The following is a 72,089-nucleotide window of genomic DNA, read 5'->3' on the forward strand; positions in this document are numbered from 1 at the left end:
GTGTGTCTGCGTTTTCCTGTGTGTGTGCTCTCTGTGTGCGAGCGTGCATTTTCCTGTGTGTGTGCTCTCTGTGTGTATGTGTGAGTCTCCCTCTGCTCTGATTTAATGCTCATATCGATCCGGGAGCCAATCAGACTGGATCCCTGTAATGATCCGGGAGCCAATCAGACTGGATCCCTGTAATGATCCGGGAGCCAATCAGACTGGATCCCTGTAATGATCTGGGAGCCAATCAGACTGGAACCCTGTAATGATCCGGGAGCCAATCAGACTGGATCCCTGTAATGATCTGGGAGCCAATCAGACTGGATCGCTGTAAACCCCTGCCTTTAAAGAGGTCAAATACTTCACTTCCAACAATACTATCTGTCAGGTAAAATACTTCACTTCCAACAATACTATCTGTCAGGTAAACTACTTCACTCCAACAATACTATCTGTCAGGTACAATACTTCACTCCAACAATACTATCTGTCAGGCACAATACTTCACTTCCAACAATACTATCTGTCAGGTACAATACTTCACTCCAACAATACTATCTGTCAGGTACAATACTTCACTTCCAACAATACTATCTGTCAGGTAAACTACTTCACTCCAACAATACTATCTGTCAGGTACAATACCTCACTCCAACAATACTATCTGTCAGGTACAATACTATCTGTCAGGTACAATACTTCACTCCAACAATACTATCTGTCAGGTAAACTACCTCACTCCAACAATACTATCTGTCAGGTACAACTACCTCACTCCAACAATACTATCTGTCAGGTACAATACTTCACTTCCAACAATACTATCTGTCAGGTAAACTACCTCACTCCAACAATATTATCTGTCAGGTACAATACCTCACTCCAACAATACTATCTGTCAGGTAAAATACTTCACTCCAACAATACTATCTGTCAGGTACAACTACCTCACTCCAACAATACTATCTGTCAGGTACAATACCTCACTCCAACAATACTATCTGTCAGGTAAACTACTTCACTCCAACAATACTATCTGTCAGGTACAATACCTCACTCCAACAATACTATCTGTCAGGTAAAATACTTCACTCCAACAATATTATCTGTCAGATGTTTTCGTAACTCTTGAGTCCATAAATTCCTCATCTGTTGGGTAGAGAAATCGATGAATGAAAAAAACAGGGCCAGACTGGCATTGCACGATGGCGGCCCTGGGGTCAGGGGAGGGGAAGGGGTAGGGGATGGGGCAGGGTGTAGGGGCAGGGGTAGGGGATAGGGTGTAGGGGATATGGGTGTAGGGGATATGGGTGTAGGGGATAGGGTGTAGGGGATAGGGTGTAGGGTGTAGGGGATAGGGTTAAGGGATAGGGTGTAGGGGATAGGGAATAGGGTGTAGGGAATAGAGGACATGGGTGTAGGGAATAGGGTGTAGGGGGTATGGGTGTAGGGGATATGGGTGTAGGGAATAGGGTGTAGGGGATAGGGTTAAGGGATAGGGGATAGGGAATAGGGTGTAGGGGATATGGGTGTAGGGAATATGGGGTAGGGTGTAGAGGATATGGGTGTAGGGAATAGGGTGTAGAGGATATGGGTGTAGGGGATATGGGTGTAGGGAATAGGGTGTAGGGAATAGGGTGTAGGGGATATGGGTGTAGGGGATATGGGTGTAGGGGATATGGGTGTAGAGGATATGGGTGTAGAGGATATGGGTGTAGAGGATATGGGTGTAGGGAACAGGGTGTAGGGAATAGGGGGCCATCTTCTCCAGCCGGTCTTCTCTCTGACCCTGATATATGCTGTAATAAAAACTGTGTCAGATTTGATCCTTCAGAATGGATACTGTAGGAGGACATAAACTAACAAGGTCAACACGGTTTCAGCCCAGGAAGAGAGACAGAAGGAGGGGAAGTCATTTTCCTTATGAGTCAGAGGCTAGGGTTTAGGAGGGGCTCTAAAACATCGTCATATTCTTAATAATGACTTAATGATGATTATCATAATGTTTATTATAGTATTCTACACTGTACAGCTATGTGTTCAGAGATAGAGAGTAGAGATAGTGATCTAGGGAGGGAGGGAGGGAGAGAGAGAGATGGGGGAGACAGAGGGAGGGAGGGAGATAGAAAGAGACAGAGATGCTCCTTGTCCAGAAACAATCACGAGCCTCTTCCCTCTAGACATCTGTTACGATCTGAAATTATTTTTGATAGGTTGAAGCAATATGATAATAACTTTACCTGGCCCTCTGATAGTCTAGCTGGAACTTTCCACCATATTGCTCACACCTGTCAATTCCCACGGGAGACCAGTACGGGAAAAAAAAATGTATGAAATGTATGCATTCACTACTTTATACAAGTCACTCTGGATAAGAGCGTCTGCTAAATGACCAAAATGTTAAATGTAAATGTAATTCCTCTCTATTCATAAAGCATCTCAGGGTGGGAGTGCTGATCTATGATCAGGTTCTCCCGTGTCCATTTAACTTTATGCATTATAATCTGAAAGGCACAACCCTAGACGCTGACCCAAGATCAGCGTCTCGGGGCAGATTCACCCTACACCTCTTCAGTCTCCCCACTCTGGGTGGTAGGTGGTTGTGGTCCATCGTGGGCTGTGCTGCTGGGCTTCTGGGATTGGCTGGGCTGGGTTCCTGGTGCGGGGCTGTGCTGCTGGGATTGGCTGGGCTGGGTTCCTGGTGCTGGGCTGTGCTGCTGGGATTGGCTAGGCTGGGTTCCTGGTGCGGGGCTGTGCTGTAGTCTGAGGTTTCTGATTTGTGGAGGAGATGGTGTCAGGGGTCTTAGCTCGGAGCTGGAGAGCTCATCATCATCGTAGTGGTGATCGTCATGTTGCAGATACAAGGACACGCACACTTCAGGAGAAGTATGAAGAATCAGGATGCAGCCCTAGGTATGACGGTTCTGGTTGGCTGTGTAGCCTCACCTGTCCTGAGGAATAGGATTAGAGGTTATTGCCATATAGGTGAGTGGCCAGTGGGGGCTGGTTTCAGACGTTGCTGCGCAGCAGCCCCCCCTGTGGGTGTTCTGGCGTACTGCACTCTGAAGAGGTCTTGGCTTTGTCCTTGTTGTTGTTGGGCTCGTTGTCTTTTATGATGTCATACTGACGACAGAACAGGAGGATCACACCTGAGGGAGGGAGGGAGGGAGGGAGGGAGGGGAAGAAAAAGATGAGTGAGTTATGAAACAAAGGCTCCTTTATTTCACTGTCTGTGAAATGACTGACAGGGAGAGAGACAAAGAGAGAGAGACAAAGAGAGACAGAGAGGGAGAGAGAGAGAGAGAGAGAGAGAGAAAGACAGCGAGACAAAGAGAGACAGACAGAGAGGGAGAGAGAGAGAGCGAGGGGGGAGAGAAAGAGAGAGAGAGACAAAGACAGAGAGAGAGTAAGATGGAGAGAGAGACAGAGAGACAAAGAGAGACAGAGAGATCTAAGAGACTAGGCAAGAAGGGCCTTCTACGCCATCAAAAAGAATGTAAAACTAAACATCCCAATTAGGATCTGGCAAAAAATACTTAAAACAGTTATAGAACACATTGCCCTCTATGGTTGTGAGGTCTGGTTTCCACTCACCTACCTAGAATTCACAAAATGGAACAAACACTCAATTGAGACTGCTTGCAGAATTCTGATAAACTCCCAGATCCGGTGAAATACCACAGTGTGCAGTCACAGCAGCAAGATTTGTGTTCCGTTGCTATGAGAAAAGGACAACCAGTGTGTCACAAAAAAAACCATCTTCATCTGTTTCTTTTTTTTCTTCCTTTCATACACCCCCCCCCCCCCCCCCCCCCCCCCCCCCCCCCCCCCCCCCCCCCCCCCCCCCCCCCCCCCCCCCCCCCCCCCCCCCCCCCCCCCCCCCTCTCTCTCTCTCTCTCTCTCTCTCTCCTCTCTCTCCTCGTCCTCTCTCCTCTCTCCTCTCCCTCTCTCTCTCTCTCTCTCGCCCTTTATGGTTGTGAGGTCTGGCGTTCGCTCAGAAAAGAGCCGTTAAATTCTACAACCACCTAAAAGGAAGCGATTCCCAAACCTTCCTTAACAAAGCCATCACCTACAGAGAGATGAACCTGGAGAAGTGTCCCCTAAGCAAGCTGGTCCTGGGGCTCTGTTCACAAACACAAACAGACCCCACAGAGCCCCAGGACAGCAACACAATTAGACCCAACCAAATCATGAGAAAACAAAAAGATAATTACTTGACACATTGGGAAGAATCAACAAAAAAACAGAGCAAACTAGAATTCTATTTGTCCCTAAACAGAGAGTACACAGTGGCAGAATACCTAACCACTGTGACTGACCCAAACTTAAGGAAAGCTTTGACTATGTACAGACTCAGTGAGCATAGCCTTGCTATTGAGAAAGGCCGCCGTAGGCAGACCTGGCTCTCAAGAGAAGACAGGCTATGTGCACACTGCCCACAAAATGAGGTGGAAACTGAGCTGCACTTCCTAACCTCTTGTCAAATGTATGACCATATTAGAGACACATATTTCCCTCAGATTACACAGATCCACAAAGAATTAGAAAACAAATCCAATTCTGATTCAACTCCCATATGTACTGGGTAAAACACCACAGTGTTGCATCACAGCAGCAAGATTTGTGACCTGCCACAAGAAAAGGGCAACCAGTGAAGAACAAACACCATTGTAAATACAACCTATAATTATATTTATTTGTACTATAACTGTTTGCACATCGTTACTACACTGTATGTAGACATAATATGACATTTGTAATGTCTTTATTCTTTTGGAACTTTTGTGAGTGTAATGTTTACTGTTTATTATCTACTTCACTTGCTCTGGCAATGTTAACATATGCTTCCATGCCAATAAAAACCCCTTAAATTGAAATTTGAATTGAGAGAGCGAGAGGGAACGAAAGAGGGATGAATCCCCTCTCCTCTCCACTATTCTCAGTCCTACTGTAGCTACAGAGCGCTGCTATCTGTCTGTCTGTCTGTCTGTCTGTCTGTCTGTCTGTCTGTCTGTCTGTCTGTCTGTCTGTCTGTCTGTCTGTCTGTCTGTCTGTCTGTCTGTCTGTCTGTCTGCTCTGTCTGTCTGTCTGTCTGTCTACTGTCTGTCTGTCTGCCTGTCTGTCAGTCATGTCTGTCTGTCTGTCTGTCTGTCTGCCTGTCTGTCTGTCTGCCTGTCTGTAATCATGTCTGTCTGTCTCTGTTTGTCTGCCTGTATGTCTGTCTGCCTGTATGTTCTGTCTGCCTGCATGTCTGTCTGTCTGCCTGTATGTTTGTCTGCCTGTATGTCTGTCTGTCTGTAATCTGTTTTTGCCACCATCTACCAGTGCTCATCTCAAACAAAAATCAAAGCATGATGGGGAATCTGTCTGGGATTACTATCGCCCCACAGATCCAATTAAAAAACCAAGGCAACTCTCGCTCTGTGTATGTTTTCCCCCTCCCCCTTCTTTCTAATTCTTCTCTTCTCCTCATATCCCATGTCTTGTTTTCCCTCCCCTCTTCTCCTCATATTCCATGTCTTGTTTTCCCTCCCCTCTTCTCCTCATATCCCATGTCTTGTTTTCCCTCCCCTCTTCTCCTCATATTCCATGTCTTGTTTTCCCTCCCCTCTTCTCCTCATATTCCATGTCTTGTTTTCCCTCTCTCCCTTTCTCTCATTCTTGCTCTCACTTTTTCTTACCACCACTCTTTTTTTCTCTGTCTTCCATCTCTTTCTTTACCTCTCTCTCTCTCCACTCTTCATTTCACTCTCTCGTTCTTGCGCTCTCTGTCTTTTCCACCAATCTTTTTCCTTCGTATTTTTTCATTTTTATCTAGCTGGGTAGTTGTGGACTCCATGTGTGAGTAATAGAGATTCATCCAGTAGCGGTAGAGAGTAGGCTGTATGCATTCATAGCAGAGTGTGTAGATAAAACTGAGTGGTACACTACAAAGCAGGATCAAGGAGATAGTTATATCAGAATATTTAGACTAGTTAGCTGACTGTTTATTTTCTAGAAAGAAAAGCTGGAAAAGGGAATGGTCGAATCGATTCAACACATGAAAACACAAACGATATTTAACTTTAGCTTTTTTAATGAACCAGAAAATCGATAGTTATTTCTGGTTGCTTATCAAAGTCAGCCGGACAACTCATTGATCCTGCTTTTTAGTTTATATCTCTAGTGATTTTTAGTTTATATCTCTAGTGATTTTTAGTTCATATCTGGTGATTTTTAGTTCATATCTGGTGATTTTTAGTTCATATCTGGTGATTTTTACTTCATATCTGGTGATTTTTAGTTCATATCTGGTGATTTTTAGTTCATATCTGGTGATTTTTAGTTCATATCTGGTGATTTTTAGTTCATATCTGGTGATTTTTTTTTTATATATCTCTGGTGATTTTTAGTTCATATCTGGTGATTTTTAGTTCATATCTCTGTGGATTTTTAGTTCATATCTCTGGTGATTTTTAGTTCATATCTGGTGATTTTTAGTTCATATCTCTGTGGATTTTTAGTTCATATCTCTGGTGATTTTTAGTTCATATCTGGTGATTTTTAGTTCATATCTCTGGTGATTTTTAGTTCATATCTGGTGATTTTTAGTTCATATCTCTGTGGATTTTTAGTTCATATCTCTGGTGATTTTTAGTTCATATCTGGTGATTTTTAGTTCATATCTCTGGTGATTTTTAGTTCATATCTCAGGTGATTTTTAGTTCATATCTGGTGATTTTTAGTTCATATCTGGTGATTTTTAGTATATATCTCTGGTGATTTTTAGTTCATATCTCTGATGATTTTTAGTTCATATCTGGTGATTTTTAGTATATATCTCAGGTGATTTTTAGTATATATCTCAGGTGATTTTTAGTATATATCTCTAGTGCTTGTTAGTCTAGGATAAAATTAAATCAACAACAAAGTGCCATATGTGTGTTAACATTGTGTTTTGGTTGTATTATGGTTCTGTTAGCGTTGTGTTACGGTTGTGTTAACAGTGTTGTTACGGTTGTGTTAACGGTTGTGTTAACGTTGTGATATGGTTCTGTTACCGTTGTGTTAATGTTGTGATATGGTTGTGTTAACGTTGTGATATGGTTGTGTTAACGTTTCTGTTAAACTTATGTTTGAAGTTGTAGTCATGGTTGTATAAGGTTCTCTTCCAGTCCACATGATGCATGAATGTGGTTGTGTTGCATTGTGTTGTGGTTGTTTAATGGTTGTGTAGGTCCTACCGGTTGAATTATGGTTGAGTTACCTGCCCACATGACGAGCACCACTACGATGATGATGAGCTCTCCAACTCTGAGCTGAACTGCCTGTTCCATCTCCTCTCTGTTCACCTCGTCTGGAGAGAGGAAACACACTTATATTGTAGGTACTGTACAAACCACACAAACACCTACTTTATCACACATCTCATCTGGAGAAGAAAGGGAAGACATGACAACATCCACGACATATTGGAAATGAGATGTTGTAATCCGTGCAACCAGGCCAAATCAAACTTGTTTTTTAGGAAGAGCTGCGAGACATCCTCACACCACCAGCAGTCTTTTGAAGTCTCCTACTCTGTTTCCCCACAGCCATGTCCTGACCTAGGCTAATTAACATGTCGTTAGGATGAGGCTGATGATGATACCTCTGAGGACAGAGAGAGCGGATTGGTTCCAAACTGAAATCTCTCTGCTCTATTTCCTGCTCTTTTGCCATGACCATAATGTTGACATCTATCCAGTCCTTTCAGATCTGTAAACACCAAAGGGGAAACATCTACGGCTGAAATGGGATGGGAGCAAAACCTGGGTCTCAAACAGGAGTCATGATTGATCTGTGAAAGTTCAGAGCCTTGTCAGTCAGAGGAGCCTCTCTATGTCAGAGCCTCCTGAGTTAAGTTCCCTTCAAAGGGTGAGAGCCCATCAAGGACCTGGTATTAAGAACCCTTAGATATCACCCTGAATGGCACTTTAAAGAGTGAGTGAGAGTTGGATTTCAGCAGACAGATGGCAGACTGAATGACGCTAGATACCCAGTGTCCCTGTGGTCATCAGTAGACAGACACACAGTCTACTGCAGGAGTTGAGAGTGATGGGAGAGGGAGAGAGAGAGAGAGAGAGAGAGAGAGAGAGAAAATACAGTGGCTTGTGAAAGTATTCAGCCCCCTTGCCATTTTTCCTATTTTGTTGCCTTACAACCTGGAATTAAAATATATTTTTTTTTTGGGGGGGGGGTTTGTATCATTTGATTTACACAACATGCCTACCACTTTGAAGATGCAAAATATTTTTTTATTGTGAAACAAACAAGAAATAAGACAAAAAACTACAAACTTGAGCGTGCATAACTATTCACCCCCCCAAAACTGCTCCAGCTCCTTCAAGTTGGATGGGTTCCGCTGGTGTACAGCTATACCACAGATTCTCTATTGGATTGAGGTCTGGGCTTTGACTAGGCCAGTCCAATACATTTACATGTTTCAGCTTAAACCACTTGAGTGTTGCTTTAGCAGTATGCTTAGGGCCATTGTCCTGCTGGAAGTTGAACCTCCGTCCCAGTCTCAAATCTCTTGAAGACTGAAACAGGTTTCCCTCAAGAATTTACTTGTATTTAGCGCCATCCATCATTCCTTCAATTCTGACCAGTTTCACAGTCCCTGCCGATGGAAAAACATCCCCACAGCATGATGCTGCTACCACCATGCTTCACTGTGGGGATGGTGTTCTCGGGGTGATGGGAGGTGTTGAATTTGCGCCAGACATAGCGTTTTCCTTGATGGCCAAAAAGCTACATTTTAGTCTCATCTGACCAGAGTACCTTCTTTCATATATGTTTGGGGAGTCTCCCACATGGCTTTGGCGAACACCAAACGTGTTTGCTTATTTTTTTTCTTTAAGCAATGGCTTTTATCTGGCCACTCTTCCGTAAAGCCCAACTCTGTGGAGTGTACGGCTTAAAGTGGTCCTATGGACAGATACTCCAATCTCCGCTGTGGAGCTTTGCAGCTCCTTCAGGGTAATCTTTGGTCTCTTTGTTGCCTCTCTGATTAATGCCCTCCTTGCCTGGTCTGTGAGTTTTGGTGGGCGGCCCTCTCTTGGCAGGTTTGTTGTGGTGCCATATTCTTTCCATTTTTTAATAATGGATTTAATGGTGCTCCGTGGGATGTTCAAAGTTTCTGATATTTTTTTATAACCCAACCCTCATCTGTACTTCTCTGGTGATTTTGTCCCTGATCTGTTTGGAGAGCTCCTTGGTCTTCATGGTGCCGCTTGCTTGGTGGAGCCCCTTGCTTAGAGGAGTTGCAGACTCTGGGGCCTTTCAGAACAGGTGTACATATACACTGAGATCATGTGACAGATCATGTGACACTTAGATTGCACACAGGTGGACTTTATTTAGCTAATTATGTGACTTCTGGAGGTAATTGGTTGCACAAGATCTTATTTAGTGGCTTCATACCAAAGCGGATGAATATATATTCACGCACAACTTTTCCGTTTAAAATTTTGTGAAACAAGTTATTTTTTTCATTTCACTTCACCAATTTGGACTATGTCTATTACATGGAATCCAAATAAAAATATATTTAAATTACAGTTTGTAATGCAACAAAATAGGAAAAATGCCAAGGGGGTGAATCATTTTGCAAGGCACTGTAGACAGTATTAGGGTTGTGTTGTACTGGTGGTTATATAAACCAGATGGTAATAGGGTTGTGTTGTACTGGTGGTTATATAAACCAGATGGTAATAGGGTTGTGTTGTACTGGTGGTTATATAAACCAGATGGTAATAGGGTTGTGTTGTACTGGTGGTTATATAAACCAGATGGTAATAGGGTTGTGTTGTACTGGTGGTTATATAAACCAGATGGTAATAGGGTTGTGTTGTACTGGTGGTTATATAAACCAGATGGTAATAGGGTTGTGTTGTACTGGTGGTTATATAAACCAGATGGTAATAGGGTTGTGTTGTACTGGTGGTTATATAAACCAGATGGTAATAGGGTTGTGTTGTACTGGTGGGCATATCAAATCAAAGTTGATTTGTCACGTGCGCCGAATACAACAGGTGTAGTAGACCTTACAGTGAAATGCTGAATACAACAGGTGTAGTAGACCTCACAGTGAAATGCTGAATACAACAGGTGTAGTAGACCTTACAGTGAAATGCTGAATACAACAGGTGTAGTAGACCTTACAGTGAAATGCTGAATACAACAGGTGTAGTAGACCTTACAATGAGATGCTGAATACAACAGGTGTAGTAGACCTTACAGTGAAATGCTGAATACAACAGGTGTAGTAGACCTTACAGTGAAATGCTGAATACAACAGGTGTAGTAGACCTTACAGTGAAATGCTGAATACACCAGGTGTAGTAGACCTTACAGTGAAATGCTGAATACAACAGGTGTAGTAGACCTTACAGTGAAATGCCGAATACAACAGGTGTAGTAGACCTCACAGTGAAATGCTGAATACAACAGGTGTAGTAGACCTCACAGTGAAATACTGAATACAACAGGTGTAGTAGACCTTACAGTGAAATGCTGAATACAACAGGTGTAGTAGACCTCACAGTGAAATGCTGAATACAACAGGTGTAGTAGACCTTACAGTGAAATGCTGAATACAACAGGTGTAGTAGACCTTACAGTGAAATGCCGAATACAACAGGTGTAGTAGACCTTACAGTGAAATGCTGAATACAACAGGTGTAGTAGACCTCACAGTGAAATGCTGAATACAACAGGTGTAGACCTTACAGTGAAATGCTGAATACAACAGGTGTAGTAGACCTTACAGTGAAATGCTTACTTACTGGCTCTAACCAACAGTGCAAAAAAGGTATTAGGTGAACAATAGGTAGGTATAGAAATACAAACAACAGTAAAAAGACAGTGAAAAATAACAGTAGCGAGGTTATATACAGTAGCGAGGCTATATACAGTAGAGAGGCTATAACAGTAGAGAGGCTATATACTGTAGAGAGGTTATATACAGTAGAGAGGTTATATACAGTAGAGAGGCTATATACAGTAGAGAGGTTATATACAGTAGAGAGGCTATATACAGTAGAGAGGTTATATACAGCAGAGAGGCTATAAACAGTAGAGAGGCTATAACAGTAGAGAGGTTATAACAGTAGAGGTTATATACAGTAGAGAGGTTATAACAGTAGAGAGGTTATATACAGTAGAGAGGCTATAACAGCAGAGAGGCTATATACAGTAGAGAGGCTATATACAGTAGAGAGGCTATATACAGTAGCGAGGTTATATACAGTAGAGAGGCTATATACAGTAGAGAGGTTATATACAGTAGAGAGGCTATATACAGTAGAGAGGCTATATACAGTAGAGAGGCTATATACAGTAGAGAGGCTATATACACTAGAGAGGCTATATACAGTAGAGAGGCTATAACAGCAGAGAGGCTATATACAGTAGAGGTTATATACAGTAGAGAGGTTATATACAGTAGAGAGGCTATATACAGTAGAGAGGCTATAACAGCAGAGAGGTTATATACAGTAGAGAGGCTATAACAGCAGAGAGGTTATATACAGTAGAGAGGCTATATACAGTAGAGAGGTTATATACAGTAGAGAGGTTATATACAGTAGAGAGGCTATATACAGTAGAGAGGCTATATACAGTAGAGAGGTTATATACAGTAGAGAGGTTATATACAGTAGAGAGGTTATATACAGTAGAGAGGCTATAACAGCAGAGAGGCTATATACAGTTGAGGGGCTATATACAGTAGAGAGGTTATATACAGTAGAGAGGCTATAACAGTAGCGAGGCTATATACAGTAGAGAGGTTATATACAGTAGAGAGGCTATATACAGTAGAGGTTATATACAGTAGAGAGGCTATAACAGTAGAGAGGCTATATACAGTAGAGAGGCTATATACAGTAGAGAGGCTATAACAGTAGCGAGGCTATATACAGTAGAGAGGTTATAACAGTAGCGAGGCTACATACAGACACCGGTTAGTCAGGCTGATTGAGGTAGTATGTACATGTAGATATGGTTAAAGTGACTGTGCATATATGATGAACAGAGAGTAGCAGTAGCGTAAAAGAGAGGTTGGCGGGTGGTGGGTGGGACACAATGCAGTTAGCCCGGTTAGCCAATGTGCGGGAGCACTGTTTGGTCGGCACAATTGAAGTAGTATGTACATGAATGTATAGATAAAGTGATGGTGATAGGGTTGTGTTGTACTGTTCGTCATAAGACCCAGATGGTGATAGGGTTGTGTTGTACTGTTCGTTATAAGACCCAGATGGTGATAGGGTTGTGTTGTACTGTTCGTTATAAGACCCAGATGGTGATAGGGTTGTGTTGTACTGTTCGTCATAAGACCCAGATGGTGATAGGGTTGTGTTGTACTGTTCGTTATGAGACCCAGATGGTGATAGGGTTGTGTTGTACTGTTCGTTATAAGACCCAGATGGTGATAGGGTTGTGTTGTACTGTTCGTCATAAGACCCAGATGGTGATAGGGTTGTGTTGTACTGTTCGTTATGAGACCCAGATGGTGATAGGGTTGTGTTGTACTGTTCGTCATAAGACCCAGATGGTGATAGGGTTGTGTTGTACTGTTCGTCATAAGACCCAGATGGTGATAGGGTTGTGTTGTACTGTTCGTTATGAGACCCAGATGGTGATAGGGTTGTGTTGTACTGTTCGTTATAAGACCCAGATGGTGATAGGGTTGTGTTGTACTGTTCGTCATAAGACCCAGATGGTGATAGGGTTGTGTTGTACTGTTCGTTATGAGACCCAGATGGTGATAGGGTTGTGTTGTACTGTTCGTCATAAGACCCAGATGGTGATAGGGTTGTGTTGATTCATAGGAAGGACGGGAACATATTGACGTGTGTGTGTGTGTGTGTGTGTGTGTGTGTGTGTGTGTGTGTGTGTGTGTGTGTGTGTGTGTGTGTGTGTGTGTGTGTGTGTGTGTGTGTGTGTGTGTGTGTGTGTGTGTGTGTGTGTGTGTGTGTGTGTGTGTGTGTTGATTTATAGTGGAGAGAGGAGATAGAGACGTAGTAATGAGTGGTAATTTAATCATGGCTCCTAATGAATCACAACTCACCTCACACTGTCACCACAGGGCTGGAGGTAACATATTAGAGAGAAGCACACACACACACACACACATAGAAATGCACTGACACACACATACAAACGCACACACACACACACACACACCACACACAGAGATATCATCTGGCGGCTGTCACCTGGCGGCTGTCATATATGACTAATGATAACCAGAGCAGTTGTCACACACACACACACACACACACACACACCACACACAAACACACACGCACTCCACACACAAACACACCCCACACACACACACACACACACAAACACACCACACACACACCACACACCACACACACACCACACACACACACCACACACACAACACACCCCACTCACACTCACGCACACGAACACACACACGTGTGTATATATATATATATATATATATATACACACACACACATCTGTCCCTTGTGGATGCCCACCTGTGTAGATTCAGGACGTTAGAGGTGACTACAATATGACCATCTGGTTTCTCAGGTAACCCTAGTTTTATAATGTATGTTACTGTGGTAATCTGGTGGATTAGGAGAATATTATAATGTATGTTACTGTGGTAATCTGGTGGATTAGGAGAATATTATAATGTATGTTACTGTGGTAATCTGGTGGATTAGGAGAATATTATAATGTATGTTACTGTGGTAATCTGGTGGATTAAGAGAATATTATAATGTATGTTACTGTGATAATCTGGTGGATTAGGAGGATGTTATAACGTACTGTGATAATCTGCTCCTTCGCTACTGATTCTCAATTGTGTGTATTTTATTTTCATTTCTTCTGGACATTTCTCAATAGTACAAATAACGTCCTTTTAAACGTTGTAACAAGATTATAAAAATAAAGGTTATCTAAATGTAACCATGGCACCTAGTATTTTACAATCCCTAATGTTTTCCCAACATCTCCAGTGTAATCTGTTTATCCGCGGTGTGATGTAAAGGGCTGATGTCTTTCTCTTCTCTGTGTGAATCTGGGTCGCTGAGAGAGGAGATGGTCAAACTGGAAGTGCTACGGAGTTGCTCTAGTTAACAGCTATAGCTTTACAAATGGGAATTACATTTTTGGGGGTGGGTGGGGGTGGGGGTGGGGGGGTTGATAAAGACAGCCAGGTGTTTCTGCTCTGTATTAAAACGGTACAATAGTCCCCGCTGGTTTTTACTTCATCAGTCCGTATAAAAAAAAAAAAATACATTTTTGTGATTGTGTGTGTGTGTGTGGTGTGTGTGTGTGTGTGTGTGTGTGTGTGTGTGTGTGTTACCTACCTGGGCCTGTGGAGGCCAGTTTCTCAGACTCTCTGGGAGTTCTGAAGCTGACCGGGTCACTAGGAGGACTACTGCCTCCCATGCTGATGCTCTGGACATGGACAATGTACTCCGTGTCCTCCTCCAAGTCCCACAATGCACAGGAGCGCGTGGTCGTGTTCACTTCCTGGATGTACCGCAGCATGCGCACATCCTTCTTCTGTAACCAACGACAACAGAAGGTGTTTGGGTTAAATTTAGTGACGTAACACAAGGATACAGACCAGATATCAGAAATCTAACCTGCCCTAACCCACTGACCTATCCCACTGCCCTAACCCACTGACCTATCCCACTGCCCTAACCCACTGCCCTATCCCACTGCCCTATCCCACTGCCCTATCCCACTGCCCTATCCCACTGCCCTATCCACTGCCCTATCCACTGACCTATCCCACTGCCCTATCCCACTGCCCTATCCCACTGACCTATCCCACTGCCCTATCCACTGCCCTATCCACTGACCTATCCCACTGCCCTATCCCACTGCCCTATCCCACTGCCCTATCCACTGACCTATCCCACTGACCTATCCCACTGCCCTATCCACTGACCTATCCACTGACCTATCCCACTGCCCTATCCCACTGCCCTATCCCACTGCCCTATCCACTGACCTATCCCACTGACCTATCCCACTGCCCTATCCCACTGCCCTATCCACTGACCTATCCCACTGCCCTATCCACTGACCTATCCACTGACCTATCCCACTGACCTATCCCACTGCCCTATCCCACTGCCCTATCCACTGACCTATCCCACTGCCCTATCCACTGACCTATCCACTGACCTATCCCACTGACCTATCCCACTGCCCTATCCCACTGCCCTATCCACTGACCTATCCCACTGCCCTATCCACTGACCTATCCACTGACCTATCCACTGCCCTATCCACTGACCTATCCCACTGCCCTATCCACTGCCCTATCCACTGACCTATCCCACTGCCCTATCCACTGCCCTATCCACTGACCTATCCCACTGCCCTATCCCACTGCCCTATCCACTGACCTATCCCACTGACCTATCCCACTGCCCTATCCACTGACCTATCCCACTGCCCTATCCACTGCCCTATCCACTGACCTATCCCACTGCCCTATCCCACTGCCCTATCCACTGACCTATCCCACTGCCCTATCCCACTGCCCTATCCACTGCCCTATACCACTTAGACAAAGCCCACTGCCCTATCCACTGACCTATCCCACTGCCCTATCCCACTGCCCTATCCACTGCCCTATACCACTTAGACAAAGCCCACTGCCCTATCCACTGACCTATCCCACTGCCCTATCCCACTGCCCTATCCACTGACCTATCCCACTGACCTACCCACTGCCCTATCCACTGCCCTATCCCACTGCCCTATCCCACTGCCCTATCCCACTGCCCTATCCACTGACCTATCCCACTGCCCTATCCACTGACCTATCCCACTGCCCTATCCACTGCCCTATCCACTGACCTATCCCACTGCCCTATCCCACTGCCCTATCCACTGACCTATCCCACTGCCCTATCCCACTGCCCTATCCACTGCCCTATACCACTTAGACAAAGCCCACTGCCCTATCCACTGACCTATCCCACTGACCTATCCCACTGCCCTATCCCACTGACCTATCCCACTGACCTATCCCACTGCCCTATCCCACTGACCTATCCCACTGCCCTATCCCACTGCCCTATCCCACTGACCTGTCCCACTGACCTATCCCACTGCCCTATCCCACTGCCCTATCCCACTGACCTATCCCACTGCCATATCCCACTGCCGTATCCCACTGCCCTATCCCACTGCCCTATCCACTGCCCTATCCCACTGACCTATTCACTGACCTATCCCACTGACCTATCCCACTGCCCTATCCCACTGACCTATCCCACTGCCCTATCCCACTGCCCTATCCCACTGCCCTATCCACTGCCCTATCCCACTGACCTATCCCACTGCCCTATCCCACTGCCATATCCCACTGCCGTATCCCACTGCCCTATCCCACTGCCCTATCCCACTGCCATATCCCACTGCCGTATCCCACTGCCCTATCCCACTTATACAAAGCCTACTGCCCTAGCCCACTGTATTGGCCCACTGCCCTAGCCCACTGGCCAAGCCCACTGTATTGATCCACTTCCCTAGCCCACTGTCCTGGCCCACTGTCCTGGCCCACTGTCCTGGCCCACTGTATTGGCCCACTGTCCTAGCCCACTGTATTGGCCCACTGTATTGGCCCACTGTATTGGCCCACTGACCTATCCCACTGCCCTATTCACTGCCCTACCCACTGCCCTATCCCACTGACCTATCCCACTGACCTATTCACTGCCCTACCCACTGCCCTATCCCACTGCCCTATCCACTGACCTATCCCACTGACCTATCCCACTGCCCTATCCACTGACCTATCCACTGACCTATCCCACTGCCGTATCCCACTGCCCTATCCCACTGCCCTATCCACTGCCCTATCCCACTGCCCTATTCACTGCCCTACCCACTGCCCTATCCCACTGACCTATCCCACTGACCTATTCACTGCCCTACCCACTGCCCTATCCCACTGACCTATCCACTGACCTATCCCACTGCCCTATCCCACTGCCATATCCCACTGACCTATCCCACTGCCCTACCCACTGCCCTATCCCACTGACCTATCCACTGACCTATCCCACTGCCCTATCCCACTGCCATATCCCACTGCCGTATCCCACTGCCCTATCCCACTTAGACAAAGCCTACTGCCCTAGCCCACTGTATTGGTCCACTGAGACAAAGCCCACTGTCCTAGCCCACTGCCCCAGCCCACTCTATTGGCCCACTGTATTGGCCCACTGCCCTAGCCCACTGTCCTGGCCCACTGTATTAGCCCACTGTCCTAGCCCACTGTATTGGCCCACTATCCTAGTCCACTGTCCTAGCCCACTGTCCTAGCACACTGTATTGGCCCACTGTCCTAGCTCACTGTACTGGCCCACTGTCCTAGCCCACTGTCCTAGCCCACCGTATTGGCCCACTGCCCTAGCCCACTGGCCAAGCCCACTGTATTGATCCACTGCCCTGGCCCACTGCCCTAGCCCACTGTCCTGGCCCACTGTATTGGCCCACTGTCCTAGCCCACTGTATTGGCCCACTGCATTGGCCCACTGTGCTATCCCACTGTATTGGCCCACTGTCCTATCCCACTGTATTGGCCCACTGAGACAAAGCTGAGGCATTAGCTCTGGTAGCAAACGTGAGTTTTCTGGCTCTCAGAATCAGACAAGGTCACTCATCACACAATTGTAGTTCAACTAACCAACTCACGACTTAATCCATCACACAAACACAAACTCACAGACGTGCACTCACAGTCAGACAGAGACACACAAACACACACACACTCCCTACCTGTTGTGTGATAGCGAATCCGATGACGGGATCTCCCTCTAGTATCTCCCATGTGACTATGGCTGTGTTTGCCTCCAGCTCTCTGATCGTCACATTGACAGGAGCCGACAGGGCTGAGTCTATACACACACAGACACACACACACGGGCACACAGAGACACACATGCAAATACATGCGCACACACACCACAGGAGAGGTGAGAAAGTGTCTAGGTAGAAAAACAGACAGACAGACGGACACCACAAGAGAGGTGTGAAAGTGTGTGACACACTGACAGAACCAACAGGATAGAAGGTGTGAAGGGTCATAATGAGTCTTTACTCCTGGTTTGACATCACACTCCCTTCTGCTCTTAGTCTGCTGCATCACACTGAAAGGTCATAGCAACCTGTCATAGCAACCTGTCATAGCAACCTCTCATAGCAACCTCTCATAGAAACCTGTCATAGCAACCTGTCACCTGCTCTTTCTCAGTGGGAGAAGAGGTAACATTAAAGGTCATAGCAACCTGTCATGGCAACCTGTCATAGCAACCTGTCACCTGCTCTTTCTCAGGGGAAGAAGAGGTAACGTTAAAGGTCATAGCAACCTGTCATGGCAACCTGTCATAGCAACCTGTCACCTGCTCTTTCTCAGGGGAAGAAGAGGTAACGTTAAAGGTCATAGCAACCTGTCATGGCAACCTGTCATAGCAACCTGTCACCTGCTCTTTCTCAGGGGAGGAAGAGGTAACGTTAAAGGTCATAGCAACCTGTCATAGCAACCTCTCATAGAAACCTGTCATAGCAACCTGTCACCTGCTCTTTCTCAGTGGGAGAAGAGGTAACATTAAAGGTCATAGCAACCTGTCATGGCAACCTGTCATAGCAACCTGTCACCTGCTCTTTCTCAGGGGAAGAAGAGGTAACGTTAAAGGTCATAGCAACCTGTCATAGCAACCTGTCATAGCAACCTGTCACCTGCTCTTTCTCAGGGGAGGAAGAGGTAACGTTAAAGGTCATAGCAACCTGTCATAGCAACCTGTCACCTGCTCTTTCTCAGGGGAGGAAGAGGTAACGTTAAAGGTCATAGCAACCTGTCATAGCAACCTGTCACCTGCTCTTTCTCAGGGGAGGAAGAGGTAACGTTAAAGGTCATAGCAACCTGTCATAGCAACCTGTCACCTGCTCTTTCTCAGGGGAGGAAGAGGTAACGTTAAAGGTCATAGCAACCTGTCATAGCAACCTGTCACCTGCTCTTCGTCAGTGGGAGAAGAGGAGCCAGGTAACGTTACTGTATTTATATATCTGATTTGTATGTGTCTGTTTTCTGTTCTACTTTATGTTGTTGCGTAGTTAAATAAAAAATAAAGAGGGATATTGTTCAATTGTCTTGACTCGCGTCCTCTTTTACTGTTGTCTGAGGATAGAAGGATAACTGAATGATATATTTTACTCTCCTCTTTCTCATCTTTCTCCTTTCTCTCTCCTCTCTTTCCCTCTTGCTCACTCTCTCCTCTTTCTCCTCACTCCTATCTCTCTCTTCTTTCTCTCTCCTCTCTCCATCTCTCTCCTCTTTCTCCTCTCTCCATCTCTCTCCTCTTTCTCCTCTCTCTCCCTCTCTCCTCTTTCTCCTTTCTCTCGCCCTCTCCCTCCTTTCTCTCCTTGCTCCCCCTCTCTAAGTCGTTCTCCTCTCTCTCCTCTTTCTCTCCCTCTCTCCTCTCTCTAACTCTCTCTCCTCTCTCTCTTTCACACACAAACACTCATTCACATGCACCGATTATCTTGGATTCTCTGATGCTCTGATTCTTTGATCCTCTGATTCACTGATTCTTTGATTCTCTGATTCTGACGCTCTGATTCTTTGATCCTCTGATTCTCTGATTCTCTGACGCTCTGATTCTTTGATCCTCTGATTCTCCGATTCTTTGATTCTCTGATGCTCTGATTCTTTGATTCTCTGATTCTTTGATTCTCTGATGCTTTGATTATTTGATCCACTGATTCTCTGATTCTTTGATCCTCTGATTCTCTGATTCTTTGATTCTTTGATTCTTTGATCCTCTGATTCTTTGATCATCTGATTTTTTGATCCTCTGATTAAAGCTCCGTTTTCCTCTCAGCCTGTTAGTTCTGTTGAGATGGCTTTAAAGCTCTGCTTTCCTCTCAATGCTGAGATGGAGAGACAGAGAGAGACAGAGAGAAAGGCTCAGTGAGCACAGCCTTGCCATTGAGAAGAGTAGACAGGAAAACCTGCCTCCCTGTAGAGCAGTGGTATTCAAAGTAGGGTTTGCGAAGTGGGAACTGCAGTGGGGTCGCCAAAATATAAACAATTTAATTATATGGGACAATATACAAACGTTTTTTTAGATAAATGATTTGAAAGATACAATTTTAATGAGTAAATGTATTTATTGGTTTCTTTTCATTTTGATTAGAGAAGAAAATTAAATAAAATCAAAGTTTATTTGTCATGTGCCCCAATACAACAGGTTTCCCGCTTATTTCACCTTACAGTGCAATTTTTAAGTAAAAAATGTAATGAACTGAAGGTTATTTGTTGATGAAAAAATCTAAATGTACCGATTTTTAAGGTTGTGTCATTAGATTTGGGATCGCAATAAGTTATTGGGGGAAAATGGGGTCCCCAGAAATTCTGGCGAAAAAAAAAAAAAATGGTGTCCCTGCACCACAGCAGAACCCGAGACAGAGCTGCATTTCCCGACAAAAAAATATAAAACAATTGGAGAGTGTCATTTCACCAAATTTGAAACCCTTATTCAAGGTTTCAAAGACCTCTCTGATGAGAATCGTCTACCCGTCCTGTTGGGGGAGGACGCAGAGAGCTGTGGGTTGGCAGAGCACTACATTGCTGCCTGACATAAGATGAGGGACAGTGTCAGACAGACCAACCAGCCTGAACATGTCCTCTATGCCATTGTTATTGTCCATTGTATGGTTATTTCGACCCTTGATTATTGTTGTTACGGATTGTCGCATTGACACATTTTTATTATGTTAATATTGTAAATGAATGACTTCATTTAAAAAGTAAACTTTGGAAATATATACAGTACCAGTCAAAAGTTTGGACACACCTACTCATTCAAGGGTTTTTCATTATTTGTATTATTTCCTTTCATTGTAGAATAATAGTGAAGACATCAAAACTATGAAATAACACATATGGAATAATGTAGTAACCCAAAAAGTGTTAAACAAATCAAAATATAATTTATATGTGAGATTCTTCAATGTAGCTACCTTTTGCCTTGATGACAGTTTTGCACACTCTTGGCATTCTCTCAACCAGCTTAATGAGGTAGTCACCTGGAAAGAATTTCAATTAACCGGTGTGCCTTTTTAAAAGTACATTTTTAGAATTGATTTCCTTTCTTAATGCGTTTGAGCCAATCACTTGTGTTGTGACAAGGTAGGGGTGGAATACAGAGGATAGCCCTATTTGGCAAAAGACCAAGTCCATATTATGGCAAGAACAGCTTAAATAAGCAAAGAGAAATGACAGTCCATCATTACTTTAAGACATGAAGGTCAGTCAATCTGGAAAATGTCAAGAACAGTGAAAGTTTCTTCAAGTGGAGTCACAAAAGAACATCAAGCACCATGATGAAACTGGCTCTCATGAGGACCGTCACAGGAAAGAAAGACCCAGAGTTACCTCTGCTGCAGAGGATACATTCATTAGAGTTACCAGCCTCAGAAATTGCAGCCCCAAAAAAATGCTTCACAGAGTTCAAGCAACAGATACATCTCAACATCAACTGTTCAGGGGAGACTGCGTGAATCAGGTCTTCATGGTCCAATTGCTGCAAAGAAACCACTACTAAAGGACACCAATAAGAAGAAGAGACTTGCTTAGAGTAGATCTCTTTGACCAGGGGTTTCTACTAAAGCTGGAGCTCTACCTGGCGACCGTCCACCCGGCTCCTACGGGGATGAGAGTGTGTCCACCCTCGTCTCCTGCCTCTCAGGCAAAGCTCTGGAGTGGGCCAACGCTGTATGGAGTGAGGGAGACGCGGCGTTGGACCATTACGCGGGTCGAGCGGCATATGAACGTCTGTACCATCTAAGCCAGGGGACGAGGAGTGTGCAGGATTTCGCCTTGGACTTCCGTACCCTGGCCGCCAGCGCGGGATGGAACAACAGGGCCCTGATCGATCACTACAGGTGCAGTCTGCGCGAGGACGTCCGTCGGGAGTTGGCCTGCCGAGACACCACCCTCACATTGGACCAGCTGGTGGACATGTCCATCCGGCTGGACAACCTGCTGTCTGCCCGCGGACGTCCGGATTGGGACCTGTCAGTTCCATCCCCCAGCACCTCCGCTCCGACGCCCATGGAGCTGGGAGATGCTGCACTTAGGGGGACCGGAGGAGGGGCCATTCCCTGCACCATCTGTGGCCACAGAGGGCACACTGCTGGTCGGTGCTTGGGGGGTTCCTCAGGGAGTCGAGGCAGCAGGCAGGGCAGTATCGTATCACCCCAGGTGAGTCGGCACCAGGCTCACCCAGAGCCCCCTGTTGCTCACATGTATGTGTTTATTTCATTTCCCTAGTTTTCCCTGCATTCCCAGCATAAGGCGCTAGTAGATTCAGGCACAACTGAGAATTTTATTGACCGTTCATTTCCTCATAGTTTAGGGGTTTCCCTTGTTCCTGTGGATATGCCCTTCCCTGTGCATGACCTAGATAGTCGACCATTAGGGTCAGGACTGATTAGGGAAGCCACCGCTCCACTTGACATGGTTACACAGGAGGGTCACAAGGAGAGAATCAGTCTCTTCCTTATTGATTTTCCTGCATTTCCCGTGGTGCTGGGCCTACCCTGGTTGGCCTGTCATAACCCCACTATTTCGTGGCAACAGAGGGCTCTCAAGGGGTGGTCACGAGAGTGCTCAGGGAGGTGTGTGGGGGTTTCCATCTGTGCGACTACGGTGGAAAATCAAGACCAGGTCTCCACCGTGCGCATCCCCTCAGAATATGCCGATTTGGCTCTCGCCTTCTGTAAGAAGAGGGCGACTAAATTACCACCTCATCGACGGGTGGATTGTGCGATAAATCTCCTGGTAGACGCAGCACTTCCCAGGAGTCACGTGTATCCTCTGTCACAGGAGGAGACGGTGGCTATGGAAACATATGTCTCCGAATCCTCCACTTCACCTGCCTCCTCGAGTTTCTTTTTTGTGAAGAAGGATGGGGGTCTGCGCCTGTGCATTGACTATCGAGGGATCAATCAGATCACAGTGAGGTATAGCTACCTGCTGCCTCTCATCGCCAGTGCGATCGAGTCAATGCACGGGGCGCGCTTCTTCACAAAATTGGATCTCAGGAGTGCTTACAACCTGGTGCGTATCCGGGAGGGGGACGAGTACCTCATCATGCCATACGGGTTGATGAATGCTCCATCAGTCTTCCAGGCCTTTGTTGACGAGATTTTCCGGGACCTGCACGGGCAGGGTGTAGTGGTGTATGTCGACGACATTCTGATATACTCCGCTACATGTGCCGAGCATGTGTCCCTGGTGCGCAGGGTGCTTGGTCGACTGTTGGAGCATGACCTGTACGTCAAGGCTGAGAAATGTCTCTTCTTCCAACAGTCCGTCTCCTTCCTAGGGTACCGCATTTCCACTTCAGGGGTGGAGATGGAGAGTGACCGCATTTGTCGTGCGTAATTGGCCGACTCCCACCACAGAAAAGGAAGTGCAGCGGTTTCTGGGGTTTGCCAACTACTACCGGAGGTTTATCCAGGGTTTTGGTCAGGTAGCAGCTCCCATTACCTCACTGCTGAAGGGGGCACCGGTGCGGCTGCAGTGGTCGGCTGAGGCAGACAGGGCTTTTGGTCACCTGAAGGCTCTGTTTACCTCGGCTCCTGTACTGGCTCATCCAGATCTCTCTTTGGCGTTAATCGTGGAGGTGGACACGTCCGAGGCTGGGATAGGAGCCGTGCTCTCTCAGCGCTCGGGCACGCCACCAAAGCTCCGCCCCTGTGCATTCTTTTCGAAGAAGCTCAGCCCGGCGGAGTGAAACTACGATGTGGGGGACCGGGAGCTGTTGGCTGTTGTCAAGGCTCTGAAGGCGTGGAGACATTGGCTTGAGGGGGTTAAACACCCTTTTCTCATCTGGACTGACCACCGCAATCTGGAGTATATCCGGGCGGCGAGGAGACTGAATTCTCGCCAGGCAAGGTGGGCCATGTTTTTTACACATTTTGTTTTCACTCTATCCTACAGACCAGGTTCCCAGAACGCTAAGGCAGAAACACTGTCCTGGATGTATGACACAGAGGAGCGGTCCATGGATCATACTCCCATACTTCCAGCCTCTTGCCTGGTGGCACCGGTGGTGTGGAAGCTGGACGCGGACATCGAGCGGGCGTTACGTACAGAGCCCACTCCCCTCCAGTGTCCAGCTGGACGCCTGTACGTTCCGTCTGCTGTCCACGACCGTTTGATCTATTGGCCCCACACGTCACCCTCCTCTGGTCACCCTGGCATCGGTCGGACGGTGCGTTGCCTTAGTGGGAGGTACTGGTGGTCCACCTTGGCTAAGGAAGTGAGGGTTTATGTTTCCTCCTGCTCGGTGTGCGCCCAGTGCAAGGCTCCCAGGCACCTGCCCAGAGGTAAGTTACAACCCCTACCCATTCTACAACGGCCATGGTCGCACCTGTCGGTGGACTTCCTGACAGACCTTCCTCCATCACAGGGCAACACCACAATCCTGGGCGTTGTGGATCGGTTTTCTAAGTCCTGCCGTCTCCTCCCTTTGCCCGGTCTCCCTACGGCCCTACAGACTGCGGAGGCCCTGTTCACTCACGTCTTCCGGCACTACGGGGTGCCTGAGGATATAGTCTTTGATCGGGGTCCCTAGTTCACGTCCAAGGTCTGGAGAGCGTTCATGGAACGTCTGGGGGTCTCAGGCAGCCTCACCTCAGATTTTCACCCCGAGAGTAATGGGCAGGTGGAGAGAGTGAATCAGGATGTGGGTAGGTTTCTGCGGTCATATTGCCAGGACCGGCCGGGGGAGTGGGCGGCGTTCATCCCCTGGGCAGAGATGGCCCAAAACTCACTCCGCCACTCCTCCACTAACCTCTCTCTTTTCCAGTGCGTACTGGGGTATCAGCCAGTTCTGGCACCGTGGCATCAGAGCCAGATCGAAGCTCCTGCTGTGGACGAATAGTTTAAGCGCTTGGAGGAGACCTGGGACGCCGCCCATGTGCACCTGCAATGGGCCGTGAGGCGGCAGAAGGCGAGCGCCGACCGCCACCGCAGTGAGGCCCCGGTGTTGGCACCGGGGGACCGGGTCTGGCTCTCGACCGGAAACCTGCCCCTCCGCATGCCCTGCCGGAAGCTGGGTCCGCAGTTTGTGGGGCCATTCAAAGTCCTGAGGAGACTGAACGAGGTATGCTACAGGTTACAGCTTACAGCTTCCCCCCAGATTACTGTATTAATCCCTCGTTCCATGTGTCTCACCTCAGGCCGGTGGTGGCTGGTCGACTCCAGGAGTCTGAGGTGTGGGAGGTTCCTCCGCCCCCTCTGGACATCGAGGGGGCCCCGGCATATGCTGTTCGAGCCATTCTGGACTCGAGGCGTCGGGCGAGTGGCCTTCAGTACCTCGTGGAGTGGGAGGGGTACGGTCCGGAGGAGAGATGCTGGGTGCCGGTGGAGGACGTTTTGGACCCTTCGTTGCTGCGGGAGTTCCACCGTCTCCATCCGGATCGCTCTCGCCTCGTCCTCCGGGTCGTCCCAGAGGTTGGTGTCGGCGCGCTGCTGGAGCCGCGCGTCAAGGGTGGGTACTGTCACGACATATCCGCCAAAGTCCATTTGTTTTGTCTATGTCTTACACACCTGGTTTCACTCACCCAATTACCTGTTTACTATTTAACCCTTTGTTCCCCATGTTTGGTTGTGAGTGATTGTTTGTTGCGTTGTGGTCCGTATTGTGGGATTTATCTTGTATTTTGATGACTTTGAGTAAAGTTTTATTTACTCATCTCTGCTGTCCTGCGCCTGACTCCTCTGCACCAGCTATACATAGACCCTTACAACCATAGGTTCTACAGATTGTAAATTAAAGATGAAACATTTTTGCTAAAAGTATTATTATATTATTGATCGATTGGCTATGACCTTTTCAAATCACCCAGCAGGGCTCCAGGTTAATTTATTAATTCTTCAGCCATTCCTGAACCTGTGACCAAAAACAAGCTACATATGGACAATACCAAAACAAATGATCTAATGATTCTGTTTCTTCGTAGCAAAATCTGCAGAGCTGGGATGGTTGTATCCCCTATATATATATATAAACATTCTATTGGTTGCAAGAGTTTGTATAATAATTTAAATTGAAACATTTTCACTTTTGAATCCGTCATCGTTTTGTGTATCAGTTCATAAACCATGTGCCATGGAATCGGTAAATGTAAAATTGTGCGACTAAGATTTCCTCTGCAAAAACGTCAGAATTAATGACAGATTTCTTGAGTTATATTAGATTAATTCTGACTATTTTGAGGAAGTGTACAGTCGTGGCCAAAAGTTTTGAGAATGACACAAATATTAATTTTCACAAGGTTTGCTGCTTCAGTGTCTTTAGATATTTCTGTCAGGTGTTACTATGGAATACTGAAGTACAATTACAAGCATTTCATAAGTGTCAAAGGATGTTATTGACAATTACATGAAGTTGATGCAAAGAGTCAATATTTGCAGTGTTGACCCTTCTTTTTCAAGACCTCTGCAATCCGCCTTGGCATGCTGTCAATTAACTTCTGGGCCACATCCTGACTGATGGCAGCCCATTCGTGCATAATCAATGCTTGGAGTTTGTCAGAATTTGTGGGTTTTTGTTTGTCCACCCGCCTCTTGAGGATTGACCACAAGTTCTCAATGGGATTAAGGTCTGGGGAGTTTCCTGGCCATGGACCCAAAATATCGATGTTTTGTTCCCCGAGCCACTTAGTTATCACTTTTGCCTTATGGCAAGGTTTTCCATCATGCTGGAAAAGGCATTGTTCGTCACCAAACTGTTCCTGGATGTTTAGGAGAAGTTGCTCTCTGAGGGTGTGTTGGTACCATTATTTATTCATGGCTGTGTTCTTAGGCAAAATTGTGAGTGAGCCCACTCCCTTGGCTGAGAAGCAACCCCACACATGAATGGTCTCAGGATGCTTTACTGTTGGCATGACACAGGACTGATGGTAGCACTCACCTTGTCTTCTCTGGACAAGCTTTTTTCCAGATGCCCCAAACAATCGGAAAGGGGATTCATCAGAGAAAATGACTTTACCCCAGTCCTCAGCAGTCCAATCCCTGTACCTTTTGCAGAATATCAGTCTGTCCCTAATGTTTTTCCTGGAGAGAAGTGGCTTCTTTGCTGCCCTTCTTGACACCAGGCCATCCTCCAAAAGTCTTCGCCTCATTGTGCGTGCAGATGCACTCACACCTGCCTGCTGCCATTCCTGAGCAAGCTCTGTACTGGTGGTGCCCCGATCCTGCAGCTGAATCAACTTTAGGAGACGGTCCTGGCGCTTGCTGGACTTTCCTGGGCGCCCTGAAGCCTTCTTCACATCAATTGAACCGCTCTCCTTGAAGTTCTTGATGAGTGATGAGCTTGATGAGCTTTTTGTGCAAAGCAATGATGACGACACGTGTTTCCTTGCAGGTAACCATGTTTGACAGCGGAAGAACAATGATTCCAAGCACCACCCTCCTTTTGAAGCTTCCAGTCTGTTATTCAAACTCAATCAGCATGACAGAGTGATCTCCAGCCGTGTCCTTGTCAACACTCACACCTGTGTTAAAGAGAGAATCACTGACATGATGTCAGCTGGTCCTTTTGTGGCAGGGCTGAAATGCAGTGGAAATGTTTTTTGGGGATTCAGTTAATTTGCATGGCAAAGAGGGACTTTGCAATTAATTGCAATTCATCTGATCACTCTTCCTAACATTCTGGAGTATATGCAAATTGCCATCATACAAACTGAGGCAGCAGACTGTGAAAATTAATATTTGTGTCATTCTCAAAACGTTTGGCCACGACTGTATACTGGCTATGGCGTCTCAAGATGGACAAACAGTACTAACAAACAGCTTCTTGACACACTGCTCGCTTAACCTGGAAGCCCGCCACACCAATGTGTTGGAGGAAACACCGTACAACTGGCGACTGTGTCAGCGGCGTGCATGCGCCAAGGCCGCCACAGGAGTCGCTAAAGCACAATGGGACAAGGATATCCCGGCCGGCCAAACCCTCCCCAAACCCGGACGACGCTGGGCCAATTGTGCGCCGTCTCATGGGTCTCCCGGTCGTGGCCGGCTGCGACAAAGCCTGGGATTGAACCCGGATCTGTAGTGATGTCTCAAGCACTACGAAGCAGACCTCTGCACCACTCGGGAGGCCCACCTACACTTTAAAAGAAAGAGCTATTGAAGATTGTAAGTTTAAACAAAGTTTTTATTTTTTATTTTTAAAGCTGTGGATTTTTGTCTCCCCTGATACAGAATATATTGTTCTCGTGGTCATGGCACACCTTGTCTAAGATGTATTGAAGATTGAAAGTTAAAACAATTAATAATAATTTAAAAAAATAATAATTTTAAATAAATAAAAACATGGATATTTGTCCATCCTCCCGATTCAGAAGATATTATTTCCATAGTCATGGCACACTTCGTGTAAGAGCTATTGATATGCATTTATGGATGAGAACGTGAACTTGCCATTTTTGGGATTAACCTGCTTTGCGATCTGTTGCCTACGCCAACGGCCTTAATTAAAGGCTGGCATATTAATATTAATAGCCCAGTCTATGAATTAACATCTAACTTACACATCTCTATCTTCACTTCTCCCTCCTTAAGCAAATCATGCATCTCTGCTGGAATCTCTCTCTCTCTCTCCATCATCTCTGTATTGCCCTAATAGCTCTTGAACCAGTAGCAGGTTGACATTTATTGTCCTTGAGGCAGAACTGAGCTCTTCCCCCTTGGATAGGCCTGCTGCAAAGTCAAAATTGGCTATATATTCATGAAAACTGGTTTAAGGTTAGCAGTGTGGTTAAGGTTTAAAATAAATCAGATTTGATGACTTTGGCGCTGTGCCAGCTAGTGACGACTCTGCAGAGCTGCCTCCCGAACAAGATTCATGATGAAAAGCGCTAACCTGCGAACCAGTAGCCTAGCCCAATGCGTGTCCCATAGTTCTCCCTGTGTTTACAATGACAATGTATTACGTCAGAATGCCCGATGTTATAATATTTCCAAGGAAATGTCTGAATTAAGCTAGAATGTTTTCCTATCAGTCTAATTTGCATAAACATTGTGATTGGATGATACTGTAGCTGCGAGGGTCATCGAATGTTATCGTGTTCGTTTAATGTTTGAAGATTGCCGATAGACCAGTCTCTTTGGCAGATGACAGGCGTGTAATAGCTGATCAGAGATGGCAACCATGGCTAGGGAACAACAAGTACCAAGTTCAAGCACCGCTGGTCTGCAGCTTTCTATCTGCTGTCTGGGCACTTTCTGCCGTTGGTTTGTCTTAGCTTGATGTAGGAGGCACACACACCATACGCACACAGTCACACGCAGTGCTCACACACACACACACACACACACACACACACACACACACACACACACACACACACACACACACACACACACACACACACGCACACAGTCACACGCAGTGCTAACACACACACACACACACACACACACACACACACACACACACACACACACACACACACACACACATTTCCTGATATACACGGTCTGGAACAGTCTCTTTCCTTCTCTCCTCTTCCTTTCCTTGTCTCCTCTTCCTTTCCTTCTCTCCTCTTCCTTTCCTTGTCTCCTCTTCCTTTCCTTGTCTCCTCTTCCTTTCCTTGTCTCCTCTTCCTTTTCTTTATTCCCACCGATCTGCATGACTGTCAGCAATACAAATCAATCCTGTTGTTTCACTTATACAAGTGCTGATGAGGAAAGGGAGCATTTTAAGAGTATTTGGATGTAGCCTTGGTAATTGACTATTGACCCTGTGGGTGCCTCTCAATACTCTAAAGAGTCATCCTCTTGTCAGTGCAAATGAAAGCAAGGAGACAAGGGACTGGGAAAGGAGGAAAGGAAGCCACTTTGGGACAGTGAGATCCAGCCACCATTGATTGCAATTTTCGTCATCAGTGTCCTGTGTGAATGACTATCCCACTGGGCACAGACGTCAATTCAACATCTATTCCAAGTTGGTGCAACGTAATTTCATTAAAATTACATGGAAACAACATTGATTCAACCAGTGTGTGTGTGTGTGTGGGTTTGTTTTCCCAAACCAGCTCATTTATCAGTCTCTTGCTGAAACAGCAGAACTAAGAGGTTAGAATAAACACGAGATGACTTTACGGGTCAACAATACCGTACGGTCAACAATACCGTACGCTAAGGAACACTCCAAGAACACACACACACACACACATTTTACAATGTCAGGAGTTTTGAATCATGGACTGACTGATTACAGCGCCATATATTATCGAAAACTCAATGTCCAATCTGTCTAAATCTTATTTTTCTGACTGATTTGGTTCCATAAATGTTGTTCATGGATTGTAATTGGATTCATCTTACATAAATGTCAGTCACGGACAATCCACCATAAACCACTGTACTCCTAATGATATTGAATGGACATATAAAATGCAGACAAAAAAGCACCCACGGCTTGATAATGTGAAAGTTGTAGGCTATAAGCATAAAGTATTCACATCTACAGAAATCGGGACTGTTGCTCCTGCATCGCGGTCGTGTAATGGAACAGATAGCCTAATATAATGAACGGTAGGTAGCCTATCTCATCCTGTCATCACAGCCTATTAAATAAATAGCCCGTTCACACACGATTCTACTTACTGTCAAATATAACCAACTGATTTACTGGTATATGGATGTTCAATAAAAATGTGCGTGTACGGTCATTGAAGTGTCAAGTCATTGATTTGGTTTATTATCGATTGATAGGGCCTATTCTCTATGCTACTATTAATCATATTAACATCAATGCATGTCAATTTACACTTACCACCGGCGGTAACGGATACCGTGAACCAGCCCAGAACGAGCAGTGGCAGTGCCACCGCAGAGAAGCCTTGTTTCCCCATCCTTCAAACGATTTTTTACATCCTGCCCGGCCAACCGAATATCCCATTTATTCACATTAACGGGACCCACACCTCGGTCGGTGGCGGAGAGTTGCTTAACATTCACCGCACTAGGCTCCTTTCCTCCACCACTCGGCGTTTCCTGTTCTCATAAGAAATCGGGGTTGGCGGTGTAGCCTAAACTTGGTCGTTGGTTGCTACAGAAAAGCAACACCAGCGCTTTCAGCACCTGGGACAGAGCCGACCTCCCGGGAGGCACAATCGGGAGGCACGATCGGCACAGTCACTTGTCAAATGAACACACAGACCAAAATACTGTCTTATTTGAAACGATTTCCTCAGTAATGGGACACTTCCATAGTCATAAAATTCGTTACCACTGTTTGCTCACCGGTTTATCAAAGGTTAGGCTATAAACAGACTCGTTTAGGTTATTTTTTCCCTTGTGCCGTGCTTCGTTACAGAGGCGCGCTCCCTGAGAGCTCGAGTGCTGCAGAATGAAACGTACTGGCACTGTCAGACGGCTAAAATCCTCCTCTCTCTCTCTCTCTGTCTCTCTCTGCCTCTCTCTCTCTTCCCCTCTCTCTGTCTCTCTCTGCCTCTCTCTCTCTCTCTCTCTCTCTCTCTCTCTCTCTTTCCCTCTCTCTCTCTCCCTGTCTTTCTGTCTCTCCCTCTCTGTCTCTGTCTCTCTCTGTCTCGGTCTCTCTACAGAGAGGGAAGTCGCCGTACGGAACCACATTCCCCAAATTGCCTCTCTGCGACGTGGAGAGCTTCCCGCCTGTCCTAACACCATGCACGGTTGTGGCAATACCCGAGATTAGTGAGCACAATGTCACTAAATGCGGCACTTTCTAATCATTGTCCAGAGATTATTAATAAGATCAAACCTACAGTTTTTTTTCTTCGTGTTTTATGTATTGTAAACGTGTATTATTATCCTAAATATGGATTAGAATTGTATGGTAGAATATGGTTTAGTTTGTCTTCCACTCCCATTAAGTTTTGCCTTTTGCGCGACAGACTACTCAATACAAAACGAATGGCTTAAAAAAAACAACCCAAAACGTATTTTTTTTAAATATTGTCTATAGTGCTAGGCTACATGGTTGGATCATTGGTGGTAAATGGATCATTGAAGTCCAATTCAATATTGATTGGATGTCTTGTAGAAGTTAAATGTCCTAACTTTAAATTTGAGAACTTAAAGCTACCCTCAAACAGTCATTAACATGAGGAGAGATTAGGACTATACGGTTCTGTCTGCAACAACAACAACAATAATAATAACACTGGCTTTAAAGTCCTGAACCCTCATTGGTTTGAATGGTGTCAGCAACATGAATACGGCTATTTAGAGTATTACATGCAGTCGGTAGAGAACATTGAACAGAACAAGGCTAATATCAATAAATACATTTTGACAAATGTACCGGTAGAACCTTATAGTCCCAAACTCTCGATGTCTCAGTAGACACTATTGGACCAGAAGGAATCAGGCTGCAGTGGGTACGTGTGTGTGTGTGTGTGTGTGTGTGCAGTGTGCTGCATTCAGGGTGGTGTAAATGGGGACAGTAAAAAGGCCAGCTGGAATATCAATGGGCTTACAGTGGACAATAAGGAGCGACAACACAACACACACACACACACACACACACACGTCCCCCTGCGTATAGTGTGTAAAATCACTAACACTGTTGTTAATGCAGAGCTAAAGAGATATCCAAGAAGAAATAGCTGTAGATTACACAGTCAAATCAATAAGTAATTAGTATTCTCCATGGAAAACACTGTCTCTATCAAAGACCGACAATGGAGGAAAAGAGAGAGGAGGGAGGTAATATTGCTGCTGAGACAGTCCTCTTTCTGTGCAGCATACCATGTGTAGTGTGCTGCTGAGACAGTCCTCTCTCTCTCTCTCTGCAGGATGCCATGTGTAGTGTGTTGCTGAGACAGTCCTCTCTCTGCAGGATACCATGTGTAGTGTGCTGCTGAGACAGTCCTCTCTCTCTCTCTCTGCAGGATACCATGTGTAGTGTGTTGCTGAGACAGTCCTCTCTCTCTCTCTTTGCAGGATACCATGTGTAGTGTGTTGCTGAGACAGTCCTCTCTCTCTCTCTCTGCAGGATACCATGTGTAGTGTGTTGCTGAGACAGTCCTCTCTCTGCAGGATACCATGTGTAGTGTGCTGCTGAGACAGTCCTATCTCTCTCTGCAGGATACCATGTGTAGTGTGTTGCTGAGACAGTCCTCTCTCTCTCTGCAGGATACCATGTGTAGTGTGTTGCTGAGACAGTCCTCTCTCTGACAGCAGGATACCATGTGTAGTGTGCTGCTGAGACAGTCCTCTCTCTCTGCAGGATGCCATGTGTAGTGTGCTGCTGAGACAGTCCTCTCTCTCTGCAGGATGCCATGTGTAGTGTGTTGCAGAGACAGTCCTCTCTCTCTCTGCAGGATACCATGTGTAGTGTGTTGCTGAGACAGTCCTCTCTCTCTCTGCAGGATACCATGTGTAGTGTGCTGCTGAGACAGTCCTCTCTCTCTCTCTGCAGGATACCATGTGTAGTGTGCTGCTGAGATGGTATCATGCAGAGAGAGAGGGGACTATGTGAAGTGTGCTGCTGAGATGGTATCATGCAGAGAGAGAGAGGACTATGTGAAGTGTGCTGCTGAGATGGTATCATGCAGAGAGAGAGAGGACTATGTGAAGTGTGCTGCTGAGATGGTATCATGCAGAGAGAGAGGGGACTATGTGAAGTGTGCTGCTGAGATGGTATCATGCAGAGAGAGAGAGGACTATGTGAAGTGTGCTGCTGAGATGGTATCATGCAGAGAGAGAGAGGACTATGTGAAGTGTGCTGCTGAGACACCTTTTCCAATCTCCTCCAACACTCATTATTTTGAGCTAGCCGTACTACATTTATGATAAACTAGGGCTGAGGCTGATTCACCTAACTATGTTATATCCCAAATGGTACCCTATATAGTGCACTACTTTAGACCAGAGCCCTATGGAACACTATTCCCTATATAGTGCACTACTTTAGACCAGAGCCCTATGGAACCCTATATAGTGCACTACTTTAGACCAGAGCCCTATGGAACCCTATTCCCTATATAGAGCACTACTTTAGACCAGAGCCCTATGGAACCCTATATAGAGGACTACTTTAGACCAGAGCCCTATGGAACCCTATTCCCTATTATAGTGCACTACTTTAGACCAGAGCTCTATGGAACCCTATATAGTGCACTACTTTAGACCAGAGCCCTATGGAACCCTATTCCCTATTATAGTGCACTACTTTAGACCAGAGCCCTATGGAACCCTATTCCCTATATAGTGCACTACTTTAGACCAGAGCCCTATGGAACCCTATTCCCTATATAGTGCACTACTTTAGACCAGAGCTCTATGGAACCCTATATAGTGCACTACTTTAGACCAGAGCCCTATGGAACCCTATTCCCTATTATAGTGCACTACTTTAGACCAGAGCTCTATGGAACGCTATTCCCTATATAGTGCACTACTTTAGACCAGAGCCCTATGGAACCCTATTCCCTATTATAGTGCACTACTTTAGACCAGAGCTCTATGGAACCCTATATAGTGCACTACTTTAGACCAGAGCCCTATGGAACCCTATTCCCTATTATAGTGCACTACTTTAGACCAGAGCTCTATGGAACCCTATATAGTGCACTACTTTAAACCAGAGCCCTATGGAACCCTATATAGTGCACTACTTTAGACCAGAGCCCTATGGAACCCTATATAGTGCACTACTTTAGACCAGAGCCCTATGGGATTCTTCAACGGTAGGTTCTTATTTAAAGGTAGAGTCACCAGTGCATGAAAGTAAACTGCAATATCCGTCCGACTTCCCGAAACAACTTAGAGTATGAATCGCGAGGCAACACTTTTGTGCGGTTTTGGTCTCACATAGCTCTCGTGTTTCAGCAGCGTGAAGCGGGCCCGTGCGCAGAAACTATGCGATACTCTGTGAGTGCGTCGTCTTGCATCATGCTCTTCTGTAACATTTGTGGTTGCTGCTAGCGGCACCGTCATATCGCTGAGTCTTAGTTAAAGGTCAGCTAAGGTCCATGTTTCTGCCATTCTGGCACTAACCGTTCTGTCAATCTCCCTCACTGTATTGGCTTGGATACCTCAAGAGCTTGCAGCTTTTCAATGCTGCTACGCTCAGGCATAATTTTAACATTGGGTCAACGTCCCAGCGGTACTAGAAGAATGGAGTGTTCATCTGGGTAGTCATATTTCAGAAAATAAAAATCTGATGTGCCAAAAAGAGCACAACATCAAATGATTTCAGAATGTGTTCTTTTATTCAGTAAAAAAAAGATAACACTTTTCGACCTCAATCAGTAACAACCGGATATGATTCAAGTGTAAATGCAGCTTGGCTTCATTAAACTGACATGAAAGAACATGACACGATTCACGTGGAAATGCAGCTTGGCTTCATTAAACTGACATGAAAGAACATGACACGATTCACGTGGAAATGCAGCTTGGCTTCATTAAACTGACATGAAAGAACATGACACGATTCACGTGGAAATGCAGCTTGGCTTCATTAAACTGACATGAAAGAACATGACACGATTCACGTGGAAATGCAGCTTGGCTTCATTAAACTGACATGAAAGAACATGACACGATTCAAGTGGAAATGCAGCTTGGCTTCATTAAACTGACATGAAAGAACATGACACGATTCAAGTGGAAATGCAGCTTGGCTTCATTAAACTGACATGAAAGGAAGTACCTTCTAGAAGTCAACCAGAAAAGTTCCTCAGCTATGTCACCTGTGATATAAGTCAGTATTCGACGAGATTTCTGTTTTATGCCTATCCCAAACCTTAACCCTTAACTTAACCATTCTAAGTTAATGCTTAACCTTAAGAATTTGGAGTTAATGCCTAAACACTTAGAAATTTGACGTTTACAACAACTTCGAAATTAGACATTTGAGAAACATGGATGAATGTCTAATTCTGAGAGACTGTGAAATCTAGTTGAAGTTACATTCACTTACCCTGCAGCGTTTACTTTCCTTACCCTGCAGAGTTTGCCTTCCTTACCCCGCAGAGTTTGCCTTCCTTACCGTGCAGAGTTTTCAGATCAGTGCAGATGAGGCTAACTTACAATCAAATCACTAAGCCATTTTCATGGTGTTGAGATCAACATTTATTTTCATAATTTTTCCCAAGAAAGAAACACAGCACTGAGAGTGGATGAGGTTTTAAACAGAGCTCGATATGAGTTAATCCCCTGCAAAATAATTTAATGGTGGTGGGAACAGAGAAAGTTATTGCTACTGGGAAGTTATATTATCGATCCTTTAAATCTCGTTTTGCGTCATAGCTTCTCTGAGTTGCCCTCAGGACAGTAGAGTTTAATTGTATTGACTGATGTTGGTGAGAGACAGAGAGAGAGAGGAAATTATAAAATATACAGACAACAAATTCCAATTGGCTATACTTAAACTCTTTAACATTATCTTCAGCTCTCGCATCTTCACCAATATTTGTAACCAAAGACTGATCAACCCAATCCACAAAAGTGGAGACAAATTTGACCCCAATAACTACCGTGGGATATGCGTCAACAGCAACCTTGGGAAAATCCACTACATTATCATTAACAGCAGACTAGTTCATTTCCTCAGTGAAAACAATGTACTGAGCAAATTCAAATGAGCTTTTTACCAAATTACCGTACGACAGACCACGTATTCACCCTGCACACTCTAATTCACAAACAAACCAAAACAAAGGCAAAGTCTTCTCATGCTTTGTTGATTTCAAAAAAGTTTTTGACTCAATTTGGCATGAGGATCTGCTTTACAAATTGATGGAAAGTGGTGTTGGGGGGAAAATATACGATAATATAAAATCCATGTATACAAACAAGTGTGTGGTTAAACTTAGCAAAACAACACACATTTCTTTCCATAGGGCCTGGGGCTGAGACAGGGACTCACCCTACGAGAATCTGAAATCAAATGTCTACTGTTTGCTGATGATCCGGTGCTTCTGTCACTAACCAAGGAGGGCCTACAGCAGCACCTAGATCTTCTGCACAGATTCTGTCAGACCTGGATCCTGACATTAAATCTCAGTAAGACAAAAAATATGGTGTTCCAAAAAAGGTCTAGTTGCCAAGACAACAAATACAAATTCCATCTAGACACCGTTGCCCTACAGCACATAAAACTATACATACCTCGGCCTAAACATCAGCGCCACAGGTAACTTCCACAAAGCTGTGAACGATCTGAGAGACAAGGAGAGAAGGGCCTTCTATGCCATCAAAAGGAACATGCAATTTGACATATCTATTAGGATCTGGATAAAAATACTTGAATTATTTATAGAACCCATTGCCCTTTATGGTTGTGAGGTCTTGGGTCCGCTCACCAACCAAGAAGTCACAAAATGGGACAAACACCAAATTGAGACTCTGCATGCAGAATTCTGCAAAAATATCCTCTGTGTACAACGTAAAACACCAAATAATGCATTAAGAGCAGAATTAGGCCGATACCCGCAAATGATCAAAATCCAGAAAAGGGCCGTTAAATTGTACAACCACCTAAGAAGAAACGATTCCCAAACCTTCCATAACAAAGACATCACCTACAGAGAGATGAACCTGGAGAAGAGTCCCCTAAGCAAGCTGGTCCTGGGGCTTTGTTCAAAAACACAAACAGACCCCACAGAGCCCCAGGACAGCAACACAATTAGACCCAACCAAATCATGTGAAAACAAAAGATAACACATTGGAAAGAATTAATAAAAATAACTGAGCAAACTAGAATGCTATTTGGCCCTAAAAAGAGAGTACACAGTGGTAGAATACCTGAATACTGACCCAAACTTAAGGAATGCTTTGACCATGTACAGACTCAGTGAGCATAGCCTTGCTATTGAGAAAGGCCGCCGTAGGCAAACCTGGTTGTCAAGAGAAGACAGGCTATGTGCACACTGCCCACAAAAATGAGGTGGAAACTGAGCTGCACTTCCTAACCTTCTGCCAAATGTATGACCATATTAGAGACACATTTCCCTCAGATTACACAAATCCACCTAAGAATTCGAAAACATATCACATTTTGTTAAACTCCCATATCTACTGGGTGAAATACCACAGTGTGCCATCACAGCAGCAAGATTTGTGACCTGTTGCCACAAGGAAAGGGCAACCAGTGAAGAACAATCATCATTGTAAATACAATCCATATTTATGTGTATTTATTTTCCCTTTTTGTACTATAACTGTTTGCACATCGTAACAACACTGTATATAGACATAATATGACATTTGAAATGTTTTTATTCTTTTGGAACTTTTGTGAGTGTAATGTTTACTGTACAGTTTAATTGTTTATTTCACTTTTGTTTATTATCTACTTCACTTGCTTTGGCAATGTTAACATATAGGTTTCCCATGCCAATAAGGCCCTTAAATTTAATTTAATTGCGAGAGAGTACAGAGAGAGAGACAGTAGAGAGAGAGACAGGGGTAGAGAGAGAGACAGGAAGAGAGAGAGAGGTAGAGAGAGAGAGAGGTAGAGAGAGAGAGAGAGAGAGAGAGAGGTAGAGAGAGAGAGAGAGAGAGAGAGAGAGAGAGAGGTAGAGAGAGAGAGGTAGAGGTAGAGAGAGAGAGGTAGAGGTAGAGAGAGAGAGGTAGATGTAGAGAGAGAGGGGTAGAGGTAGAGAGAGAGGTAGAGGTAGAGAGAGAGTGGTAGAGAGAGAGAGAGAAAGACAGAGAGAGAGGTAGAGGTAGAGAGAGAGAGAAAGACAGAGAGAGAGGTAGAGGTTAGAGAGAGAGAGGTAGAGGTAGAGAGAGAGAGGTAGAGGTAGAGAGAGAGTGGTAGAGAGAGACAGGTAGAGAGAGACAGGTAGAGAGAGACAGGTAGAGGTAGAGAGAGACAGGTAGAGAGAGACAGGTAGAGGTAACAGAGAGAGGTAGAGAGAGACAGGTAGAGAGAGACAGGTAGAGGGAGAGGGGTATAGAGAGAGGTAGAGGTAACAGAGAGAGGTAGAGAGGTAGAGGTAACAGAGAGAGGTAGAGGTAGAGAGAGAGAGGTAGAGGTAGAGCGAGAGAGGTAGAGGTAGAGAGAGAGAGGTAGAGGTAGAGAGAGAGTGGTAGAGAGAGACAGGTAGAGGTAACAGAGAGAGGTAGAGAGAGACGGGTAGAGAGAGACAGGTAGAGGTAACCGAGAGAGGTAGAGAGAGAGGTAGAGAGAGACAGGTAGAGAGAGACAGGTAGAGGGAGAGGGGTATCGAGAGAGGTAGAGGTAACAGAGAGAGGTAGAGAGGTAGAGGTAACAGATATGAGGTAACAGAGAGAGGTAGAGAGGTAGAGGTAACAGATGAGGTAGAGAGAGACAGGTAGAGAGAGACAGGTAGAGAGAGAGGTAGAGGTAACAGATGAGGTAACAGAGAGAGGTAGAGGTAACAGAGAGAGGTAGAGAGGTAGAGAGGTAACAGAGAGAGGTAGAGAGGTAGAGGTAACAGATATGAGGTAGAGAGGTAGAGGTAACAGATATGAGGTAACAGAGAGAGGTAGAGAGGTAGAGGTAACAGAGAGAGGTAGAGAGGTAGAGGTAACAGAGAGAGGTAGAGAGGTAGAGGTCACAGAGAGAGGTAGAGGTAACAGATATGAGGTAACAGAGAGAGGTAGAGAGTTAGAGGTAACAGATATGAGGTAACAGAGAGAGGTAGAGAGGTAGAGGTAACATATATGAGGTAACAGAGAGAGGTAGAGAGGTAGAGGTAACAGAGAGAGGTAGAGAGGTAGAAGTAACAGAGAGAGGTAGAGAGGTAGAGGTAACAGAGAGAGGTAGAGAAGTAGAGAGGTAGAGGTAACAGAGAGAGGTAGAGAGGTAGAGGTAACAGAGAGAGGTAGAGAGGTAGAGGTAACAGAGAGAGGTAGAGAGGTAGAGGTAACAGAGAGAGGTAGAGAGGTAGAGGTAACAGATATGAGGTAACAGAGTCAGATTGGAATAGCAGGGGGCTCTGACCATACAAAGAATCTGAGAGAAATAAGAACAATGAAAATAAGGAAGAGAGGAGAAGAAGGTGACTGTGTCTGCATGGTGGAGAGAATGGGAAAGTGAGAGTAAGAGAGAGAAATGGAGAGAAATAGAGAGAAGGAGAGAGAGAAAGTAGTTCACTATACTGTAGGTGTACACCCACTCCACTCAGGTTAAGGCATTTATACTATCCCCTGCAATGTCAAACACACACATGCAGGAATTCACGCACGCAACACACACACACACAGGAATTCACACACACACACACATACGCACGCAACACACAAACACACACACACACGCACGCACGCAACACACACACACACACACACAGACCACACTATCCATCTATCTCTCTCTCTGTCCTTTTCTCCTTGGAAACGTACATCTCAATACTCATACCCCTTTTTCCTCTTCCGTCTGAAATGATATGAAAACACAAGTGAATACTATTCACAATCTTACTTTTTTTGCTAAAAGTATTTGAATGATTTGAACCCAAGTCTGAAAGGACTTTTTGTTGTCGTTGTTGCCACATCAGTTGCCGATTGAGGAAAAGAGGCAACTGTAGACGATTGAGATGCAGCCGGTGGATCTGACTCACATCCTCCTCATCCAATCTGGTAGCACCTGTATCCATCTGGCTGGGGCTCGCTCTGCAGGAGAACAGGGAGATGGAGGGAGGGAAAGAAGAGGGCACTTTCTAAAGTGGTCCTGAATGCGGCGTTGGCATCAGGTGGAAAGGTTGTCCTCCTGAGAGAGAGAGAGAGAGAGAGAGAGAGAGAGAGAGAGAGAAAGAGAAAGTGAGAGGGATGAAAAGAGAGAAAGATAGCGAAAGAGAGGGAAGAGAGGGACGTTAAATACTTGCACATCTTTACACTGTATATAGCCATAATATGACATTGGAAATATCTCTATTCCTTTGGAACTTGTGATTGTAATGTTTACTGGTTGTTGTTTAATATCTATTTCACTTGCTTTGGCAATGTTAACATGTGTTTTCCATGCCAATAAAGCCATTTGAATTGAATTGAGAGAGCGAGAGACAGAGAGAGACAGAGAGAGACAGAGAGAGACAGAGAGAGACAGAGAGAGACAGAGAGAGACAGAGAGAGACAGAGAGAGACAGAGAGAGACAGAGAGAGACAGAGAGAGACAGAGAGAGAGTAAGCAGGGCTTAGTAAATTACTGTATAGGTTTGACGTCAGCTGCTTTTCTTATCCCCCCTCTCTCTCTCTCACTCTGCTGTACAAGGTAAAGTACAGCAGCTCATTCCCCAACATTACGTAGTCTAGCTAGAAGAGAAATATCATACTGAGAACAATGTCTCTTTTACAGCTTGTAAAAGTGTTCACCCCCCTTGCCATTTTTCCTATTTTCCTGGAATTAAAATAGATTTTTTTTTTTTTTTGGGGGGGGGGGGGGTTGTATCATTTGTTTTACACAACATGCCTACCACTTTAAAGATGCTTTTTTTTGTGTTTGTTGTTGTGTGGAACAAACATCTAGCCACTGGGATCTTTGCCCATTCTTCAAGGCAAAACTGCTCCAGCTCATTCAAGTTGGATGGGTTCCGCTGGTGTACAGCTATCTTTAAGTCATACCACAGATTGTCAATTGGATTGAGGTCTGGGCTTTGACTAGGCCATTCCAAGACATTTAAATGTTTCCCCTTAAACCACTCGAGTGTTGCTTTAGTAGTATGCTTAGGGTCATTGTCCTGCTGGAAGGTGAACCTCCATCCCAGTCTCAAATCTCGGGAAGACTGAAACAGGTTTCCCTCAAGAATTTCCCTGTATTTATTGCCATCCATCATTCCTTCAATTCTGACCAGTTTCCCAGTCCCTGTCGATGAAAAACATCCCCACCACATGATGCTGCCACCACCATGCTTCACTGTGGGGATTGTGTTCTCAGGGTGATGAGAGGTGTTGGGTTTGTGCCAGACATAGAATTTTCCTTGATGGCCAAAAAGCAAAATTTTAGTCTCATCTAACCAGAGTACCTTCTTTCATATATGTTTGGGGAGTCTCCCACATGCCTTTTGGCGATCACCAAACGTGCATATTCTTTTCTTTAAGCAATGGATTTTATCTGGCCACTCTTCCGTAAAGCCCAACTCTGTGTACAGCTTTTTTATAACCCAGCCCTGATCTGTACTTCTCCACAACTTTGTCCCTGACCAGTTTGGAGAACTCCTTGGTCTTCATGGTGCAGCTTGCTTAGTGGTGTTGCAGACTCTGGGGCCTTCCAGAACAGATGTATATATACTGAGATCATGTGACACTTAGATTGCACACAGATGGACTTTATTTAACTAATGATGTGACTTCTGAAGGTAATCGGTTGCACCAGATCTTATTTAGGGGCTTCATAGCAAAGGGGGTGAATATATATGCACGTACCACTTTTCCACTTTTCCATTTTTTCATTTCACTGTCCATTACATGAAATCCAAATAAAAATACATTTTAATTACAGGTTGTAATGCAACAAAACAGGAAAAATGCCAAGGGGGGTGAATACTTTTGCAAGGCACTGTACATGTTTACACATACAGTTTAGGTACAATGATTAAGAAACTACACAAGACAAACAAAACGATCACAGATAACACCAAAAAAATACAGCAGCAGATTGTTACATTAACACAGGTTATTCCCCTAACAGCACAAGAACTTGCATTACCCGAAGCAGTTACAAGCAATACAAAAATAAAAATCCTCCAATAAATATTTAAAATGGGCAAGGGGGACAAGAGTCTGAAGTTTAAGTTTAGTCTGCAGGCTATTCCATAGACAAGGAGCGTAACAGGAAAAGGCAGCCATACCCAACTCTGAGGAGATCGCATGGGCCTCAAGTGTAATCCATGTTGAGACCTAGTTTTAGGAATTATATTTCTAATGTTGATGAGTGATGATAAATAAGAAGGTAGTTTATTCAGAAGTGCTTTACAGACAAACACGAGAGCGTGTTGCTCTCGTCTCACGGACAGCGAGGTCCAACCCACATTGTGATATAAAACACAGTGGTGAGTTCTGTAGCTAGCACCCGTAATAAAGTGCGCAATGATAAGTAGCATCCAGCGATTTACGTGTTGATGCCGTAGCATGCATGTAAATAATATTCCCATAATCTATAACAGACATAAAAGTAGCTTGCACAATTTGTAATAGACAAACATGTCCTGTTTAAATAGAGGAAGCCTAGCTTGATTTTTAGCCGTTTACAAAGTTTGTCAACATGCATTTTAAAAGACAGTTTATCATCCAACCATATCGCTAAGTATTTATATGCAGAGACCTGATTAATTCGAGAGCCATCTAAGCTCGTAAATGCAAGTGTATTTTCAACCAACTTCATGAACCTATTAAAAATCATGAAATGTGTTTTCTTTGCATTTAAAACAAGTTTCAGCTGTATAAAAGACCCTTGTAATATCTTCAAATCTGTCTCCAATAGTGATAACGCTTGGTCAGCCGTAGAAGCGATAGAGTACATGACAGTGTCATCAGCATATAGATTAATTTTACACTTTCCTGCCTCGTCACCGATATTGTTTATGTAGAGAGTAAACAGTAATGGACCAAGTATAGAACCTTGTGGGACCCCTTTAACCAACTCTGATGGCCCCGCCTGGATGCCATCAACTCTAACAGCCTGACTTCTATCCTTTAGATAGTCATGAAACCAACGACAGGCATCCGATCCCAGTCCTATTGACGACAGCTTACCCAAAACGATCGCATGATCTACAGTGTCAAAAGTTTCAGACAAATCTATGAACAAGGCGGCACAGTACTTTCTATTATCTAGGGCATTAGTAATATCATTTACAAAACGTACAGTGGCCATAGTGCAAGGTGGGTGTGAGTGAAACACGTGACTAACATACACAGTGAAACACGTGACTAAAATTAACACAATTCTGGAAGAAGTTCTGGAAAATGGTTAAAGACCTGGAGAATAAACCCTCCTCTTCACAGCTGTCCATGTCCCTTAATGTTGATGATGTGGTTGTTACTGACAAGAAGCACATGGCTGAGCTCTTTAATAATCACCACTTCATTAAGTCAGGATTCCTATTTGACTCGGCCATGCCTCATTGCCTGTCTAACATTTCCTCATTAACCCTTCTAATGCGACTATCCCTGATGCTTCTCCCTCTTTTTTCCCTGCCCCGCTACAAAGTCTCTCCCTGCAGGCAGTCACTGAGTCCGAGTTGCTAAAGTAGCTCCTTAAACTTGACCCCCCAAAAAACATCTAGGTCAGATGGTTTAAACCATTTTCTAGCGCTGAGTCTCTACTTTTATCCAATGTTAAAAAAAACACAATTTCAAATTTTGCTATGTATGCCGAAATCGAAGCAATAAGTCACATTTTCAATTCAGGCTGTAACAACAACAAAATGTGGAAAAGTCAACGGGTGTGAATACTTTCTGACATTTGTGGCGGATGAATCAGAATTAGTTGGGTAACATAGATAATTAAGATGTCTTATCTGCATAATTAGCTTATGTGATATATTTGTTATTAGAATGTATCCCTTTGGACTGGTGTTGGCAGTTGCACTTGTCTTTTACATGTCTCTGGTGCTATGCAGAATATCAGAAAGGGAAGAGGACAGGATGGAACATTGTCTTCATATGTGAATGTGTCTTTACCTATTCTTAAACCATGTGAAGGGATGGCGTGATTAATGGGGAACCAATTACTTGTCTCCACAATGTCTGTGCGCAAGTCACTCCCTCCTTTGGCATTGGGAGGAGGTGTATGGCAGTGTATGGAACCATTGTATGTCCTCTGATGTTGCACTTATCCTGGGATAGTGTATGACCTAGAGACTCACTCCCCTCAGTGAGCTTGTCCAGGAGTGGGGTCAAGAAGGGGTTTTACTTGAGATGGGAGTATCTAGAGTTGACAATTGAGTTATGCCATTGGATGAGCTAATGGTTCTGTTCTATACCGTACCAGGGAGAGATGGTTCCAGTTTGGAGTAGAAGGGCCAGACACTGGTCTATACAATTAAAACTGTTGACACAACAGATGCTGTCTGCTATGTATTATAGATATCTTTCATACAAATCTTAACCTTGTGACCATTCTATGTATCTGTTGTTCGTCATGTAGGTTGAGAGGGGTGTATCTTGGCTATGAAAGATCTTTGTACTTATGTGTTGTCACTCTCAACGTTTCATTAGAAATAGGGAATCGTTGAAAGTCAGCGCTATTGCAAAGGTCTTATTATGAAAGATGTAGTTTAAGTATAACTCTGACTGGTGTGTGAAGTTTGTCTCTCTCCTCATTTGGTAATACAGAAATGAACCACTACACATTGTTTGTTCTAAAATTTCTTAACTCCTTTATTTAAATGTTTTTGATTTGCGTGTTTTGTATTTGTATTGTTATTTATTACTGCACTGAACATAAGCATTTCACTACACCTGTGATAACATCAAAATAAATATGTGTGCGTGACTAATAAAACTGTATTTGATTTGATAAAGGGTGAAAACAAAGAGTCTTGCTAACACCAGCCTGTCTACATCTTTGACTGTGTAGTCACTTGGGTCACACCTCAGCCAGGCTAGAAAACAAAAGCTCCAAGATAAAAACCCAGTGACATATTTTGCAAGCAGAGTAAATATTTGTTGGCAGAGTTAAATTAATTAAACCCTTTCTTCTTCAAGGTTGCTGCCCCGATCATCGCCAAGCCTGTTTCCGACCTTTTTAACCTGTCTCTCCCTTCTGATGAGGTTCCCATTGCTTGGAAGGCAGCCACAGTTCGTCCTTTATTTAAAGTTGGAGATCAAGCTGATCCTAACTGTAATAGGCCTATTTATATTTTGCCCTGTTTATCAAAAGTGTTGGAAAAACTTGTCAATAATCAACTGACTGGCTTTCTTGATGTCTATAGTATTCTCTTGGGTAAGCAATCTGGTTTCCGCTCAGGTTATTGATGTGTCACTGCAACCTTAAAGGTCCTCGATGTCACCATTACCCTTGATTCTAAGCAATATTGTGCTGCTATTTTTATTGACTTGGCCAAAGCTTTTGATACGGTAGACCATTCCATTCTTGTGGGCCAGCTAAGGAGTATTGGTGTCTCTGAGGGGTCTTTGGTCTGGTTTGCTAGCTACCTCTCTCAAAGAGTGCAGTGTATAAAGTCTGAAAATCTGCTGTCTCAGCCACTGCCTGTCACCAAGGGAGTACCTCAAGGCTCAATCCTCGGCCCCACGCTCTTCTCAATTTACATCAACAACATAGCTCAGACAGTAGGAAACTCTCTCATCCATTTATATGCAGATAATACAGTCTTATACTCAGCTGGCCCCTCCCCGGATTGTGTGTTAACTTCTTATGGCTCAAATCCCATTAACGTGATCGAATTTGACAACATCCGGTGAAATGGCAGAGCACCAAATTCCCAAAAATGTATTAAAAATATTTTACTTTCATACATTCACAAGTGCAATACACCAAATTAAAGCTGAACTTCTTGTTAACCTGTTAGGGCTAGGGGGCAGTATTGACATGGCCGGATAAAAAACGTAACCGATTTAATCTGGTTACTACTCCTGCCCAGTAACTAGAATATGCATATAATTATTGGCTTTGGATAGAAAACACCCTAAAGTTTCTAAAACTGTTTGAATGGTGTCTGTGAGTATAACAGAACTCATATGGCAGGCAAAAACCTGAGAAGATTCCAAACAGGAAGCGCCCTGTCTGACCATTTCTTGGCCTTCTTTGCCATCTCTATCCATTACAGAGGATCTCTGCTGTTACGTGACACACACACATTGCAAAATGTGCTTTCACCGAAAAGCTATTTTAAAATCGGACATATCGAGTGCATAGAGGAGTTCTGTATCTATAATTCTTAAAATAATTGTTATGTTTTTTGTGAACGTTTAACGTGAGTAATTTAGTAAATTCACCGGATGTTTGCGGGGGGTATGCTAGTTCTGAACGTCACATGCTAATGTAAAAAAGCTGGTTTTTGATATAAATATGAACTTGATTGAACAAAACATGCATGTATTGTATAACATAATGTCCTAGGTGTGTCATCTGATGAAGATCATCAAGGTTAGTGCTGCATTTAGCTGTCTTCTGGGTTTTTGTGACATTATATGCTAGCTTGAAAAATGGGTGTCTGATTATTTCTGGCTGGGTACTCTCCTGACATAATGTAATGTTTTGTTTTCGCTGTAAAGCCTTTTTGAAATCGGACAGTGTGGTTAGATTAACGAGAGTCTTGTCTTTAAAATGCTGTAAAATAGTCATATGTTTGAAAAATGGAAGTTTAGGGGAGTTTGTATTTCGCGCCACGCCCATCATTGGATATTGGAGCAGGTGTTCCGCTAGCGGAACGTCTAGATGTAAGAGGTTATTAGCCTCTATGGGACCGGCGGGACGAATTCGTCCCACCTACGTAACATCCACTGCCAGCCTGTGGCGCGATTTTCAAAATCTTCAAAATCCTATTACTTCAAAATCTCTCCCAAGTGGACATTCTCTCTTTCTCCCCTGACTCATCTGTCTATCGCCTCCTTTGAATTCCATGCTGTCACAGTTACCAGCCCTTTCAAGCTTAACATCCTTATCATTTATCGCCCTCCAGGTTCCCTTGGAGAGTTCATCAATGAGCTTGACGCCTTGATAAGTTCCTTTCCTGAGGATGGCTCACCTCTCACAGTTCTGGGTGACTTTAACCTCCCCAGGTCTACCTTTGACTCATTCCTCTCTGCCTCCTTCTTTCCACTCCTCTCCTCTTTTGACCTCACCCTCTCACCTTCCCCCCCCTACTCACAAGGCAGGCAATACGCTTGACCTCATCTTTACTAGATGCTGTTCTTCCACTAATCTCATTGCAACTCCCCTCCAAGTCTCCGACCACTACCTTGTATCCTTTTCCCTCTCGCTCTCATCCAACACTTCTCACTCTGCCCCTACTCGGATGGTATCGCGCCGTCCAAACCTTCGCTCTCTCTCCCCCGCTACTCTCTCCTCTTCCATCCTATCATCTCTTCCCTCTGCTCAAACCTTCTCCAACCTATCTCCTGATTCTGCCTCCTCAACCCTCCTCTCCTCCCTTTCTGCATCCTTTGACTCTCTATGTCCCCTATCCTCCAGGCCGGCTCGGTCCTCCCCTCCTGCTCCGTGGCTCGACGACTCATTGCGAGCTCACAGAACAGGGCTCCGGGCAGCCGAGCGGAAATGGAGGAAAACTCGCCTCCCTGCGGACCTGGCATCCTTTCACTCCCTCCTCTCTACATTTTCCTCTTCTGTCTTTGCTGCTAAAGCCACTTTCTACCACTCTAAATTCCAAGCATCTGCCTCTAACCATAGGAAGCTCTTTGCCACCTTCTCCTCCCTCCTGAATCCTCCTCCCCCTCCTCCCTCTCTGCGGATGACTTCGTCAACCATTTTGAAAAGAAGGTCGACGACATCCGATCCTCGTTTGCTAAGTCAAACGACACCGCTGATCCTGCTCACACCGCCCTACCCTGTGCTTTGACCTCTTTCTCCCCTCTCTCTCCAGATGAAATCTCGCGTCTTGTGACGGCCGGCCGCCCAACAACCTGCCCGCTTGAACCTATCCCCTCCTCTCTTCTCCAGAACATTTCCGGAGACCTTCTCCCTTACCTCACCTCGCTCATCAACTCATCCTTGACCGCTGGCTACGTCCCTTCCGTCTTCAAGAGAGCGAGAGTTGCACCCCTTCTGAAAAAACCTACACTCGATCCCTCCGATGTCAACAACTACAGACCAGTATCCCTTCTTTCTTTTCTCTCCAAAACTCTTGAACGTGCCGTCCTTGGCCAGCTCTCCTGCTATCTCTCTCAGAATGACCTTCTTGATCCAAATCAGTCAGGTTTCAAGACTAGTCATTCAACTGAGACTGCTCTTCTCTGTGTCACGAAGGCGCTCTGCACTGCTAAAGCTAACTCTCTCTCCTCTGCTCTCATCCTTCTAGACCTATCGGCTGCCTTTGATACTGTGAACCATCAGATCCTCCTCTCCACCCTCTCCGAGTTGGGCATCTCCGGCGCGGCCCACGCTTGGATTGCGTCTTACTTGACAGGTCGCTCCTACCAGGTGGCGTGGCGTGAATCTGTCTCCGCACCACGTGCTCTCACCACTGGTGTCCCACAGGGCTCTGTTCTAGGCCCTCTCCTATTCTCGCTATACACCAAGTCACTTGGCTCTGTCATATCCTCACATGGTCTCTCCTATCATTGCTATGCAGACGACACACAATTAATCTTCTTCTTTCCCCCTTCTCATAACCAGGTGGCGAATCGCATCTCTGCATGTCTGGCAGACATATCAGTGTGGATGACGGATCACCACCTCAAGCTGAACCTCGGCAAGACGGAGCTGCTCTTCCTCCCGGGGAAGGACTGCCCGTTCCATGATCTCGCCATCACGGTTGACAACTCCATTGTGTCCTCCTTCCAGAGTGCTAAGAACCTTGGTGTGATCCTGGACAACACCCTGTCGTTCTCAACTAACATCAAGGCGGTGACCCGTTCCTGTAGGTTCATGCTCTACAACATTCGCAGAGTACGACCCTGCCTCACACAGGAAGTGGCGCAGGTCCTAATCCAGGCACTTGTCATCTCCCGTCTGGATTACTGCAACTCGCTGTTGGCTGGCCTCCCTGCCTGTGCCATTAAACCCCTACAACTCATCCAGAACGCCGCAGCCCGTCTGGTGTTCAACCTTCCCAAGTTCTCTCACGTCACCCCGCTCCTCCGCTCTCTCCACTGGCTTCCAGTTGAAGCTCGCATCGCTACAAGACCATGGTGCTTGCCTATGGAGCTGTGAGGGGAACGGCACCTCCGTACCTTCAGGCTCTGATCAGGCCCTACACCCAAACAAGGGCACTGCGTTCATCCACCTCTGGCCTGCTCTCCTCCCTACCTCTGAGGAAGTACAGTTCCCGCTCAGCCCAGTCAAAACTGTTTGCTGCTCTGGCACCCCAATGGTCGAACAAACCTCCTCACCTTCCATACACACAGTGAAACACGTGACTTCCATACACACAGTGAAACACGTGACTTCCATACACACAGTGAAACACGTGACTAACATGTACATGGTTTAACACGTGACTAACATGCACACGGTTTAACACGTGACTAACATACACACGGTTTAACACGTGACTAACATGCACACGGTTTAACACGTGACTAACATGCACACGGTTTAACACGTGACTAACATACACACAGTGAAACACGTGACTAACATACACACGGTTTAACACGTGACTAACATACACACGATTTAACACGTGACTAACATGCACACGGTTTAACACGTGACTAACATACACACGGTTTAACACGTGACTAACATGCACACGGTTTAACACGTGACTAACATACACACGGTGAAACACATGGCTAACATGCACACGGTTTAACACGTGACTAACATGCACACGGTTTAACACGTGACTAACATACACACGGTGAAACACATAGCTAACATATATATAGTGAAACATGTGACTAACATACACACAGATACCAGAATCTGAAGTTGGTGGATTGGTCCCATTCTGAGGGTGTACAGTAAACTAGTTAGCCTGTGATGTTCAGACTGTAGAGTGAGGAGAGAGCCCCAGTACACTGAGAATATACTCTCTGCTGTTTCTATTCTGTTCAGAGAAAATCACTGTATGATCTCAATCATCACTACAGGATCACTGATACTCCAATTGTTTGGCAAAATAAACAGATGATGTCACAATAGACAGATGATGTCACAAAGGCACATGAGGTCACAATAGGCATGATGTCACATAGGCATGAGGTAAACATAGGCACATGAGGTCACAATAGGCATTATGTCACATAGGCATGAGGTAAACATAGGCACATGATGTCACAATAGACAAATGATGTCACAAAGGCACAGGAGGTAAAATACCTTTCGGAAACACTTTATTTTAAGGGTCCGTAATAACACATTTATTTATCTTGCATTCATAAATTGTTCACCATTTATTAATCATTACTCCCACATTTGTAAACCATTTACTAATCACCAGTAAGGTATTTTTGCAGACCTTAATCTAAAGTGAGCGCTCTTTATGCTATAAATACTTTATAACATGGAGTGAGCAGTGTAATTTGTCACGACAAGATGGACATGCCGTTGGTAGACATTCCAGCAGTACCTGGTGATAGAACCAACACACAACACAGGATGTTTAAGGAACTATATATACATATATATACATGTCTGAATAACTAGCTTCCTGACATTATCACATGTGGGAGTCATAATTTAATTATAAATGGTTTATTAGGGTTTATTAAACTGTTACATACCTGTCCAGGCTTTGTAAGATCTGTCATGCGTCAGAAAAGCCTGTGCAGAAAACAGTGCCCCATGTCAGAATGAAAGATCATGTCACAATAGGCAGATGTCACAGTAGTCAGATGATGGCACAATAGGCAGATGTCATGTAATCCTGAGAACACACACTGGGCTGCTGTCATCCATGCCCCTTCTGCTGAAACGCACTACACAGTTCAACTAACACAGACAGTTCAACTAACACAGACAATTCCACTAACACAGACAGTTCCACCAACACAGACAGTTCCACCAACACAGACAGTTCAACTAACACAAACAGTTCTACTAACACAGACAGTTCCACCAACACAGACAGTTCAACACACACACACACACACACTACACACTACACACACACACACACACACACACACACACACACACACACACACACACACACACACACACACACACACACACACACACACACACACACACACACACACACACACACACACACACAACACAAAGGAGAGACCAGCTATATAATATATTGCCTGTCAGGGACTGCTGCATGGCTCCAAGACAGATGATTTATTAATATCCTGCTCTCTCTGTCCCCTTCTTTATTTCTTCCTTTCTGTCTTCCTCCTCTACACAGGGAGGGAGAGAAATACAGGTGTGTGTGTGTGCGTGTGTGGTGTGTGCGGTGTGTGGGTGTGTGTGTGTGTGTGGTGTGCGTGTGTGTGTGTGTGCGTGTGTGTGTGTGTGTGTGTGTGTGTGTGTGTGCGTGCGTGTGTGTGTGTGCATATTTGTGTGTGTGTGTGTGTGTGTGTGTGTGTGTGTGTGTGTGTGTGTGTGTGTGTGTGCGTGCGTGTTTGTGTGTGTGTGCATGTTTGGGTGTGTGTGTGTGTGTGTGTGGGTGCGTGCAGACGTTTATGTCTGAGTTTTTTGGTGCGTTCTAGAGTTATTATAGCTCTGTAAATGTAAATATCCTACCTGTGCATAGTATGCCTGTTAATATACTGTGATTGGATTGTGTTGGATAATACCTCTGACTCTAATATTTGTATTTCTGATCAGTATGTTAATCTGACATAACACCTGGGTAATTTCAATGGATTATGTCAGTCTATTCCTGTTGGATAATAGTCTCTGTGTGATATTTGCTGTCATTCACATTCTCTCTCTCCCTTGTTCTCGTTCTCTTTCTCTCTCTCTCTCTATCTCACCCTCTCTCTTGCTCTCTCTCTCTATCACTCTCCCTCCCTCTCTCTCTCTTTCTCTCTCTTTCTATCTCTCTGTCTAGCTCTCTCTCTCTTTACCTCTCTCTCTCTCTCTCTCTCTCTCTCTCTCTCTTTATCTCTCTCTCTCTTTATTCTCTCTCTTTCTCTCTCTAGCTCTCTCATCTCTCTCCCTCCCCCTCTCTCTCTCTCTCTTTCTCTCTCTTTCTCTCTTTCTTGCTGTCTTTATCTCTCTCTCTTTCTCTCATTCCTTTCCTTCTCTAATTGTCTATCCTTCTCATATGTGTGTGCGTATGTGTGTGCGTGTGTGTGTGTCAAATCAAATTATGTTGGTCACATACACATGGTTAGCAGATGTTAATGCGAGTGTAGCGAAATGCTTGTGCTTCTAGTTCCGACAGTGCAGTAATATCTAACAAGTAATCTAACAAATTCACAACGACTACCTTATACACACAAGTGTAAAGGAATGAATAAGAATATGTACATATAAATATATGGATGAGCGATGGCCGTGCGGCATAGGCAAGATGCAGTAGATGGTATAGAATATATATATATATATATATATATGCGATGAGTAATGTAGGATATGTAAACATTATTAAAGTGGCATTATTTAAATTGACTAGTGATACCTTTATTAAATCCATTTATTTAAGTGGCCAGAGATTTGTCTGTATGTTGGCAGCAGCCTCTCAATGTTAGTGATGGCTGTTTAACAGTGATGGCCTTGAGATAGAAGCTGTTTTTCAGGCTCTCGGTCCCAGCTTTGATGCACCTGTACTGACCTCGCCTTCTGGATGTTAGTGGGGTGAACAGGCAGTGGCTCGGGTGGTTGTTGTCCTTGATGATCTTTTTGGCTTTCCTGTGACATCGGGTGCTGTAGGTTTCCTGGAGGGCAGGTAATTTGCCCCTGGTGATGTGTTGTGCAGACCTCACTACCCTCTGGAGAGCCTTGCGGTTGAGGGCGGTGCAGTTGCCGTACCAGGCGGTGATACAGCCCGACTGGATGCTCTCAATTGTGCACCTATTAAAGTTTGTGAGGGTTTTGGGTGACAAGCCACATTTCTTCAGCCTCCTGAGGTTGAAGAGGCGCTGTTGTGCTTTCTTCACCACGCTGTCTGTGTGGGTGGACCATTTCAGTTTGTCCGTGATGTGTACGCCGAGGAACTTAAAACTCTCCACCTTCTCCACTAGTGTCCCGTCGATGTGGATGGGGGGGTTGCTCCCTCTGCTGTTTCCTGAAGTCCACGAGTGTGTGTGTGTGTGTGTGTGTGTGTGTGTGTGTGTGTGTGTGTGTGTGTGTGTGTGTGTGTACTCTACCCTCACGCTACTTCTCTCATCTTTATCCCCCCTCTCTTTACTTGCCTCCTTTTCCTTTCCTCATCTACCAATCTTTCTCCAACTTCTTCCCTCTCTCCAATCCTATCCTTCACTCTCTTTCTCATCCTCTCCTTCCCCCTCTCTCTCTCTCTCCCCCTGTCCTTCCTTCTCTCTCTCTCTCTCTCTCCTTCCCTCTCTCACCCTCTTCTTCCATCTATCTCCCCCTCTCCTTCCCTCTCTCTCCCCTTCTTCTTCGCTCTCTCCCCCTTTCCTTCCCTCTCTCCTTCCCTCTCCTTCCCTCTCTCCCCTATTTTTTCCTCTCAGACTCTTTTGCAGGTTTTACAACTACTGATTGAGTCCAACAGTAATCCATTATAGGGCAGTAGACATGCCTATGTCCGTGTGTGTCTAATCAAGGCTTATATAACCTAACACCGGTCCGTGCATGTGCATCCGCGTGCATGTTGATTTTGTCTATCACCACCAGACACGATCATGAAACGCAGGTTAAAACCAACTGTGAACCAACTATATTAATTTTGGGACAGGTCGAAAACACACATGAAACATTCATGGACATTTGGCTAGCTATCTGTGAGATGACCATTGATTTTACTTGCACACGGTTCTCTTTGTATCTGGTTCTTTGTGGAATTTTGATCCGGAGTCATACAAAATCTTGTCTTTCTCTACTCTGACGATTAATCCAGAGATAAAAAGCAAAACCTAGTTAGATTTTAGTTAGTTATCTATAATGAATCTCTCAATGGTCTTTCAAGTATCCACGTGAGTTTGTATCTTTCTGGTATCCAATAAGGAGGGGACTTGGGTTTGTATCTTCCTGGTATCCAATAAGGAGGGGACTTGGGTTTGTATCTTTCTGGTATCCAATAAGGAGGGGACTTGGGTTTGTATCTTCCTGGTATCCAATAAGGAGGGGACTTGGGTTCCACGTGGAGTTCCAGGTCTCCGGCAGCCTCTGGAACTGCCGGTCTGCGGCCAACAAGGCAGAGTTCATCTCAGCCTATGCTATCCTCCAGTCCCTCGACTTCTTGGCGCTGACGGAAACATGGATTACCACAGATAACACTGCTACTGCTCTCTCCTCGTCTGCCCACGTGTTCTCGCATACCCCGAGAGCATCTCGCCAGCGGGGTGGTGGCACTGGAATCCTCATCTCTCCCAAGTGGACATTCTCTCTTTCTCCCCTGACTCATCTGTCTATCGCCTCCTTTGAATTCCATGCTGTCACAGTTACCAGCCCTTTCAAGCTTAACATCCTTATCATTTATCGCCCTCCAGGTTCCCTTGGAGAGTTCATCAATGAGCTTGACGCCTTGATAAGTTCCTTTCCTGAGGATGGCTCACCTCTCACAGTTCTGGGTGACTTTAACCTCCCCACGTATACCTTTGACTCATTCCTCTCTGCCTCCTTCTTTCCACTCCTCTCCTCTTTTGACCTCACCCTCTCACCTTCCCCCCCTACTCACAAGGCAGGCAATACGCTTGACCTCATCTTTACAAGATGCTGTTCTTCCACTAATCTCATTGCAACTCCCCTCCATGTCTCCGACCACTACCTTGTATCCTTTTCCCTCTCGCTCTCCTCCAACACTTCTCACTCTGCCCTTACTCGGATGGTATTGCGCCGTCGCAACCTTCGCTCTCTCTCTCTCCCGCTACTCTCTCCTCTTCCATCCTATCATCTCTTCCCTCTGCTCCAACCTTCTCCAACCTATCTCCTGATTCTGCCTCCTCAACCCTCCTCTCCTCCCTTTCTGCATCCTTTGACTCTCTATGTCCCCTATCCTCCAGGCCGGCTCGGTCCTCCCCTCCTGCTCCGTGGCTCGACGACTCATTGCGAGCTCACAGAACAGGGCTCCAGGCAGCCGAACGGAAATGGAGGAAAACTCGCCTCCCTGCGGACCTGGCATCCTTTCACTCCCTCCTCTCTACATTTTCCTCTTCTGTTTCTGCTGCTAAAGCCAGTTTCTACCACTCTAAATTCCAAGCATCTACCTCTAACCCTAGGAAGCTCTTTGCCACCTTCTCCTTCCTCCTGAATCCTCCTCCCCCTCCCCCCCTCCTCCCTCTCTGCGGATGACTTCGTCAACCATTTTGAAAAGAAGGTCGACGACATCCGATCCTCATTTGTTAAGTCAAAAGACACCGCTCGTCCTGCTCACACTGCCCTACCCTGTGCTTTGACCTCTTTCTCCCCTCTCTCTCCAGATGAAATCTCGTGTCTAGTGACGGCCGGCTGCCCAACAACCTGCCCGCTTGACCCTATCCCCTCCTCTCTTCTCCAGACCATTTCCGGAGACCTTCTCCCTTACCTCACCTCGCTCATCAACTCATCCTTGACCTCTGGCTATGTCCCATCCGTCTTCAAGAGAGCAAGAGTTGCACCCCTTCTGAAAAAACCTACACTCGATCCCTCCGATGTCAACAACTACAGACCAGTATCCCTTCTTTCTTTTCTCTCCAAAACTCTTGAACGTGCCGTCCTTGGCCAGCTCTCTTGCTATCTCTCTCAGAATGACCTTCTTGATCCAAATCAGTCAGGTTTCAAGACTGGTCATTCAACTGACACTGCTCTTCTCTGTGTCACGGAGGCTCTCCGCACTGCTAAAGCTAACTCTCTCTCCTCTGCTCTCATCCTTCTAGACCTATCTGCTGCCTTTGATATTGTGAACCACCAGATCCTCCTCTCCACCCTCTCCGAGTTGGGCATCTCCGGCGCGGCCCACGCTTGGATTGCGTCCTACCTGACAGGTCGCTCCTACCAGGTGGCGTGGCGTGAATCTGTCTCCGCACCACGTGCTCTCACCACTGGTGTCCCCCAGGGCTCTGTTCTAGGCCCTATCCTATTCTCGCTATACACCAAGTCACTTGGCTCTGTCATATCCTCACATGGTCTCTCCTATCATTGCTATGCAGACAACACACAATTAATCTTCTCCTTTCCCCCTTCTGATAACCAGGTGGCGAATCGCATCTCTGCATGTCTGGCAGACATATCAGTGTGGATGACGGATCACCACCTCAAGCTGAACCTCGGCAAGATGGAGCTGCTTTTCCTCCCGGGGAAGGACTGCCCGTTCCATGATCTCGCCATCACGGTTGACAACTCCATTGTGTCCTCCTCCCAGAGTGCTAAGAACCTTGGCATGACCCTGGACAACACCCTGTCGTTCTCCACTAACATCAAGGCGGTGACCCGATCTTGTAGGTTCATGCTCTACAACATTCGCAGAGTACGACCCTGCCTCACACCGGAAGCGGCGCAGGTCCTAATCCAGGCACTTGTCATCTCCCGTCTGAATTACTGAAACTCGCTGTTGGCTGGGCCATTAAACCCCTACAACTCATCCAGAACGCCGCAGCCCGTCTGGTGTTCAATCTTCCCAAGTTCTCTCACGTCACCCCACTCCTCCGCTCTCTCCACTGGCTTCCAGTTGAAGCTCGCATCTGCTACAAGACCATGGTGCTTGCCTACGGAGCCGTGAGGGGAACGGCACCTCCGTACCTTCAGGCTCTGATCAGTCTCTACACCCAAACGAGGGCACTGCGCTCATCCACCTCTGGCCTGCTGGCCCCCCCACCTCTGAGGAAGCACAGTTCCCGCTCAGCCCAGTCAAAACTGTTCGCTGCTCTGGCACCCCTATGGTGGAACAAGCTCCCTCATGACGCCAGGACAGCGGAGTCAATCACCACCTTCCGGAGACACCTGAAACCCCACCTCTTTAAGGAATACCTGGGATAGGATAAAGTAATCCTTCTAACCCCCCCCCCCCCTAAAAGATTTAGATGCACTATTGTAAAGTGGTTGTTCCACTGGTTATCATAAGGTGAATGCACCAATTTGTAAGTCGCTCTGGATAAGAGCGTCTGCTAAATGACTTAAATGTAAATGTAAATGTATCTTCCTGGTATCCAATAAGGAGGGGACTTGGGTTTGTATCATCCTGGTATCCAATAAGGAGTGGACTTGGGTTTGTATCTTCCTGGTATCCAATAAGGAGTGGACTTGGGTTTGTATCTTCCTGGTATCCAATAAGGAGTGGAGTTGGGTTTGTGTCTTCCTGGTATCCAATAAGGAGGGACTTGCAGCACATGTAGCATCTCTAATAGCAATAAGTTCAATTTTAACACCATGGCTGTGACATAGCAGGCCTAAAAGAAAACGCTTGAGTGGAGACATACGGTTTTTAGTGGAAAAGGAAGCTAGGTTGAATTAGCTGTATCCCTGAAAACTGGATCAATTTGGATGTTGGCAACTCCGCTAAGGCTGAGGTTTATACAACAGGTGGATCTAGCCCTGGATGCTGATTTGGTTAAAACCGCGTTCCAGATTGTGTCTACCACAAGTTACCATTGGCTAAAGCTATGAAGTTGAAATGCTTATTTATTGTTCCATCTTACTGTCTCATCAGCCCAGCCAGGCAATTTATAAACTTAATCTCCACTGTGTAACAGCACCTAGACGATTTCTCCCCTTGCTTTTGGCTCACAATGGATTTTCAACAACATAGATTTGTATAAACCTTGCTGCCCTCATCTCCTTCCCTACTGCTGGCAGGCAGCGGACATGGGCCCAGTCCCAATAGTCTAATGTGACTTCCTCCCCTCATCTCCTTCCCTACTGCTGGCAGGCAGCGGACATGGGCCCAGTCCCAATAGTCTAAAATGACTTCCTCCCCTCATGTCCTTGCCTCCATCTGCTCTGATTTAAAATAAGCAGACAGAAGATAGCAAATGGCTTTGTCCCAAATGGCACCATATTCCCTATATGGGCCCTGGTCGAAAGTAGTGCACTATATAGGGAATGGGGTTCCATAAGGCTCTGGTCAAAAGTAGTGCACTATGTAGGGTGCCATTTGGAATGCAGGCAATGACTGACAGACCCTCGTGATCACAGTGTCTGTGTTCTGAAAGTCTGGAAAGACTTCCTGTCCTTGATACAAACACCACAATGGTATTACAGGCACTTAACAGAGGAAAACATACTGGCACAGAGGAAAACATACTGGCACCAAACAGAGGAAAACATACAGGCACAGAGGAAAACATACTGGCACAGAGGAAAACATACTGGCACAGAGGAAAACATACTGGCACCAAACAGAGGAAAACATACAGGCACCAAACAGAGGAAAACATACTGGCACAGAGGAAAACATACTGGCACAGAGGAAAACATACTGGCACCAAACAGAGGAAAACATACAGGCACAGAGGAAAACATACTGGCACCAAACAGAGGAAAACATACTGGCACAGAGGAAAACATACTGGCACAGAGGAAAACATACTGGCACCAAACAGAGGAAAACATACAGGCACAGAGGAAAACATACTGGCACCAAACAGAGGAAAACATACTGGCACAGAGGAAAACATACTGGCACAGAGGAAAACATACTGGCACAGAGGAAAACATACTGGCACTGAGAAAAACATACTGAGACAGAGGAAAACATACTGTCACATCCTGACCCTAGAAAGATGTCATTTTCTATAGTAGAGTAGGTCAGGGCGTGACAGGGGGTGTTTTGGGTGGTTTGTCTATGTTTTCTATTGCTATGTTTTGTTCTAGTATTCTATTTCTATATTTGAGGTTTTTGGGATGATTTCCAATTAGAGGCAGCTGGTTCGCGTTGTCTCTAATTGGAGATCATATTTATGTTGGGTTTTTTTCTAGTGTGTTTGTGGGCAGTTGTATTCTGTTTAGTTGTGTTCTGTGTAGTCTTCAGTACCTGACAGAACTGTTAGCTGATCGTTTTCTCTTTGTTATTTTCTTTAGTGTTCTGAGTTTAATAAACAGTAATTATGAGCACTCTACACGCAGCGCCTTGGTCCCCTCTATACGACAGCCGTTACACATACAGGCACAGAGGAAAACATACTGGCACAGAGGAAAACATACTGGCACCAAACAGAGGAAAACATACTGGCACCAAACAGAGGAAAACATACTGGCACAGAGGAAAACATACTGGCACAGAGGAAAACATACTGGCACCAAACAGAGGAAAACATACAGGCACAGAGGAAAACATACTGGCACCAAACAGAGGAAAACATACTGGCACAGAGGAAAACATACTGGCACAGAGGAAAACATACTGGCACCAAACAGAGGAAAACATACTGGCACCAAACAGAGGAAAACATACTGGCACCAAACAGAGGAAAACATACTGGCACCAAACAGAGGAAAACATACTGGCACCAAACAGAGGAAAACATACTGGCACAGAGGAAAACATACAGGCACCAAACAGAGGAAAACATACAGGCACCAAACAGAGGAAAACATACTGGCACCAAACAGAGGAAAACATACTGGCACCAAACAGAGGAAAACATACTGGCACAGAGGAAAACATACTGGCACAGAGGAAAACATACTGGCACCAAACAGAGGAAAACATACTGGCACAGAGGAAAACATACTGGCACCAAACAGAGGAAAACATACTGGCACAGAGGAAAACATACAGGCACCAAACAGAGGAAAACATACAGGCACAGAGGAAAACATACAGGCACCAAACAGAGGAAAACATACTGGCACCAAACAGAGGAAAACATACTGGCACCAAACAGAGGAAAACATACTGGCACAGAGGAAAACATACTGGCACAGAGGAAAACATACTGGCACCAAACAGAGGAAAACATACTGGCACAGAGGAAAACATACTGGCACCAAACAGAGGAAAACATACTGGCACAGAGGAAAACATACAGGCACCAAACAGAGGAAAACATACAGGCACAGAGGAAAACATACTGGCACCAAACAGAGGAAAACATACTGGCACAGAGGAAAACATACAGGCACCAAACAGAGGAAAACATACTGGCACCAAACAGAGGAAAACATACTGGCACCAAACAGAGGAAAACATACTGGCACAGAGGAAAACATACTGGCACAGAGGAAAACATACTGGCACCAAACAGAGGAAAACATACTGGCACCAAACAGAGGAAAACATACTGGCACCAAACAGAGGAAAACATACTGGCACAGAGGAAAACATACTGGCACCAAACAGAGGAAAACATACTGGCACCAAACAGAGGAAAACATACTGGCACAGAGGAAAACATACTGGCACCAAACAGAGGAAAACATACAGGCACAGAGGAAAACATACTGGCACCAAACAGAGGAAAACATACTGGCACAGAGGAAAACATACAGGCACAGAGGAAAACATACTGGCACCAAACAGAGGAAAACATACTGGCACAGAGGAAAACATACTGGCACCAAACAGAGGAAAACATACAGGCACAGAGGAAAACATACTGGCACCAAACAGAGGAAAACATACTGGCACAGAGGAAAACATACTGGCACCAAACAGAGGAAAACATACTGGCACAGAGGAAAACATACTGGCACCAAACAGAGGAAAACATACAGGCACCAAACAGAGGAAAACATACTGGCACAGAGGAAAACATACTGGCACAGAGGAAAACATACTTGCACAGAGGAAAACATACTGGCACCAAACAGAGGAAAACATACTGGCACCAAACAGAGGAAAACATACTGGCACCAAACAGAGGAAAACATACAGGCACCAAACAGAGGAAAACATACTGGCACAGAGAAAAACATACTGGCACAGAGGAAAACATACTGGCACAGAGAAAAACATACTGGCACAGAGAAAAACATACTGGCACAGAGAAAAACATACTGGCACAGAGGAAAACATACTGGCACAGAGAAAAACATACTGGCACCAAACAGAGGAAAACATACTGGCACAGAGGAAAACATACTGGCACCAAACAGAGGAAAACATACTGGAACCAAACAGAGGAAAACATACTGGCACCAAACAGAGGAAAACATACTGGCACAGAGGAAAACATACTGGCACCAAACAGAGGAAAACATACTGGCACCAAACAGAGGAAAACATACTGGCATAGAGGAAAACATACTGGCACCAAACAGAGGAAACCATACTGGCACAGAGGAAAACATACTGGCACCAAACAGAGGAAAACATACTGGCACAGAGGAAAACATACTGGCACAGAGAATAACATACTGGCACAGAGGAAAACATACTGGCACAGAGAATAACATACTGGCACAGAGTAAAACATACTGGCACAGAGGAAAACATACTGGCACAGAGGAAAACATACAGGCACAGAGAATAACATACTGGCACAGAGGAAAACATACTGGCACAGAGGAAAACATACTGGCACAGAGCGAAAACATACTGGCACAGAGAAAAACATACTGGCACAGAGAAAAACATACTGGCACAGAGGAAAACATACTGGCACAGAGGAAAACATACTGGCACCAAACAGAGGAAAACATACTGGCACAGAGGAAAACATACTGGCACCAAACAGAGGAAAACATACTGGCACAGAGGAAAACATACAGGCACCAAACAGAGGAAAACATACAGGCACAGAGGAAAACATACTGGCACCAAACAGAGGAAAACATACTGGCACAGAGGAAAACATACAGGCACCAAACAGAGGAAAACATACTGGCACCAAACAGAGGAAAACATACAGGCACCACAGAGGAAAACATACTGGCACAGAGGAAAACATACGGCACAGAGGAAAACATACAGGCACCAAACAGAGGAAAACATACAGGCACCAAACAGAGGAAAACATACTGGCACCAAACAGAGGAAAACATACTGGCACAGAGGAAAACATACTGGCACCAAACAGAGGAAAACATACTGGCACCAAACAGAGGAAAACATACTGGCACAGAGGAAAACATACTGGCACCAAACAGAGGAAAACATACTGGCACCAAACAGAGGAAAACATACTGGCACAGAGGAAAACATACAGGCACAGAGGAAAACATACTGGCACCAAACAGAGGAAAACATACTGGCACAGAGGAAAACATACTGGCACCAAACAGAGGAAAACATACAGGCACAGAGGAAAACATACTGGCACCAAACAGAGGAAAACATACTGGCACAGAGGAAAACATACTGGCACCAAACAGAGGAAAACATACTGGCACAGAGGAAAACATACTGGCACAGAGGAAAACATACTGGCACCAAACAGAGGAAAACATACTGGCACCAAACAGAGGAAAACATACTGGCACCAAACAGAGGAAAACATACTGGCACAGAGGAAAACATACTGGCACCAAACAGAGGAAAACATACAGGCACCAAACAGAGGAAAACATACTGGCACAGAGAAAAACATACTGGCACAGAGGAAAACATACTGGCACAGAGAAAAACATACTGGCACAGAGAAAAACATACTGGCACAGAGAAAAACATACTGGCACAGAGGAAAACATACTGGCACAGAGAAAAACATACTGGCACAGAGGAAAACATACTGGCACCAAACAGAGGAAAACATACTGGCACAGAGGAAAACATACTGGCACCAAACAGAGGAAAACATACTGGCACCAAACAGAGGAAAACATACTGGCACAGAGGAAAACATACTGGCACAGAGAAAAACATACTGGCACAGAGGAAAACATACTGGCACAGAGGAAAACATACTGGCACCAAACAGAGGAAAACATACTGGCACCAAACAGAGGAAAACATACTGGCACCAAACAGAGGAAAACATACTGGCACCAAACAGAGGAAAACATACTGGCACAGAGGAAAACATACTGGCACAGAGGAAAACATACTGGCACCAAACAGAGGAAAACATACTGAGACAGAGGAAAACATACTGGCACAGAGGAAAACATACTGGCACAGAGGAAAACATACTGGCACCAAACAGAGGAAAACATACTGGCACAGAGGAAAACATACTGGCACAGAGGAAAACATACTGGCACCAAACAGAGGAAAACATACTGGCACCAAACAGAGGAAAACATACTGGCACCAAACAGAGGAAAACATACTGGCACAGAGGAAAACATACTGGCACCAAACAGAGGAAAACATACTGGCACCAAACAGAGGAAAACATACTGGCACAGAGGAAAACATACTGGCACAGAGAATAACATACTGGCACAGAGGAAAACATACTGGCACCAAACAGAGGAAAACATACTGGCACAGAGGAAAACATACTGGCACCAAACAGAGGAAAACATACTGGCACAGAGGAAAACATACAGGCACCAAACAGAGGAAAACATACAGGCACCAAACAGAGGAAAACATACTGGCACCAAACAGAGGAAAACATACTGGCACCAAACAGAGGAAAACATACTGGCACAGAAGAAAACATACTGGCACAGAGAATAACATACTGGCACAGAGGAAAACATACTGGCACCAAACAGAGGAAAACATACTGGCACAGAGGAAAACATACTGGCACCAAACAGAGGAAAACATACTGGCACAGAGGAAAACATACAGGCACCAAACAGAGGAAAACATACAGGCACAGAGGAAAACATACTGGCACCAAACAGAGGAAAACATACTGGCACAGAGGAAAACATACAGGCACCAAACAGAGGAAAACATACTGGCACCAAACAGAGGAAAACATACTGGCACCAAACAGAGGAAAACATACAGGCACAGAGGAAAACATACTGGCACCAAACAGAGGAAAACATACAGGCACAGAGGAAAACATACAGGCACCAAACAGAGGAAAACATACTGGCACCAAACAGAGGAAAACATACTGGCACCAAACAGAGGAAAACATACTGGCACCAAACAGAGGAAAACATACTGGCACAGAGGAAAACATACTGGCACCAAACAGAGGAAAACATACTGGCACCAAACAGAGGAAAACATACTGGCACAGAGGAAAACATACTGGCACAGAGAATAACATACTGGCACAGAGGAAAACATACTGGCACCAAACAGAGGAAAACATACTGGCACAGAGGAAAACATACTGGCACCAAACAGAGGAAAACATACTGGCACAGAGGAAAACATACAGGCACCAAACAGAGGAAAACATACAGGCACAGAGGAAAACATACTGGCACCAAACAGAGGAAAACATACTGGCACCAAACAGAGGAAAACATACTGGCACCAAACAGAGGAAAACATACTGGCACAGAGGAAAACATACTGGCACAGAGAATAACATACTGGCACAGAGGAAAACATACTGGCACCAAACAGAGGAAAACATACTGGCACAGAGGAAAACATACTGGCACCAAACAGAGGAAAACATACTGGCACAGAGGAAAACATACAGGCACCAAACAGAGGAAAACATACAGGCACAGAGGAAAACATACTGGCACCAAACAGAGGAAAACATACTGGCACAGAGGAAAACATACAGGCACCAAACAGAGGAAAACATACTGGCACCAAACAGAGGAAAACATACTGGCACCAAACAGAGGAAAACATACAGGCACAGAGGAAAACATACTGGCACCAAACAGAGGAAAACATACAGGCACAGAGGAAAACATACAGGCACCAAACAGAGGAAAACATACTGGCACCAAACAGAGGAAAACATACTGGCACCAAACAGAGGAAAACATACTGGCACAGAGGAAAACATACTGGCACAGAGGAAAACATACTGGCACCAAACAGAGGAAAACATACTGGCACCAAACAGAGGAAAACATACTGGCACCAAACAGAGGAAAACATACTGGCACAGAGGAAAACATACTGGCACCAAACAGAGGAAAACATACTGGCACCAAACAGAGGAAAACATACTGGCACAGAGGAAAACATACAGGCACAGAGGAAAACATACTGGCACCAAACAGAGGAAAACATACTGGCACAGAGGAAAACATACTGGCACCAAACAGAGGAAAACATACAGGCACAGAGGAAAACATACTGGCACCAAACAGAGGAAAACATACTGGCACAGAGGAAAACATACTGGCACCAAACAGAGGAAAACTTACTGGCACAGAGGAAAACATACTGGCACAGAGGAAAACATACTGGCACAGAGGAAAACATACTGGCACCAAACAGAGGAAAACATACTGGCACAGAGGAAAACATACTGGCACAGAGGAAAACATACTGGCACCAAACAGAGGAAAACATACTGGCACCAAACAGAGGAAAACATACTGGCACCAAACAGAGGAAAACATACTGGCACAGAGGAAAACATACTGGCACCAAACAGAGGAAAACATACAGGCACCAAACAGAGGAAAACATACTGGCACAGAGGAAAACATACTGGCACCAAACAGAGGAAAACATACTGGCACCAAACAGAGGAAAACATACTGGCACAGAGGAAAACATACTGGCACAGAGGAAAACATACTGGCACAGAGAAAAACATACTGGCACAGAGGAAAACATACTGGCACCAAACAGAGGAAAACATACTGAGACAGAGGAAAACATACTGGCACCAAACAGAGGAAAACATACTGGCACCAAACAGAGGAAAACATACTGGCACAGAGGAAAACATACTGGCACCAAACAGAGGAAAACATACTGGCACCAAACAGAGGAAAACATACTGGCACCAAACAGAGGAAAACATACTGGCACAGAGGAAAACATACTGGCACCAAACAGAGGAAAACATACTGGCACAGAGGAAAACATACTGGCACCAAACAGAGGAAAACATACTGGCACCAAACAGAGGAAAACATACTGGCACAGAGGAAAACATACTGGCACCAAACAGAGAAAAACATACTGGCACCAAACAGAGGAAAACATACTGGCACCAAACAGAGGAAAACATACTGGCACAGAGGAAAACATACTGGCACAGAGGAAAACATACTGGCACCAAACAGAGGAAAACATACTGGCACAGAGGAAAACATACTGGCACCAAACAGACCATCTCTAGTGCACTACTTTAGACCAGGGTTTATAGGGTAGTAGTGCACTACTTTAGACCAGGGTTTATAGGGTTGTAGAGCACTACTTTAGACCAGGGTCTATAGGGTTGTAGAGCACTACTTTTGACTAGGGTTTATGGGGTAGTAGTGCACTACTTTAGACCAGGGTTTATAGGGTAGTAGTGCACTACTTTAGACCAGTGTCTATAGGGTAGTAGTGCACTACTTTAGACCAGGGTTTATAGGGTAGTAGTGCACTACTTTAGACCAGGGTTTATAGGGTAGTAGTGCACTACTTTAGACCAGGGTCTATAGGGTGCCATTTGGGAGGTAACCCTCTGCGTCCTACCTGATCCAATGGTACCTTTTCTTTTGTGATTTTAATCCAATCCAACGTGGAGGTCAGGTCAAATCATTAAGTCTGTTGGTCGCAAAGACAGAGAGATGGCGAGAGGGAGGGAGAGAGATACAGAGAGATGGCGAGAGGGAGGGAGGGAGAGACAGAGAGAGGGAAGGTAGGGAAAGAGAGAGAGGGAGAGAGGGAGGGAAAGAGAGACCGACAGAGGGAGAGAGAGACAGAGAGATGGCGAGAGAGAGGGAGGGAGACAAGAGAGAGAGGGAGGGTAGGGAAAGAGAGAGAGAGATGGCAAAGAGGGAGGGAGGGAGGGAGAGAGAGAGGGAAGGTAGGAAAAGAGAGAGAGGGAAAGAGAGACAAGAGAGAGACCGAGAAAGAGACAGAGAGATGGTGAGAGGGAGGGAATGAAGGGAGAGAGAGAGAGGGAGGGAGACACAAGAGAGAGAGGGAGGGTAGGGAAAGAGAGAGAGAGAGATGGCAAAGAGGGAGGGAGGGAGAGAGAGAGAGGGAAGGTAGGAAAAGAGAGAGAGGGAAAGAGAGACAAGAGAGAGACCGAGAAAGAGACAGAGAGATGGCGAGAGGGAGGGAATGTAGCGAGAGAGAGAGTGTCTCATTAAAGCACTCAAAGGCAGTAATGGTAATTTCAGGCATGTTGTAGGGAAAGAGTCCAGGTTGTTTCTGCCTTCTTCAACAGAGCTGCGTCTCAACAGGCTCTGGTTTCTTCAATGTGCTAATGTTGGCCCTACTGTTGTTGCTCATGCATACAGAGCCCAAATGAAGCAATTTGCTGTTTGTGTTAATGGCAGAGCTGCGTCTCAATAGGCTCTGGTTCCTTCAATGTGCTAATGTTGGCCCTACTATTGTTGCTCATGCATACAGAGCCCAAATGAAGCAATTTGCTGTTTGTGTTAACAGCAGAGCTGCTGGTGTGTGTTGTCCAGGGAGCGCTTGTGGAGTATCTGCTGGCGGGCATATTGTAGGCAGGGTGGCTCATGATTTATTCAAAGGCACACACGGTGGTATTGTAGATAGATATACTGTATATATGTATGATAGTAGGGCTGGATACATACACACACTGAGACACTTACATTTGAGTAATTTAGCAGACGCTCTTATCTAGAGCCAAGACAATAGTGAGTGCAAACATTTTCATTGGTACTGGTCCCCATGGGAATCGAACCCTCAACCCTGGCGTTACAAGTGCCATGCTCTACCATCTGAGCCACACGCACACCACTCTCATGTCTCTCGTGTAAAACAATCTAAGCTTATCTAATCAACAAAAACATATTTATTTATTTGTGGATTACCAAACATTAAAGTAGCTGTTTAACAATTAAGATTAATTTAATCTCTTGACATGTAATCGTTTATAATGATAATAATTTTGGAGCTCATCACTGAACAGGCTCCTCAACATTTTGGAGATGTCAACCGTTTAACAACCCCCCCCCCCCCCCAACTGGAACAAACATCAGCTTACTAATACTCCTATTCTGTTAACCCCTACTGGTCCTTCAGTGTTCTTCAGGAGACCAAACTGGACTTCAGCGTGGTGCGGGTACGTAGGGCCCTATAAAATACTTAAATGCTTATTTTTAATTTTTTGGAAATTCAGTTTTCTCCGTTTTTATTTTTTTTCAAGGTTTCTGTTTTGTCCTCTGTTTTTCTCTCTCCAGGTTTTGCTCTCAATCACATTTTAATAGAAAAAAGGGACAAAAAATGGATAAGTCCACAACTGTGTTTAAACCACATCAGGAGACAATTTATGAGGTATGGGAAAATTGAGAAGTTGTGTTTTTTTTGTTGTTGTGTAGTTCCACTTTAATTCCAGTGTGCGCCTAGCAAGAGGCTGTTGCTTAGTGGTGTTTTTGTAGCTCACATGTGACGGTAGAGATGGCTAAACAAATACCAACTGGATTGATTTAAAAGAATTACTATCTCATTCTGCCAGGTAAGCTCATTTAATTGAGAAGGTGTTTTTGGGAAAAGCCTTATCTACTAGAAGACTTTTCATTAGTATCATCGCTATCGGCTACACCGCTCATTTTTGTGTTAAATGCTCTACAACAAAGCTTTCTCAGTGTACAACAAACTTTCTCTGCCTTTAACCTTGTTCTGAACACCTTCAAAACAAAGGTCATGTGGTTTGGTAAGAAGAAATCCCCTCTTCCCACTGGTGTGATTACTACCTCTGATGGTTTAGAGCTTGAGGTAGTCACCTCATACAAGTATTTGGGAGTATGGCTAGACAGTATACTGTCCTTCTCTCAGCACATATCAAAGTTGCAGGCTAAAGTTAAATCTAGACTTGGTTTCCTCTATCGTAATCTCTCCTCTTTCACCCCAGCTGCCAAACTAACCCTGATTCAGATGACCATTCTACCCATGCTAGATTACGGAGAAGTAATTCATAGATCAGCAGGTAAGGGTGCTCTCGAGCGGCTAGATGTTCATTACCATTCGGCCATCAGATTTACCACCAATGTTCCTTATAGGACACATCATTGCACTCTATACTCCTCTGTAAACTGGTCATCTCTCTATACCCATCACAAGACCCACTGGTTGATGCTTATTTATAAAACCCTCTTAGGCCTCACTCCCCCCTACCTGAGATATCTACTGCAGCCCTCATCCTCCACATACAACACCCGTTCTGGCCAGTCACATTCTGTTAAAGGTCCCCAAAGCACACACGTCCCTGGGTCGCTCGTCTTTTCAGTTCGCTGCAGCTAGCGACTGGAACGAGCTGCAACAAACACTAAAGCTGGACAGTTTTATCTCAATCTCTTCATTCAAAGACTCAATCATGTGCACTCTTACTGACAGTTGTGGCTGCTTTGAGTGATGTATTGTTGTCTCTACCTTCTTGCCTTTTGTGCTGTTGTCTGTGCCCAATCATGTTTGTAGCCTGTTTTGTGCTGCTATCATTTTGTGTTGCTACCATGTTGTGCTGCTGCCATGTTGTGTTGTTACCATGCTGTGTTGCTGCTTGCTATGTTGTTGTCTTAGGTCTCTCTTTATGTAGTGTTGTCTCTCTTGTCGTGATGTGTGTTTTGTCCTATATTTTAATTTAATTTATTAATCACATCCCACGTCCCTGCAGGAGGTCTTTTGTCTTTTTGGTAGGCCATCATTGTAAATAAGAATTTGTTCTTAACTGACTTGCGTAGATAAATAAAGGTTCAATATTTTTTCTAAACGTCTGCATACTAACACTCCTATTCTGTTTGTCTGATGTTCTTGAGCATCTGGAACATATTACATGCACAATATTTATGATCAATGTCTCTTATCTGTTTCTCTCATTCTCCTGCGGCTCATTTTAGCCATTTGTCTGGTAGTGTGTTCATACATTTTAGTGTTTTCTATTTTGTTCAAAGTGGACTCCAGTGAGGATCAAACCCACAACCCTGGTGTTGTAAGTACCATGTTCTACCAACTGTGCCACACAGGCTCATCCTCCCTGGCTTTGTCTGTCTTTCCAAATGATCCCAAACCGCTAAACTCTTCATAAATGTCATAACAGAGATAGGTCTCACTCCCTAGGGAAAGAGAAGAGAGGGAATGAGACAGGGAACGAGAGAGAGGTCTGTTTCATTCCCTAGGGAAAGAGAAGAGAGGGAATGAGAGAGCGGTGTCATTCTCTAGGGACAGAGAAGAGGGAACAAGAGAGAGAATGAGAGAGATGTCTATCTTATTCCCTAGGGACATAAAAAAAGAGGGAATGAGAGAGGGAAAGAGAGATGTCAATCTCATTCCCTAGGGACAGAGAATAGAGGGAATGAGATGTCATTGTCATTCCTTAGGGACAGAGAAGAGAGCGGGAACGAGAGAGGGTATGAGAAAGAGCACAGAGGACAAAAACAAGCCCAGACAATCACAGAGAAATAAAGAAGATGAATACAGTCATAATTCAACTCTGCTATCGGCTCTGTGCACCAAACCTGTCTCTCTTCACGCTAAATGGGCTTCTCTGTGACCAGGCAAGACGCCGCTCTACTGATAAACCTTATTTCCAGGTGAGCCGCTCCGGGCCGCAGTTTCATTCTTTTATACTGATAGTAAATCAGAGGTTGTTCCCCAGCCTCTTCCATTATGGTTCTATTATCTCTGGCTGCAGTAAAGGCCTGGTGTTAGAATGAACCTGTAACAATGGGAGAGCAGTAAACAGGAAGAGAATCAACTGTTTACATTAACCAAAATTACCTCATTTTAGGATGTACTTGAGCTATTTGTTTTTAATTTAGGTTTAGAATTAATGATAATTTAGGTTTAGGATTTTAATGGTAAATTAGGTTTAGGATGAACGGTAAATTTAAAAGGGTAAAATAACAGTTTTTCGCTTTGAAGGGAGAAGCACTAGTCTGGGTACCAGTCTGTTTAGCTAACATTCCACTCCTTGTACCCCATGTCATATGCCAGTCTGTTTAACTAACATTCCACTCCTTGTATCCCGTGTCATATACCAGTCTGTTTAGCATGACAGTAGTAGCAAGGAGTGTTATGATAGCTAAACAAACTGGTACCAAGACTAGAGAATCACAATCTCGCCACAATATTGTGGTCCTTCGAGCTGGATAGGTCTGTGGGCGGGGTTATGAGTGGAAAGGTCTGTGGGCGGGGTTATGACTGGGTAGGTCTGTGGGCGGGGTTATGGCGCAGCTATCGGCGCCACCAAAGTGGGCGACGCCGAAGGTGGAGCGAGGTCCACGTCCTGCACCTGAGCCACCTCCAGGATAGGTGGGTTGGGGAGGGAGGGTGTAGCACAGTGCCGTCGGTGACGGCATCCACCCTCCCTTCCCTCCCTTATTGTTTAGGGGTTATTGTTTATGGGTTTTTTGTTGGTGTTTTCTGTTGGTAGGTGCATTCCGGGGTCTGCACCTTGAGGGGGGGGTACTGTCACGTCCTGACTCCAAAACTAAAACAATAGCGCCATCTGCTGGTCAGGACGTGGCAGTTG

General features: G+C 45.1%; 1 protein-coding gene across 1 annotated transcript; it reads right to left on the bottom strand.

Annotated features, from left to right (window-relative positions):
* Positions 1–1,287: 1,287 nt before the first annotated feature.
* fndc5b (fibronectin type III domain containing 5b) lies at positions 1,288–31,451 on the bottom strand. The gene is made up of 5 exons (XM_014178748.3): positions 30,888–31,451; positions 17,809–17,927; positions 14,367–14,565; positions 7,232–7,321; positions 1,288–3,134 (listed from the first exon to the last, which is right to left on the bottom strand). The coding sequence occupies exons 1-5, from the start codon at positions 30,964–30,966 to the stop codon at positions 2,995–2,997; spliced, it is 627 nt and encodes a 208-aa protein (XP_014034223.1). The 5' UTR covers positions 30,967–31,451; the 3' UTR covers positions 1,288–2,994.
* Between the last annotated feature and the right edge of the window lie 40,638 nt (positions 31,452–72,089).

The sequence above is a fragment of the Salmo salar genome, chromosome 27, assembly GCF_965601325.2.
Source record: "Salmo salar chromosome 27, fSalSal1, whole genome shotgun sequence".
Lineage (NCBI taxonomy): Eukaryota > Metazoa > Chordata > Actinopteri > Salmoniformes > Salmonidae > Salmo > Salmo salar.

Coding starts and splice junctions, on each gene's coding strand:
- fndc5b (XM_014178748.3), bottom strand. CDS start 30,966: ATGGGGAAACAAGGCTTCTCTGCGGTGGCACTGCCACTGCTCGTTCTG. Junction 14,566..17,808: donor GATTCGCTATCACACAACAG/GTAGGGAGTGTG, acceptor CGTTGGTTACAG/AAGAAGGATGTGCGCATGCT. Junction 7,322..14,366: donor ACTGGCCTCCACAGGCCCAG/GTAGGTAACACA, acceptor TCCTCTCTCCAG/ACGAGGTGAACAGAGAGGAG.